General features: G+C 39.0%; 1 protein-coding gene across 3 annotated transcripts; it reads left to right on the top strand.

Moving 5' to 3' along the window:
• Positions 1 to 24,873: 24,873 nt before the first annotated feature.
• On the top strand, positions 24,874 to 58,950 carry ap3s1 (adaptor related protein complex 3 subunit sigma 1). 3 transcript variants are annotated; one of them, XM_031898211.1, is made up of 7 exons: positions 24,874 to 25,219; positions 28,095 to 28,186; positions 29,831 to 29,942; positions 40,008 to 40,079; positions 41,121 to 41,228; positions 45,415 to 45,456; positions 58,299 to 58,950. In XM_031898211.1, exons 1-6 carry the CDS (start codon positions 25,151 to 25,153, stop codon positions 45,448 to 45,450), a joined length of 489 nt encoding a protein of 162 aa, XP_031754071.1. In that variant the 5' UTR covers positions 24,874 to 25,150; the 3' UTR covers positions 45,451 to 45,456; positions 58,299 to 58,950.
• Positions 58,951 to 72,089: the final 13,139 nt, after the last annotated feature.

The following is a 72,089-nucleotide window of genomic DNA, read 5'->3' as shown; positions in this document are numbered from 1 at the left end:
GTAATAATAAAACAGTACATTCTACATGATGCTATAATATATATATATATATATATATATAAAATTAAATATTATTGGATGCAAAACAATCTAATTGGGTTTACTTAATGTTTAAATAATTCTTTAGACTTAATGTATGGAGGTCCAAATTATGCACCCCTTATCTGGAAATCTCCAGATCCTGAACATTCTGGATAACAGGTCCAGTGTTTTTGTTCAGGTCCTCTCCTATTCATCCTTTAGTCTCACATTCTCTAATTCAAACCATTTGCTTGGTTTCTTGTAATAATTGGACCTTAGCAAGCAGAATTTACAAACTGAGCTGGAGAACAAAGAGCTCAGGGAGGCTCACTGTTAGTACCATTTACTGGGGAAAACCCACAGCAACAAAGGCAACCAAGCCACCTTGCATGGCCCTGCAGCCTGCCCTGTTGGAGGTCACCTAAAGCTTTGTTAACCAATGCTCACGCAATAGAGACAAGCATTTCAATATACATTAATGGGTTTCCCCATTCTTTGTTATATAACATAGTTCCATGCTGTCATTGCACCTGAAGATGGTAATTGGCAGCCGCCCAAAACACTGTGCAAGTCAGCACTATTTGCACAGTATGCACTCAATGTAATAAGTAACTATAGTGCATAAAAAAGAAGGGGGGATACCTCTGAATGCAAATTGAAGCGCTTATTCTTTAAGAATTTGGATCTCAGCTTGCCAGACTGTGGACGCATATAGTACCCAAATTACAAACAGCCAATGGATGTGATGAGTGTGGAAAATGTGTACTTTCTGATGACAGGTGGACACCATGACACAATAATGGCTGTACCAATAATGTATGTGCAAAAGCAATAATTAGAGCTACCTCTAGAGTTGTAGCAAACACACCAGTTTACCAGTACAGGGCAACAGTGCATTATATTTTTATTACTTGAAAGCTCTTTCATTTTTCAGTGTTACTGTTCCTTTAAAGGAACAGTAACACTAAAAAATGAAAGAGTTATAAAGTAATAAAGTAATAAATATATAATGCACTGTTGCCCTGCACTGGTAAAACTGGTGTGTTTGCTACAGTAACACTACTATAATTTATATAAATAAGCTGCTGTGTAGCCACGGGGGCAGCCAATCAAGCTGGAAAAAAGGAGAAAATGCACAGGTTACATAGCAGATAACAGATAAGCTCTGTAGAATACAATAGTGTTTTATCTGTTATCTGCTATGTGCCTGTGCCTTTTCTCCTTTGAATGGCTGCCTCCATGGCTACATAGCAGCTTATTTATATAAATTACAGTAGACTTTCTGAAGTAAACACACAACAACACAGCAGCACATTATATTTTAGTTACTTTTATTTTTTGGTGTTACTGTTCCTTTAATATTGGGTATTTTCACATCTTGGCTTTAAAGGCACCAACACCGGGCATAGTATATCAGGGAGAGATGGTGACTATAGTAGCAGTGGGGGGGGGGAATAATAGCCTCTGGGAAGGGACTGTGGCTGTGGGATGTGGGGTAGCAGGTATAGTAGAGAGAGATGGTGCCTATAGTAGCAGTTGGATAATAACCTCAGGGAAGGGACTGTGGGAAAGCAGGTATAGTAGGGAGTAGATTGTGCCTATAGTAGCAGTGGGGGGATAATAGCCTCTGGGAAGGGACTATGGCTGTGGGATGTGGGATAGCAGGTATAGTAGAGAGAGATGGTGCCTATAGTAGCAGTTGGATAATAACCTCAGGGAAGGGACTGTGGGAAAGCAGGTATAGTAGGGAGAGATGGTGCCTATAGTAGCAGTGGGATAATAGCCTCGGGGAAGGGACTGTGGGAAAGCAGGTATAGTAGGGAGAGATGGTGCCTATAGTAGCAGTGGGGGGATAATAGCCTCTGGGAAGGGACTGTGGCTGTGGGAAAGCAGGTACAGTAGGGAGTAGATTGTGCCTATAGTAGCAGTGGATGGATAATAGCCTCGGGGGAAGGGACTGTGGCTGTGGGATAGCAGGTATAGTAGGGGAGATGGTGCCTATAGTAGCAGTGGGATAATAGCCTCGGGGAAGGGACTGTGGCTGTGGGATAGCAGGTATAGTAGGGGAGATGGAGCCTATAGTAGCAGTTGGATAATAGCCTCGGGGAAGGGACTGTGGGATAGCAGGTATAGTAGGGAGAGATGGTGCCTATAGTAGCAGTGGGATAATAGCCTCGGGGAAGGGACTGTGGCTGTGGGATAGCAGGTATAGTAGGGGAGATGGTGCCTATAGTAGCAGTGGGATAATAGCCTCGGGGAAGGGACTGTGGCTGTGGCATAGTAGGTATAGTAGGGAGAGATGGTGCCTATAGTAGCAGTGGGATAATAGCCTCGGGGAAGGGACTGTGGGAAAGCAGGTACAGTAGGGAGTAGATTGTGCCTATAGTAGCAGTGGAGGGATAATAGCCTCTGGGAAGGGACTGTGGCTGTGGGATAGCAGGTATAGTAGGGAGAGATGGTGCCTATAGTAGCAGTTGGATAATAGCCTCGGGGAAGGGACTGTGGGATAGCAGGTATAGTAGGGAGAGATGGTGCCTATAGTAGCAGTTGGATAATAGCCTCGGGGAAGGGACTGTGGGATAGCAGGTATAGTAGGGAGAGATGGTGCCTATAGTAGCAGTTGGATAATAGCCTCTGGGAAGGGACTGTGGGAAAGCAGGTATAGTAGGGAGAGATGGTGCCTATAGTAGCAGTGGAATAATAGCCTTGGGGAAGGGACTGTGGGAAAGCAGGTATAGTAGGGAGTAGACTGTGCCTATATAGAAGATTGAAGTTTTTTTTTACCAAGCAATCCTTATTAAGGGTTTTACATTTCTTTATATGTAAATGTATGTGCTGTTCTTAATTGGCTCAAAAGGAATAGGCATCTTTAAAGTCTCTAAAAAAAATAACTGCTGTGCATTACAGCCTTATAATATTAATACTCTGGTCTGTTTCCTACTTTGTGCAAGAGAAGTCTAAACTCAATGCAACAAAAAAAGGCCACTACCCCAGGCTGCCACTTTTTACCTGCTCTGAGCTACAGGTATAAGTACATATACCGCTTGTCATAGGCAATTACAAAATGAATTAAGATTTTCTGAATGCTGTTCAAATGTTTACATGTTAAAAATGTCAGATCTGGATTTATTGCATTAAATAACTAAGCTGTATTTCAATTAATGTAGGGAGAATAATATATACTGAGCTGAAGTTCTGATTTTATGTTTACTGAATTGCAGGGATATTCATTCTAAAACACGGTTTTAACTGGAGCATAAAATAATGTATAGAGAATAATGTACCCCATATTGTAAGACCTTGTGCTTTTTTACAGGTCATGGAACTCAGAGGTACCTACAAATATCCTCATATTTTACAACAGGGGGTACATTATTCATTATAATACATACGTATGTATTTATTATATATCACTGAAATTTGTGTATTATAATAAAGTACCCCCTGTTGTAAAATATGAGGATATTAGAAGTTACCTCAGATGACCTGTGTAAAAGCATGAGGTCTTACAATAGGGGGTATATTATTCTTTATATATTATCTTATGCTCCAGAGAAAACTAAGTGATTTATAATCTCCCTATATTTTACTACAGGGGGGCGTTATTCACTTTATAATGGGGAAACACATAAGGAGGTGGGGCGGCATGATACATTTCTCAGGAAAGATTGGATTGAGTAAGTTTTGTGGGGGAGTTCTTAGAAATTAGAAATATTGCTGAATAACTTTTCAGAAAAAAGTACAGATATAAGTATAAGGTATGAGTATAAGGTCAGGCATTTTTAGACACATAGTCAATGCATATAGTGGTATCTTCTGCTTGGTTTATTGTGCAACACTGTTTAACAAAAAAATATATAAACTGTATATACAGTATATATATATAGAGAGAGAGAGAGAGAGAAAGAGAGAGAGAGAGAGAGGAGAGGAGAGAGAGACACACACAAACACACTTTAATTGTAAGCTCTGTAGGTCAGGGTTCTTCCTTCTCCTCTGGGGGAGTCATGTATTTTGACCTGTTGACAAAAAAATCACTGTATCCCTGCCCTGCATATTTTTATATATACATCCAGTAATGGCTTTGTGCACATTTGCGCTTTATATGCAGTTGCATTTGTTCCAACTGCTCACTCTGGAATGGAGCAGAGACCATCAGCATTTCTGGGAGAGAGAAAGCCAGTGTGCAAAGTGCAAAAAAATAGGCGATTGCAGCAGGCTTTTGCACTTTGCACATTGCTTCTCATAAGTAAATGACCCCTAGTGGCTGTGCATTTAGGTTTGTTATATAAAAAGCTAAGAACCAAGCAAATATCTAGTGTTGACTGGTTTCTGCGTATGATAGAGGATTATCCAGTTTCACCAGTATGTATAAATTTCAATTTGCAACTACTTAGTACCAAAATGCACACGTCAGATGCAGCTGGCTGCCAATCAAATCACTGAATACTCCAGTTCAGCCACTGTAAAATTAAAATAAAAACAAACAAAAAAAATCCTGAAGCACAGGCTTGTGGTGTAAATTACACATAATCATAGTAAAAAATGCTCAACCTAAGCCAACACAGATTCCAGAAGAAGAATTATATTTATAAAGCTGTGTGAAAAGTGGGGTTAGAATACAATAAAAGTTGGGTGTTCTGGTATAGAAGTGGGATTAACTTGGAAAAGAACCAAAAAACTTTTCTTACACCTTTATAAACCAGTTTTTATATCATTATACTCTTGGCCAAGAGCCTTGCATTCTGATGTCAGCTAGAAGGAGAAGGCTGAATCTCAAACCCCAATCTGTGGGGCAGGTCAGCTTGCAGACTCCCAGAGGTGACTAAGACCCGGCTGAAAGTGCCAATAACGTGGGGCTGTCTGTCATCATATGTTACATTCCGTAAAGGGATGAAATTGAAACCCTAAGCACTTCTAAGGGAGCTCGAGGCCATGTTGCCAGTGTATAAATTTAGCAAGGTATAGCAACCTAATCTACACAGGGAGCAGAGCAATGCTTTAGGTACATGGACAAATTCACCCCTATTCTAAGGATATAATAACTCATTGAGACATAATGTGGCCATATACAGTGCTGCCTGATATTTAGTGAACCCTTTTGAAGTAAATAGTTCTGCATAAATATGACCTTAAATGTCATCTGTTTTTCACACAAGTCCTAAAACTCAATAATGAGAACCCAGTCAACAAATGAGGTAAAAATATAATGTTTGTTCATTACGTTATTGAGGAAAAAGTTAGATATTTGTGTGTGGCAAAAGCATGTAAACTTTGCTCTCAGTGACTGGCGTGCCCCCCTGGGGTAGCTATAACCGCAACTAAATGTCTCTGGTAACTGTATATCTGTCCTGCAATCGGCTTGGAGAAATTTTAGCCTATCCCATGTTACAGAACTGCTTCAACTCAGGAATGTTGGTTGGCTTCCTTGCATGGACTGTCACAGCATTTCTATAGGATTATGGTCAGGACTCATCCCAAAACATTAAAGGAACAGTAAATGAAAGAGCTTTAAAATAATTAAAATATAATGTACTATTGTCCTGTACTGGGAAAATGGGGCAAAATGACACAGGTTAAATAACAGATAAGCCATGTAGAACACCATTATATTTTCCTCTTTGAATGGCTGCCCCCTGGCTACACAACAGCTTATTTATACAGTAGTGCTTCTGAAGCAAACAGATCAGTTTTACCAAAGCAGGGTAAGAGTACATTATATTTTAGTTACATTAAACCACTTTAATTTTTTTTGTATTTCTGTTTCTTTAACTACTTCTGCTTTAAACATTCTTTGGTAGATTAACTTGTGTGTATAAGTTCCTTGTCTTGCTGCATGACCCACTTTCACTTGAACTTCAGTTCACAGATGACCCTGATATTTTCCTCCAGAATTTACTGGTAAAATTCAGAATCCAAAACTCCATCAGTAATGGTAAGCTGTCTTGGTTTAAAAGCAGTACAGCAGAGCCAAACCATGACATTGTGTTTTTTTTGGTCTCTTGCATCCCATGGCCATGATTTATCCACATGGTCTATAGCAAACTGTACTGTAGTAAGCACCACTGTATATGGACTTAGATTTTATTGGAAAACCAGTGATGCAATGTATAAACCAAAGTGATGAATATGCAGTTCATATAGAGCTTGGAAATGGGATGAATAAATAGATGAGAAGGGGGAAGGGGGAGGTGGTACACTGGAAAACAAACTGTGGTCTGTATATAGTAGAATGAAATAGGGAAGAAGGAGACAATGTCACTTGGAGAATAGAAAGGAAAGAAGGGGAGACTCGTACATAAGGGGTAAAAGGAGAGGAGTAGAAAGTATATGGGGGATAACAAGTGAAAAAAGAGGGGATCGCACTTAGAGGAGACGGGGAAGGAAATAATTGTACATTGGAAGAAAAAAGAAAGGGGGAACTAGGGAGACAGTGGTGAGTAAAGATGATGATACAAATTAAAAGGAAAAACTAAACTAGGAGGAAAACAGATAATCCAACCAATCAGCAACTGGTAAGGAGAGTAATTTAAGGTAAGGAGAAACATTTACTACTGGTCTAGTAACGCCAATCTGCAGGCAGCATTTACTGGTCAGTGAAAACCCACATCATACAAAATTTGATGGCCTACTTTGTATGTCTCTAATTTTTTACCACAGAGCAAATTTGTACAATTTAATAAAGAGCACATTTTAGTTATGATGTTTTTGTCTGTATTCCTCAATTTCTCTTAGCACGATTTATTAAACATATCTTAATAAATTAAACCTTATAGTCCCTGAGCACTGGGACGAAGGAAAGACAATGTTGACTCATGGGAATCACACACGTCAGCTAAATACTATACTAATTCTTTACTAACTTCGACAAACAACAACCCCCAAAGGTATTGATTACCTAGAACCTTTAGCTGTAAGCAATGATTTTTTACCATTGGTTTTATTACTAAATAACATGTAGTCATTAACAAAGTATTTTCCAGCCCCAGTATGATTTTTTAAATCAGTCTAACAAATGCTTTTTAAAATAATCTTTGCCAATATTGTACTTATAAGTTCTGTTTTTTTTCTCTAAAGTCTTGGCTGAAAAATGGTGTTTCTTTCCCACTAACCTGGCTAGACAAGATTCTATATATAAACTGAACATTGTGTCTTTCCTATCTGCCTGCTCTGCAAGTTTCAAGCATACATTGCATGGGATTACAGACAGGTTTGAGCAAGTTAAATACTTAACAATAAACCAGCTGTACATGTTTAAAGGACACCAAAAATGCACCATGTTTTTCAACCATGATGCACCTGTCCCCTGGATACATGCTAAAATGCCTTATATTAAGCTGTGAATAATTGCTACCAATTTCTAAAATTTGCAGCACTCACAATAAGCTTCATGTACGAGTGCAGTGTGCAAAGGCAATTGTGGTGGTAAGTCGTCATGCAGCATTTAATCCCAATGTAATGGTGGCCAAGAGTGGAAGATGAGCCTGATGTAATTGTGGCTGATGTGTCAAGATGTCCGCAATTGCTCCTGTGCTTCACCAGGAATCGGATGCAAATATGCAGAAAATTTTCAAGACTACGTACCGTATTTTTCGCCCTATAAGACGCTCCGGAATATAAGACGCACCCAATTTTAAAGGAGACATATCCTATAAAAATTATGAATGTACCAGGGAATTATACTCCTCTAGATATAGAAGGATTGTGCTTAAAAAAGTTATATTTCAGACTGATTTATTGAGAAATTCCCCCAAAACCCCACTAGTCCCGCCCATCTGTTCCACTTCCTGCTGGCTGAATTCTCGGGATGAGCTGGGGAGCCGGCGGCCCTCCGTACCCTGCACTGTAGGATAGGAACCAATCAGCAGCTAGGCTGACCTGATAGGTAACTGAAGCCTGTCTTTGCTTGTGTGAGTACAGGGCTGTGATTGGCTCTCCCCCTCCTACTGTGCTTCTGGCAGGGACCGTTAAGACACGCCCACTCTTCATTTCAAACTCCGGCAGAGAAGTGATAGGATCTATAGGGAGTTCCAATAAAGGGGCCATTGTTACAGATAGGGTTAATGTTTAGCCCAAAGGGAAACCAGCACCGGATATTATTCATAATTGCCTACAGGGTTAGGGGTTTTCCCATTTATCCAATATTTCTCCTTTAAAGGAGAAAAATCTAGAAAAAAAAAGATTCTGAACCAAATACTGTAGTAAAATATTTTATATCAACTGTATAAAGTTAATTGTCTCTGGGCTTGCACATAATGAGGCTTCCCCCAGGGCCCCCCCCAAGCATCCTTCAGCTTCCCCCAGGGCCCCCCAAGTATCCTTCAGCTTCCCCCAGGCCCCCCCCCAAGTATCCTTCAGCTTCCCCCAGGGCCCCCCCAAGTATCCTTCAGCTTCCCCCAGGCCCCCCCAAGTATCCTTCAGCTTCCCCCAGGCCCCCCCAAGTATCCTTCAGCTTCCCCCAGGGCCCCCACAAGTATCCTTCAGCTTCCCCCAGGCCCCCCCCAAGTAACCTTCAGCTTCCCCCAGGCCCCCCCCAAGTATCCTTCAGCTTCCCCCAGGCCCCCCCAAGTAACCTTCAGCTTCCCCCAGGGCCCCCACCAAGTATCCTTCAGCGTCCCCCAGGGCCTCCAAGCATCCTCCAGCTCCCCCACGGCACACCCAGCATTCTTCAGCTTCCCCCAGGGCCCCCAAGTACCTTCCATTTCCCCCCTAACCTACCCCCACCGGCCTCCGGCTCCCATGATGTCTTCCTCTCTGTGCCGTGGCTCCCGGCAGCTTCTGTGCTTTTATAAGGTTGCGCCCTGTGCGTGTGACGTCACGGGCGCAACCTTATAAAAGCGAGGATGCGGCAGAAAGCCGCGGCACAGAGAGGAAGACAGTTCGCCGTATAAGACGCACCAACTTTCCCCCCCAGTTTTGGGGAAGAAAAAGTGCGTCTTATACGGCGAAAAATACGGTACTTTTCGTCTTTGCAGGATTCTTAAGGTGCAAGTTTGCTGCATCTGTTGATGCAGGCTGCTGTACAGCGGTGTTACAACAGCATGCTGGCCCCCCTGCCAGATCTACGCATCACTTCGGTTTTCTGAAGATGTGCAAAGTTTCCTCCTGCAGGCAACTACACACGACTTTGGAAAAATGAATCAATACATAGGCCTTTCCACTGGCGATGGCCTTTGTTGCTGCGCCACTGTATAGTTTAATGTTTTGTAACCATGAGATTATATATCATCACTTGCAATCCCACCCCACTGCCCCACCAAGAATCATATGAGTATGAAATATAATTTCCAGAACTTTCTACACTTTCTACAATACATAAGGTTGTTTAGGACAACATAAATACAAAATACTAGGTATGCAGTTCAAGTAACAGAATATTGTTCTGTTTTTTGTTCTGTGTCCTTTTGTGTACTCAGTACAGCTAATATTGGTGCACAGGATTTAAAGGAGAAGGAAAGGCTAATAAGGAGTTAATCTCAAGCTGCGGGCATACCTTCAGTTCTCTCAATTGTGCTCTTAAGTGTCCCCATACTTCACCTGTTCAGATGATCAGAAGCCAAACAGGAAGAAAAAACACTGAGCTGTGTAAAGAAAGTTCCCATAATGCCTCACTCCTGCACAGACACCCAGACCAAGTGAACATGCTCAGTTAGTAAGACTATGGGGCACATTTATGAAAACGCGAGTTCGAATCCCGAATGGGATAAATTCGGATTGGATTTGAAAATTGGATTCGAAAAAGATCGCAAATATCACGAATATGCTTACGAAAATATCGTATTGGCGATCCGAAAATCATGACATTTTCGTATTGAACAATTGTAAAATTCAGGAAAACCTTTCCGACTTTGATCCTTCTGTGCATGATTTTGGAAGCCACCCATAGGAATCAATGGCACTCTGCAGCTCCAACCTGGCCCAAGGAAAGTCTCCCATAGGGCTCAATGGCACTCTGCAGCTCCAACCTGGCCCAAGGAAAGTCTCCCATAGGGCTCAATGGCACTCTGCAGCTCCAACCTGGCCCAAGGAAAGTCTCCCATAGGGCTCAATGGCACTCTGCAGCTCCAACCTGGCCCAAGGAAAGTCTCCCATAGGGCTCAATGGCACTCTGCAGCTCCAACCTGGCCCAAGGAAAGTCTCCCATAGGGCTCAATGGCACTCTGCAGCTCCAACCTGGCCCAAGGAAAGTCTCCCATAGGGCTCAATGGCACTCTGCAGCTCCAACCTGGCCCAAGGAAAGTCTCCCATAGGGCTCAATGGCACTCTGCAGCTCCAACCTGGCCCAAGGAAAGTCTCCCATAGGGCTCAATGGCACTCTGCAGCTCCAACCTGGCCCAAGGAAAGCCTCCCATAGGACTCAATGGCACTCTGCAGCTCCAACCTGGCCCAAGGAAAGCCTCCCATAGGGCTCAATGGCACTCTGCAGCTCCAACCTGGCCCAAGGAAAGTCACGGTAACAAAGCTTGAATGAACCCGAAACTTTTGTACTCGGCGCGACAATACGCTTTTGTCACACAAATTTTGTCGCAAAGTACGAAAAAGTTACGAAAAATACGGAAAAGTCGCGCAAGGTATGAAATTGTCGCAAAAAATACACTAATTGCGAAAAAAACGCATTCGGAGTGTTCGTGGATTAGTAAATGTGCCCCTATGAGTCAGCTGATTGGCTCAGATCCACATTCCTAAGGGAGGGAGTAAGTTCTTAGCATTCTTGAGGGAGGGGGGGCAGGAGAGAGGAGACATGTCTGCATGTCTCTGGCACATGAATTAAAGACACAAGAAATCTTTTCACAGAGAAGTCAGTGCAGCATTTCTGTGAGTGCTTATGGCTGTATTTACATAGACCTTTCTGATAAAGCTTATTTAGTTTTTACCTTTCTTTCTCCTTTAACAAGGCTCTGTTAGGGATCATTTACATGCACGGACACAGTGGGCATCTTGTACTTTCCCTGCAGCGAGCTGCATCTAAAACCGCTTTACTTAAAGGTACATGCATCTAAATGGGCTCTGTGCACTTCAATATAGTTGTATTCAGCACTGATCAGTCCTTCTACCTTCCATTCTGAATTAAGTACTGAATTAAGGACCTTAGATCTTTAACTGCACCAGCTGGAGGCGTCAGACTGATGGAACAGTATATCGGAGCCGCCACATTTCATGCATGCAATGTGAAATACTGTACTTGCCAACACTGACTGTCGTAACAGACTAGACACTGGAACAGTTCAAATTTTAAAATGCCTAACACATTCAGTGATAGTTTAACTATTTTATGTGCGTGCACTTTGTACTGCGTAACAGTCAGTTGCTGTACTATAGGCTAAAACAGCTTTAAAACACTATGGGGCCCATTCATTAAAGCAATATTGACCACGAATGAGAAAAATTTGTATTTTTTCTAATTTTTAGAACTTTTCATATTGACCACAATAATATTGTTAAAATTACGTAACGTTTTCAAGTTTTGCGTTAATTTGCACGAAAAAGTAACATTTTTTGCAAAGACTACGACCATTTCGGATGTCAAGCCACAGAAGACAGGTCGATGAGAGCAAGCCCACAAATGTCTCCCATTAACCAGAGGTTTGCCTGAGGTTTAGAACAGGAAGCACGGAAGTTGGGAGCGGCCGGAGAGCCTAACGAAGTATCAACAGAATCAGGCGGGAGAATAGTCAGATGGGTTCGAGTCAAGGCAGGCAGAACAGGTTCAAAAGCGGAGAGCCTAACGAAGTATCAACAGAATCAGGCGAGAGAATAGTCAGATGGGTTCGAGTCAAGGCAGGCAGAACAGGTTCAAAAGCGGAGGTCAGGCCAAAATTCACAACAGAGACGCAGGATAATAATAATGCCAGGCACCAGAGTAAACTTGAGAACCAAGCAAAGATGGCGTGTACTGGGCGGCTATTTAAAGCAAAAAGATGGCGCCAAAACGCGAGTATGCACTTGTGTTGGTACGTACACCAGAACTCATCGTTTGCACCGACACCCTTTCGCCACGCCGCATACATTTTTACATGCACTGGAACACAAGCGCCTGCTCACATGCCCCGGCTGATCTGCCGCACGCGCAGTGTGATCCACCAGACGGAGGACACCCTTTCATCGGAATTCATTGAAGCTTTGGTATCGTGACATTCTTTTGGCCAGGTTGGAGCTGTAGAGTGCCACTGAGTCCTATGGAAGGCTTCCAAAATCATGCACTGAAGGTACAAAGCCAGAAAGGTTTTCGCGCCATTTACAATCATTTGGATATAAAGATTTCGGGACTTTCGGATCGCAACAATGATATTTTTTTATGACCAAGAAAATAATTTTTGCTCAATTTTCGCACATCAGAAATTATCGTGGTAATGATTTTTTTCCAATCCTGCTTTTAATTGGTGAAAATTTGTGCTTTCATGAATGGGCCACTAAATATCTATTTAGGAGTACTGTATATTCTCCCTGCTTTGCAGTTCTGGGATTATCAGTTCAGTTCTAGCCAGGGCACTATCTACAAAGAATTTATATGTTTCCCCAGGTCTGGTTTCCTCTCACACTCCAAAAACCTGCAGGTTAGTTGGCTCCTGATATAATTGGTCCTACTCTGTGTGAATTTGCTAGGGACATCAGATTGTAATCTCCACTAGGGCAGGGACTGATATGAATATTGTATAATTTCTGTAATGTGCTGTGGAATGTGTAGAATCTGTAAAAATAAAGGATAATAATAATAATGATACTGTGGATGAAAGTTACTGTATATCACTAAGGAGTTCTGAGAAACCACTGCAGAGTACTATGAGGGAAATTCTTCCAACATACAAGTAATTATTGTGCGCTGTGTTGGGTAGAACCACAGCTCAAAAAATCCTTCGCAACAACTGTAAGTCAACACTGGAACCTTTATTTTAGTTTGGCATAGAGAAAAGATTTACTTTACTTTTAATGTTCCATCCTTGCAGGCAACTCACATTTAAGTCAATGGGAGCAGTTTTGGCACGGCATTTTTGGGGTGACTTAAAAACATGCTGTTTAAAGCATCCAAAATGGCTTCATGTGCTATTATTAGAAGGCAAAGATGAGTTCTGTCATCATATGAAGTCATAAGCCTCAGGCTAAGGGGACCATTTACAAATGATCGTTTTTTTTTCTTTTTATTTTCTGATTCAGATTTTTAGCACTTAAAAAAAATAGTCTAAATTTTTTTGAGATTTACTATATGTCAAAACAGCTAAAAATCAGAATCCAACAATTTGCCAGCTTAAACTTGCCAAGATCACGTAGAAATCAATGGCAGATGGCCCTTCCCTTCCCAGGAGGATCTTCTTTTGTTTCAGAACTTTTTAGTAAATGAATTCCATGAATATGGAAACAAGTTTATTCAAATTTTAAAATAAAAAAAAGAGAAATGTAAGAGTTTTAGTAAATCTGCCTTCATGTGTTTTTATAAAGGCCAATTAACTCCAAGGTTATTTTTGCTATGCTTATAATTTAAAGTACACTTTCTCTTATAATACATAAAACTTTCTGGTGTGGGAATGTACTGTGTGAGAATGTGTGGATATGGTTAGATGGACATGATGTGAGGAATTGGCGGGCTGTTTGTGTCACACACCTACACCACACTTAGATCCGCCACACACCATTCAGGGCTGAATCGGCAGGTAAGGAGGTAGAAACAATAGGATTTCTACCTCCTTCTGCCGATTCAGCTCTGAAGGGAGAATTTTGGTCAGGCGCCTTCTATGGCGCCCGATCAAAATTTTCAAACTGGTCCGATCGGCGAGTCGTCCGATATCAGCAGCTTCCTGCGATATCGGTCGACTCGCCGACATGCCATACACGCACCGATTATCGTACGAAACCTCGTAATATCGGTGCGTGTATGGCCACCTTTACACTTAAACCAATTAATGGCATTCATGATATGAATGGCCACACCATACTCATTAAGCTGGCCATACACGTGGCGATCTCACGATGTTTCGTACGACCGTCGGTCGCACGAAACATCGTCAGATCCGCCACACACCATTCAGGGCTGAATCGGCAGGTAAGGAGGTAGAAACAATAGGATTTCTACCTCCTTCTGCCGATTCAGCTCTGAAGGGAGAATTTTGGTCAGGCGCCTTCTATGGCGCCCGATCAAAATTTTCTAACTTGGCCGATCGGCGAGCCGACCGATTTCAGCAGCTTCCTGCGATATCGGTCGGCTCGCTGACATGCCATACACGCACCGATTATCGTACGAAACGAGGTTTCGTACGATAATATCGGTGCGTGTATGGCCACCTTAAGTCATTGGCTTGCCTGCAGCAGATAGACCATCAATGACCAAATACAAGCCCTGTTGTAAATCCCCCCAATAGATTTTGTGTGCCAATTATCTGTTGACTAAAGCTTTATCTAAGTCTGTAAGGTGAAAGGTGTGTAGGTGGATAATAAAACAATTACCTTCTTTGCACAGAGGCGTGCTTTCGTCTGTGTTTACTATATGTTGGTAGGTTATTCCAGGCCTTGCACACTAAATGCACAACATCTTTGTTACACACTAAATGCACATCTTTGTGCTAGGTACAGTGTCCCTTTGATATTATCACATTCGTGCATACAGTATGAGCACAATCTCATCCAGCTATTGATTAGAATTGAAAAATTGTGCTGAGTGTGCAGGCTCTACAGTGACGTGCACAGAAACACAAAGTATACCATATCAAAGGACAAAGCAAGTCAGCATAAGAGTTGTGAAATGACTTTGCAGAAATGTTCATGTCAGCACACCCAAGAAGCCTCTCAATCAAATCCACTCAGTGCCTGGTATTAGAGGGGTTCAGCGCCCCTTCCAGTTAATGGCTAAAACCCAAAAAAAGGCACACAGAGAAAATGCACAGCAGGGACAACACTACATTTTTTTCGAGTTTTATTGAGAACACACAAAAACTGTAGAAAGGTACAGATACTATAGAAAGGTAGTTACAGTAAACAGTAATTGAAATTGTAGTGATTGTATATATTTGAAAGGCTGTATTGTTGTGGTGATTAGCCAGAACATCTGGATTTTTAGTTGCTGTGATTGCTGTTTTTTAAAGTAGAGGAGACGTACCTCAATTTCCCCTTTTTTTTCTTTTCTATTCCCCTGTTTATCTCTTTGTTGCCCATGAGTGGTCATCTTTTAATAGCTTTTAAAGAATAAGTAAACTTTTGTATAAAATTCTTTAAAATTAATCACATACTTCACTCACAGATCCTCCACTTCATATACCAGCAGGAAACTCCACCCCTTTAGCTTTCTGAGGCAGTCCTCTTCTTCAACTGCCTAGTTAGCCGAAAAAGTATTTACTGAGCGTGCCTGAAAAGTCCTGCTGGCAGGGAAGGTCCTAGTGAGCAAGTGAAGCACAGCGGTGGGGGCGAGGCTCTGGAAGATATTAAGCAAGCTAAATAAACCAAGTCTTAGGTATACATCATGTATGTATTGTAACTGCATTAAGTTGTAGGTATTAAGTAAGTGGAAAGTTAAAACTAGAAAAACGTGAACTGCCAAATGTAAAACACTTTACATGCAGCAATCCAGCCTAATCCTAGGAAAATTTCTTCTACATTTTTTCACAATAAAGCCCTAATGTGCCTTTAACATGCTCGTGTTTCCTATAACATTGCTCCAAAATTCCTGGTAGTCACAGCCATCAACACCCTCTGTACAAGTAAAGTACGATTCAAAAAAGCATGTTACAAAAAAATTGTATCAAATATGATTTTTTTGTATTGTGCTTTTTAAAATATGAAACATTCATATTTGAAAATACGAAAAAATTGTATCTTATCGTATAATGGCTGAAAAGTACTATTTTTTCCTATATGAACGATCGTAAAATGCAAGAAAACCTTTCCGACTTTGATCCATGATTTTGGAAGCCTCCCATTGGACTCAATGGCACTCTGTAGCTCCAACCCGGCCCAAGGAAAGTCTCCCATAGGGCTCAATGGCACTCTGCAGCTCCAACCTGGCCCAAGGAAAGTCTCCCATAGGGCTCAATGGCACTCTGCAGCTCCAACCTGGCCCAAGGAAAGTCTCCCATAGGGCTCAATGGCACTCTGCAGCTCCAACCCGGCCCAAGGAAAGTCTCCCATAGGGCTCAATGGCACTCTGCAGCTCCAACCTGGCCCAAGGAAAGTCTCCCATAGGGCTCAATGGCACTCTGCAGCTCCAACCTGGCCCAAGGAAAGTCTCCCATAGGGCTCAATGGCACTCTGCAGCTCCAACCCGGCCCAAGGAAAGTCTCCCATAGGGCTCAATGGCACTCTGCAGCTCCAACCTGGCCCAAGGAAAGTTATGACACTGAAGCTTAAATGAATCCGAAACTTTTGTACTTGGCGCGACAATACGATTTTGTTGTGTTTTTTTGCCGTGCTTTTTGTCGCAAAGTGCGAAAAAGTTGCGCAAATGTACAAAAAAGTCATATATTTATTTTTTTTAAAAAATACAAATTTTTTCTATTCAAACCAGTCATACTTTGATGAATGTGCCCTGAATGTAATAAATGGGGTGCCCTACTTTCACCTTGCGTTTGAGTCTGCAAAGGAAATTCATAAGATAAATGGGGAAGTCAATCCATTATGGAATTATTTCTTAACCTGTATTGGATAGAACCGAGATCTGTGCAATATGTTCAATATTAACAGCTCCAGTATGATAAATCAGAATAAATATTCCAAAAATCTTTCCACTTTGTGCAATGTACTAAAAATATTAAGTGACCAAATACAAAAACAATTTAATCCATTGAAGCATGCCCAACTATGAGATAAGTGGATGATCTGAAAAAGGTAAAGATTTGTAAAAAAATTAGTTAGTTTTTTGGGCTTAATATCAAATTTTTCTGCCGAAAAAACACATATTTTTGATGATTTATTAAGCGTAGAAACCATGAAAAACACTAATGCAAAACTTTGCAATCCACATCAAAAGCTGTCGAAGTCATGTAGAAGTCAATAGGAGTAGGCAAACTGTAACAATCTTTATTGAATTTGTGGTTATAGAGGTTTTCAGGTATTTTTTTAGGTCCACAAAGATTTGTGGAAAACCATAAACACCATAAAAAATGTTTGGTTTTCATGTTCTCTTCATGATTAATTTAATAATATTTAAATTTAAGATCCTTTAATAAATTACTAGACATTTGTGGTTTTAATTGAAATTAGTTTGTGGTTTCAAAAACCTCTAAAACTGCGAAAATCTGAATGTTGATAAATCTGCCCCTATGTGTGAGTGGTAGAATTCTGTCATTCTGTCATGATTTTTATGGTGTACATTTTATTTCTAAATTAGACTGTTTACATAGCAAATACTTCACTCTACTATTTAAAATGTTATTCTTGAACCAACAAATTATTTTTAGTTGTAATATTGGTGTGTTGGCAGCCATCTCCTTTCAGGAACCTATTGTTTCTCCAACTCCCATGTAACTGGAGGAGTCCCAAGCTGGACTTGAATTTCTTACTATTCTGATCTACTGGGAGCATGCTATCTTGCTCCCTTTCCATTGTTCTGCTGATCGGCTGCTGGAGGGAAAGCGAGGGGGTGATATCACTGACAGCCGCTCAGCAGTAAAGTGTGACTGAAGTTTATCAGAGCACAAGTCACATGGCTGTGGAACCCTGGGAAATGAAGAATATGGCTAGCCCCATGTGAAATTTCAAAATTAAATATAAAAAAATCTGTTTATGTTTTTGAAAAACAGATTTCAATGCAGGATTCTGCTGGAGAAGCTCTATTAACTGATGTGTTTTGAAAAAACATGATTTTTCATGACAGCATTCCTTTAAGGAGCATTAGATGTATATATAGTCATTAAGCCCCCAGTAAGTGATTGGTGGAACTGTGTTCAGTTACATTTTCCTTAGAAACCCTGGTGAGACCAGCAAGGAAGCTTTTAGGTCCCAGCTAATGAAGATAATTTAATGAAGATGTCTTCATGACAAACCTTGCCATATGTGCCTTCTGTAAGAAGATTTTAGGAAAGGTCGTGTCTGGTTATACATGATATCAGATGCTCTATATGTCACCCCTCTCCATAAAAGCCGTGACAGACAATGAGACGAGGCGCCGAAATCGTCGAAGTTGCCTTGAGAGGAAACTTCGGTGATTTCGGTGCCGCGTATGCCATCCCACCGCCAATTTACATTCACACTGGGGGATGGCATATTGGGGAGATTAGTCGCCCGCGACAAGGGATATTTGTTGCACGCCGACTAATCTCCCTGTTTGCCATGGCCCTAAGATTCCTTAAAGAGAGTCTGGGTCAGTAATAAAAATGACTAATAGATCTTTATTTTGGCAAATAGGCCATATATGAGGACATATATAAGGTTTATACTTAACACATTGATCTTAACTTTTTACATACCCACAGAGCCAATCTTAATTGATATTTGCAAGACTTTAGAAGAAGATCAAATCATTCTAAGATAACCTGAGGCAAGCATAGGCTGTACCCTGGAGCTAGATCCAATCTTCTACAAAGCCACGGCAGTGCAGACATTTCCAATCTCTCCTGAACTTTTTACTAAAGAAGAGAGACTATGGACAGAATTTATAAAATATACCTTAAAGGGCTGGCCACCTTTGAGTTAACTTTTAGTATGATGTAAAGAGTAATACATTTGCAATTGATCTTCATTTTTCATTATGTGCAGTTTTTTAATTATTTCAGTTTTTGTTCAGCAACTCTCCAGCTTGGAGTTTCAACAGCTATTCGGTTGCTATGATACAAATTACCTTAGCAACCAGGGTGTGGTTTGCATGAAAGGCTCATATATAAAGAGGAGATTACCTGAATAGAAAAATAAGTAATATAACAATAACAATTAACCTGTAGCTTTGCAGAGCAATAGTTTTATGGTTTAGGGGTCAGTGTCCCTCATTTGAAAGATGCAAAGAGTTAGAAGAAGACAAATAATTAAAAAAAACTATGAAATAAATAATAAAGACTAATTGTAAAGCTGTTTAAAAATGACCTCTCAATAACATACTAAAAGTTATCTTTTAAAGGAGAAGTAACCCTAAAGATGAATATGGCTAGAAATGTCATATTTTATATACTAAACTGACTGCACTAGCCTAAAGTTTCAGCATCTCTATAGTAGTAATGATATAGGTGTTTACAGTTGTCACAGGAGCTCCCCAACTTGGATTCTGTTAGAACTGTCCCAGACAGTGCACATGCTCAGTGTGCTCTGGGCAGCTATTGAGAAGCTAAGCTTAGGGGTTGTTGCACATTATCAAGCAGAAAATGATGTCTGCCTGTCATATAAGCTAATGCTACAGGGCTGATTATTACATTCTGATGCTAGTTGTACTGATTTCTGAGATTCAATGTAGTAAGTATCTGTACTGATTTCTAATCAGCCTTCTATTGTGACATTTCTATATATACAGTATATTGTGAGTGGGCCCCTAAGCTCAAATAAGTGACAGCAGCACAGAGCATGTGCAGGGAATCAGCAGACAAGAAGATGGGGGGCTACTGGGGCATCTTTGGAGGCACAGTTTGGGGGGATTCACAGCATAAGAGCAGTAAGAGGGTCCTGACCTCAAATACAGACACAATACTACATACATTTACTCTAGTTCAGGGCTGACAAAATAAAGCAGTTCAATAAATTGCACTTGCCCCATATCCAGCCAGAGTACAATTCAGATGGGCAGTAGAACAGCTGTATCACTTCTGTGCCAAGAAGAAGTTTTGTTTTGGAGCCAGGCCCTTAAAAGAAACATATTGCTCAGAGCAGAATACATTCTAGAAAAGCAAAGAAAAAACAAATAGCAGACAGAAAACAGACTATCTGTAGAGAGCATATAGTATAGTATATTAGATGTTTAAACCTAGATTGCTAACGGCCTTCTGGCTATCTACTCCTGGATGAACCAATGCCAACTTGAACTCAACCTAGCAGAGTTCATGGTCTTCCCACCCAAACCTAGTCCTTCTCCTTTCCCAATTACTACTGACGGCATGACCATTAATCCTGTTAATTCAGCACGCTGCCTGGGGGTTATCTTTGACCAGCCCTTCTCTAACCATATTAATAACACTGCCAAAACCTGCTGCTTTTTCCTCCTCAATATTGCCAAGATACGCCCATTTCTTTCACAAGGTAAAGCTAAAACACTAATACATGCCCTTATCTTATCCTGTTTAAATACTGCAATCTCCTACTAACCGGCCTCCCACCTCTCTCCCCTGCAATCAATATTAAACTCTGCTGCCAGGATCAAACAGGCAAACTGTTAAGCCCCAAGTAATATCTCAACCCCAAGTAACATCATTGCGTTCAGTTTTTATTCACAATTTGTTTAGTGTCCCAACTTTTTTGGAATCCAGTTTGTAGAATTAAATGAATGTCACCAGTGCATGACCCTGAACTTGTGGAATTATTTGTGGGCAACTGTACTGTTGCTTACTGATGCTCATGTTAAGGTGCTGAATAAACATGTTGGCACTGTATAACTAACAGATAACTAACAGATAATAATAAAAGTAAAATATTACTGGCCTGTATGATACCTACAGCCAACACTACTTATTTGTCCACATTTGGCACATTGTTGTATTATCAGTGACCTCTTGTGGACATAAATAAATATATTAATATTAAAGGGTACCTTTAATCAGGCCTAGATTAATGATTAATATTTGCACTGGCGTAAAATAGCCACTAACATTTTGCTCTTAGGGTGACAACAATTATCATTTTAAATTTTTTTGGCCTTTGGCCTTTTGTGTAACATAAAACAAAGAAAAGGCAACCCTTCCCCAGATGTTGATACATGACATACCATCCATAGTATGGAACTTGGACTGGTAGGTGCCATCCAGCTCCCTTTCCTATTGCTGACCTTTACGTACTTACAGCATAGTTTCCATACTGTACCTTGCTCATCTTAATATACTTGTAATATATAAATCATAATATTAGTGGGGTAAAACTTACAATATCATAAAAACTGAAGGTAATTTAAAAAATAACATTATTAAATACACAGTTAAAGGGGTAGTTCACCTTTTTTTAATATTATGTTATAGAATGGCCATTTCTTAGCACCTTTCTATTTTGTCTTTATTTTTTTATGTTTTATTGATTTTGAATTAATTGCTATCTTCTTCTGACTCTTTCTAGCTTCTGAATGGGGATCACTCTGGGCAGCGCATAAACTATAGGTCAGCAAGCCTACAATTTTATTGCTGTTGCTACTATGGATTTTTTAAAAATGAACCTTAATATCTAGTACTCAGCAGGCAGTGCAGGACTCACATAAAATCATAAAATGAGGGGCCTTGATATGGCACACAAGCTTGCATATTTTGGGCAAACATCTAATTTTTTTATTTGTAAAATGTATTTCAAGGGATTCACTAGCAACTGTATACTTTATCTCTTCATAATTTAGATATGTCACATTCTAATTTCTGACATTAGTAAAAACTCCAAAATGTATTCAGTAGACACTAGATGAAATATTAGCAACATTCAAACTTTCAGGGGATATCCATGTGACAATTTTATGCTAGTGATGGTACACTTCAATACAAAGAGAGATGGCAACTGTTTCTGTATAAATGAACAGCAAAAGAAAGTATTGTGTTCACTACTTGATATAATAATGCTGGGATGTAATAAGTGTGTGATAATAGTACTCAAACACATTCATTCCTATTAATATATTAAAGGGGATTGAAAGTCCAAACAAAGATAAAGGTTCTCCAGAATGCTTATGTTTTAGAATATACATGCTGTTTTGTACTGGGTTTTAGGCTCAGAAGCTCTTTATTTATGTTAATTATTTATTTATTTAATGTATTATTATTTATTTACTGGTATATTTTATGTGCCCTAGGCTAATGCCACACAATACATTTTCTCCACCAGCAAAGAAAGCTTCAGTTCAGCCTGAATATACTCCATGTTTGTCAAGGGTATACACCACACAGCTTGCCCCATCTAGTGGCTCAGTTAAACAGTTACATTTCTAAACCTAATTGCATTGTATATGTATATACTTTTTCTAATGGTTATTGGTTGTCTTTTTTATTGTATGCCATCTGTATGTTCAATATAAACTCCTATTTAGTGAACAGTGCTTTATATTTATGTTGGCACTATATAAATAATACTCCCACTAGTACTACTTATAATAATAATTCTAAGAAAAATATCAGTAACAGTTGCTACACTGTAGCAGCAAATCTATTAATTTATCTTATAGCTTATATTTTGTTGCACATTATATCACAAATAGTTGGATAATCCCATGCATGTTAAAAATCAATCAATTCAGAAGACTGGTGACATTTCTATTTCTGATGCTTTGTCTTTATATCTAAAAACATTTGCAATGGGATAGATGGGAATAGAAAGACATATTTACCAATTTTAAATTCTTTCTAGCTAAGCCAAGTAGTACTGGCACCCAAGGCAAAGACATCAGCCTCTTACCTACTTACCCCTACAGGAATGTCATGTAATCCAGTCAGCCAGACAGGACACGGGGATAGGCTCAGTGCCTCAGGAGCAAAGTGTGTCATGCCAAAAATATAGTTTCTTTTTTGGAATTGTTAGGCACTGCTTACCCCTAGTCTGAGCTTGCTTTTACTACTCATGAAACAATGGTAGTGGGTTGTGTTTGCAGGGGTAAAATCCTAATAATCCATATGTACTATTTACATTTTGGCTTATCTACATGCCACATTGGGTTATCGAAGTATTTTCTACCTTTGACATTCATATTTTGGTGTTTTGTTTTTATATCTAAGAACCTGCTGTAGCAAAATATACTAACTTTAGCAAAGCTTGGTACTTCAGAATACATATCTACATTTTTTAAGGTAACTTTTAAAAAAACTAACTTTTAAGGACATTTAGGGGCTGCTTTACGAATCCACGAATCCGTATAGGAAAAATTTGGATTGGAAACAAACATTTTGCGACTTTTTCATATTTTTTGCGACTTTTTCGATGCCGTTACGACTTGCGCGAATTGTCGTGACTTTTTCGTAGCCGTAGCTCGTATATTGTCGCAAATTTTTCGTATTGAACGCTCGTAAAGGCGGCCAAACCTTTCAGACTTTGCATGATTTTGGAAGCCTCCTATAGGACTCAATGGCACTCTGCAGCTCCAACCTGGCCCAAGGAAAGTCTCCCATAGGGCTCAATGGCACTCTGCAGCTCCAACCCGGCCCAAGGAAAGTCTCCCATAGGGCTCAATGGCACTCTGCAGCTCCAACCTGGCCCAAGGAAAGTCTCCCATAGGGCTCAATGGCACTCTGCAGCTCCAACCTGGCCCAAGGAAAGTCTCCCATAGGGCTCAATGGCACTCTGCAGCTCCAACCTGGCCCAAGGAAAGTCTCCCATAGGGCTCAATGGCACTCTGCAGCTCCAACCTGGCCCAAGGAAAGTCACGATACTGAAGCTTGAATGAATCCGAAACTTTCGTACTCAGCACGACGGCTACGAAAAAGTCACGACAATTCGCGCAAGTCGTAATGCTACGAAAAAGTCGCGACAATTAACGAAAAAGTAGTAACGGCTACGAAAAAGTTGCGACAACTTACGAAAAAATCGCAAAATACTGATCATTACGAAAAAAACACATTCGGACGCTTTTTGGACGTTCGTGGATTAGTAAATGTGCCCCTTATAGTATATAATACAAAAACAGAATTTTTTTTTCAAGTGTTGGGTATGAAAAGTCACATGCACTATGTACATTTATGGGTTTCCACTTTTTTTTGATAAAAACATTTTCTCAAGTTCTTTAACTTTTCTATTCTGGAAATATGTCTATGTACCCAGGAGCATTTAGGGGGTATAGTTTTGTAGACCAGACTTTTGTATTGCATGCTGTGGCTGTGAGCCACATTCAAATGGAAAAAGTTTTGGAGAGCAAAACAAGCAGGCCCGGATTTGTGGAGAGGCCACAAAGGCCCGGGCCTAGGGCGGCAGAAGTTAAGGGGCGGCATGCCGCCCCGCCGCAACAAAATTTTTAAATTTGGCTCCCATACAGAGCAGTCGGGACCTCTCCCCACTGCTCCGTATGGGAGTTTAAAGGAGTGTATGTACACTCACGGCTGGCACGGGGGGGGTTGTGGTTTGCACGGGTGGAGGCGACCAACAGGGGCGACCTCGGGGCGCCCAGAAGACAAATCCAGCCCTGAAAACAAGCATGAAAAATGTTCATGGAGGTGCCAATGAGAGCTATAATTTGCTGTTTGGCCCCTATCTTGACTGGAAGCCTACAGAAGGCTCTGTTTGGCAATTACACTGGGTTTTTATGCAATCAAAATTTGCCTCATAACCAGAAATTCAGAAATAAGCACCTGCTTTGAGGCCACTGAGAGCAACATCCAAAGGTTTGACAAGCAAAATGTTGCTCAGGAGCCACTGGTTGGGGATCACTACTCTACAGCCTAAAACTGCCCACTCCCTGGCAGCACTGTGAGTGGCAGTGAGCCAGGGATACAAGAGGCCAGACGGGTGGCAGTCAGGGGGACGGCCCGTAGTCTTGACGTATGGGCCAAGCCCCCCTGAAAGATTTTTCACAGGGGGGCAGCACAGCCTAAGTACCGACGATAAAGACTGCATAGAAGACACGAACCTGCAAACACCTAGAACATCGTTGTTTCAAGATAAGACAGTTTGCAGGTCCAAAAAGATAATTTATAAATACGGGCATAACCCTAGCTTCACCTTATACAGGTTACATTGAAAAAATACATTTTTTGAAAAGGCTTTGGCCATGACAGAATGTCACATCAGAGCTATAGTTGCCGAGTTTTCCTGACCCTCGTTTCTTTCCGTCAAAGCCCCCCGTGACGTGTAGTTCCTGCGAGACAGCAGCTAACCTGCCCAAAGCTTTGCCAGTAACACAGGGATTGGCCAGTCCGTTTCTTGTGACACAGTGACGTGTGTAGGGAAGTGGCAGCTGGTGCTGGTATCGATGTGAGGGCGACGTTCTAATGCGCAGCCCTGGAGACCGAGCCCGGGCATAAGGACCCGTGTGTGAGGCGAGCATTAAACTTCCGGTTACCGGTGCCCGAGTGCTGACACTGTACCTGCCCCGCTGGTCTCTGGCAGTGCCTGCTACGCAGCATCATGATAAAAGCGATCCTCATCTTCAACAACCATGGCAAGCCCCGGCTATGCAAGTTCTACCAGCACTATGTGAGTCATGTCTCCGCCTTCTTTGGGGCTCACTGGCCAAACTGCCCTCCCTAGTATAAATGACATGTCTTTATATCAGTTCGGAATTGTATGGGGGTGGTGGTGCCCTTTTAAAGAAACAGTAACCCTAGAAAGTGCAAATATTTTTTTTAACATGTAGGTGCCATACCTGCACCTATGGATAAATTGTTTCTTGACAACATACATGCTCTTTTATATAGCAGAGGATTTTATTGTATAGACCTGTATGCCAGCCTATGAATGGTGTTTCACTCCTGTTTATCTGTTAGAACCCAGCCCATTGTATTCTGCAGAGTTTGTAAATAGTCCCTATTGCTCCATTCAATTGAATAGCTGTCCCCATTATGGATTTTTATAGTAACTATATTTGTTGCCTCTAAGACACATTTTTATTTATTATTATTAACATTTATAAAGCGCCAACATATTCCGCAGCGCTGTACAATAAGTGGGTTTCATACATTGGACATACAGAGTAACATATAAGGCAATCAATAACCGATACAAGAGGCGAAGAGAGCCCTGCCCAAAAGCGCTTACAATCTATAAGGAGAAAGGGTTGAGACACAAGGTGTGGGACATGCACCAGTGTAGTGTATGTAAACATAAAATAAGGGCTTTCATTTTTGGGTTTTACTTATCCGTTAACTATCAGTTTTTTTTCTGGGCGGTTTTAAGTGTAGGGGAGATTTGCCAAGGATCCTGGCATCTACAGGGAGGCTGTAGATAGAGCACTAATATTATGTAACAGTTAATTTAAAGGTGGCCATACACGCACCGATATTATCGTACGAAACCTCGTTTCGTACGATAATCGGTGCGTGTATGGCATGTCAGCGAGCCGACCGATATCGCAGGAAGCTGCTGAAATCGGTCGGCTCGCCGATCGGCCAAGTTAGAAAATTTTGATCGGGCGCCATAGAAGGCGCCTGACCAAAATTCTCCCTTCAGAGCTGAATCGGCAGAAGGAGGTAGAAATCCTATTGTTTCTACCTCCTTACCTGCCGATTCAGCCCTGAATGGTGTGTGGCGGATCTGACGATGTTTCGTGCGACCGACGGTCGTACGAAACATCGTGAGATCGCCACGTGTATGGCCAGCTTTAGGCATGTCCAATCTGCTACCCTCCTGCTGTTGTTGCACTGCAGCTCCCCCTCATCCCACTGACAGGTGAAAGAAATATTGGTCAACAGCTATAGATGCTGCAGGCTGGATACTCCTATTTTATGTTGCCCCTTAGACGCGTAGAACATTATTCTTCCCTCTGTTAAGATTAATCTGGTTTGTCACGTGGAGCACAAGACATATTTCTCATATTGCTTATGTTCCACATATTTAGTTTGTTGCTCTGTCACTCTGATGCTCCCACTGTGAAAATACAGCTTTTGCATAAATAACCAGTTAAACCCGAACAGATGTTTTCTTCAAAACATTCAAATGGTGCTTTGTTTAGAGGGTCTTGGAAAGACATCCCTTTATCTGCTGTTTCTCACATGACTCTGTAATAGGATTTTGTGAGTTCATGAACACAAAGGACTGAATATGTCTTCCCTCAAGGATTATGATTTATGGTCAGTGCAAAAAAAAAAAAAAAAATCAATTCTTACACTTCTGTGTATTGCTTGGGGCATCTTATGACAGGCATTTTCCCCTGTGTTCTGGCAGTTGTACATTTTAAACTGAAACATGCTGCAGCTTAAATGCAGAGCAAAAGTAACAACCTATGTGTAATTGCCCTAATAGCTATATCTGGTGCAATGGAAACTACTAACCCTGGCTAGACACAATGTTTATATTTAAAGAAAAAAGTAAACGCCAACATAATATGAAACAATAATTACAAAGGAGTCATTTTGGACATGGCTTACAGTTACAAAATAAGGTGATAATGATTTCCTCTGGGGCATTCGGTAGCCTTAGCTGTTTGTTCTCCAATGGACCTTGTTTTAATGGATGTGGATGACTGACCAGCATTGATGTGACAGTTGCTTCTTTGTGCTGTTCATTGCTGAGACTTTGTAGTCAGGAGTACTATTATTACTGCAATTAAAACATCCCTTTAACCCAGCTGTGCTTGCCACATTAACAAACACCTTCCAAAAGTAATTATCACAAAAACAGGGCCTGTTAATTGTATTATATATATATAAAAAGCTGTTTTTAAAGACTTGTGCTGTAACAAGTCTGCCTGGCAGTTTATAAATAAATAATAATTTACTTGGTTGCATCCTTCTGGTGGTTACAGGCTGCATTATTAATTCATGTTATTTGCAATGAGATTCTATGAAAAACCTTCTCAGCAAGTTCAGTAAGTTTGTTGATGTACTATGATAAAGCCTCTGGAATCCGAAACCAGTTCATAGTGTCTTTCTTTTTCCCCTTTGGGTGCAGGGTTATAACACACATCTCTTAAACAATAATTATTATATGCTTCGTCATCTAATGGAATAGCTGCATACACGTTTTTATAAAAATATGGTGAAAATATTAATGCTGACTGTACATTATCAACAATTGTACTAGAAGGGAAACAGCATGGTTTTACTAGACTGTCATAGAGGTTGCCATAGATTATTAAATAGGCAGTCAGTCAAGTTGGCACACCAAGATACTATATTGCACCTGGAATAGGGAACCTTTTCCTACTCTGGGGAGTTCCCTCTGCTTTAATTACCAATAAGATGTTATCCAGTGTGTTATGTACCTAAATGTTGAAAAAAAACACCTGTACACATTTTCATGATGTAAAGAAAGATTTTGTTTTAGTGACCCTTCAAAGAATGTACATTTTATTAGTACTTGAAGGTGGCAGTTTTAATAGTGACATATTAATTATGTTGTTTTTTTTTTGCAGAGCGAAGACACACAACAACAGATTATAAGAGAAACTTTCCACCTTGTATCCAAAAGAGATGAAAATGTTTGCAACTTCTTAGAAGGAGGCTTGTAAGTGTTTTGCCTGTACATTTATATGTTGTTATTTTGGATATTGCATAGGGAAGTGATGTTCAACAATGTTCCCTGTAATCTGCAGCATGGGGTGTGCAAACACAAGTTATAACACCACTTTAACGCTAAAGCTTGTATGTATTTGACCAGACCCATAGCAAAAAAGGGAAAGTTGTGCTCACCACTAAATTTTAAACCTTTAGGCGGGGGAGCAATGAGGCTGTGACCACAAAATTCATATAGACAACAACAAGAGGTCCTCTGCACTATGAAAAGCTAAGCTTATGGGTTGGGAAATCATCAAATAAACTGCAGTAATAAGACTTTCTGTGCATTAAAGGAACAGTAACACCAAAAAATCAAAGTGTTTAAAGGGAACTACAGTATAATGTACTGTTGCCCTACACTGGTGCAACTGGTGTATTTGCTTTAGAAACATTACTATAGTTTAGTAAATGAAGCTGCTGTGCAGCCATTTAAAAGAGAAAAGGCACAGGTTACATAGCAGATAACAGATAAGTTATGTACAATACAATGGTGTTTTATCTGTTATCTGCTATGTAATCTGTGCCTTTTCTCCTTTTTCCAACTTGAATGGCTGCCCCCATGGCTGCACAGCAGCTTTTTATATAAACTATAAAAGTGTTTCTGAAGCAAATGTGCAAATTTTACCAGTGTAGGGCAACAGTGCATTGTATTATGATTACTTAAAAACATTTTTATTTTTTGGTGTTACTGTTCCTTTAAGCTACCAAGCTATGCCCTCCCCATTGAGCAAAACAGGAATACTTTATCCCCAGTCTGGCCAGTCCTACACTCACTTTTATCTGATTAATTTAGAATTCTACTGCTTCATTATACATTTATACATCAAGGGAGTGTGTTTTACCTGCAACTTGCTTGCTTTCAAGGTTAAAACTTTGAAAGGTTTTACAAATGTGGAAAATTCTTATTGTTAAAGGGGACTTACAGGGTTTGGACTATCACCAATAGAGTTATGAATTGACATGAGCTGCACTCTGGAGGTGGGAACAGCTTAATGCTCTCAGTTGGATGACTAACTGAACACCTTTTAATTAAACGGGTTGTTCCCCTTTGAGTTAACTTTTAGCATGATACAGAAAGTAATATTTTAAGACAGTTTGCAATAGGCCTTCATTTTTTATTATTTGTGGGTTTTTTTTTAAATATTTAATGTCTTGTTCGGCAACTCTTCAGTTTGGAATTTCAGCAGTTATCTGGTTGCTAGGGTTCAAATGACCAGAATAGAAAAATAAGTAATAATACTGGGGTCAATGACCCCGATTTGAAAGTTAGAAAGAGTCAGAAGAAGAAGGCAAATACTTAGAAACTAGAAAAAAATAAATAATGAAGATCAATTGAAAAGTTGCCTAGAACTGGTCATTCTTTAACATACTGAAAGGTGAACCACCCATTTAAAGACCAATACCCCTAACTAGGCACATACTTGCTCTGTCTGCCTACCCCTATTTTAGGGTCCTGGGTGATGGCTGTATTTTTCATCATGCCTATCAGATGTGTTTTAGCAATAGTCATAATCAATTCAGTGATTTTCTTTCAATTGCAATTAGCAAACTAATTTTCCGGCATGTCTGTTTTTTTTTTTTTTTTTATATACAGATTAATAGGTGGATCTGACAACAAACTCATATATCGGCATTATGCTACCTTATATTTTGTTTTTTGCGTGGATTCTTCCGAAAGTGAACTTGGCATTCTAGATCTTATACAAGTAAGTACAAGTATTTTTATGTTAAATATACAGGTCTAAACCAATGATAATATGTAAAAAGTGTGTTCGTATATGAAATAACAAGCGCAGCATGGGGAACATCAATAATAACATTAAAAGCCTAGAGTTGATGGCTTGAAAACATATCATAAGTACAGGAGGCTAACCAACTTCCCACAATCCTCTGCAAGTAAAAAAAAAAAAAAAGTACAATAAATGATATTTCCACCTGTTGGAAAATTGTATGTGCTGTCTGTCTTAGTAGCAGCGTCTTTCTGTTTTCATTTATTTTCATCTTGTTTTGGCCAATGACAACAGCGTTATTGTCTGTATCGACCTATTGAGAGAACCTATTGTATGAAAACCATTGCTTCTGTTGGATGCAATACTATCTGCATTTGAAGTTAAAATAACTGTAGTTAGACATGCATTTTCTATTTTTATATTTTTTTCGTCAGTCTCACAATTTTTGTATTTTATGTGCTTTTTTGTTCATTATCCCTTTCACTGCCAGCCGTTTTGAACAAAGCGGAACTTCTACTGCCAGACAGTTTTTGAACATTTTGCACTGTTTCACTTTAGGGGCCTTTCCTTGGGGGAACTTTTAGTTTACCCAGGAAAACAATATATTGTTTTTTTCAGGACAACCTAAGCTTTTAAAATATGGTAGAATTTTTGTGTAATTCCAATTTTGTAACAAGATATAGGCTTCTAAATGTCTAAAAAATGAAAAAAATTATATTTTCCATAATATAAACACACATACCAGAAACAAAAATTATTTTATGCATGAAAATACACCTGATTTGGAAAGTCCCATGTCTCTTGAACGTGCCAATACCAAATATATATAGTTTTATGGAGATTTCTCACTTGTATAGGTCAAGAACTCCCAGCAGTACACTACCAAATTTCCAAAGCACTGCTCCAGAAAGCTGCATACTTTAGATTTTAAGGCCAAAAATTCCGCTAACAGAAAGTTTATCCCAGAAAATTTTACATTTTTAGAAAGAAGAGATTCTGGGGAATCCAGAATAGGCACAACTGTCTGTCTACTCCAAACTATCAAGTCGCAATGCTTTCCTAAAGTTATTGGTTTTTATCAAAATTTGTGAAATTTTTTTAAAATCGCTTCAAAGCTTCCAGTCTATAGTATCTTAACTCCTAAAGGTCATAAAGTAACCAAATAAAACACCCATAATATGAATGCCAGGGGTCCACTGAAGAGTTTGATGCCCAATATGTATAGGTTTAGCTAAGTATGTGGCATGTAGGGGACCCAATGTGAACATATACCCATATGTACTGTCATTTCTGTAATTTCAGCTTCTGCAAAATCAACATTTACATCATTACATGTGGGATAAAGCTAGTAAAAAGTACATTCACCCCAGAAAGCCATATATTTTTGGAAAGTACACATTCCCCCGAATCTAAAATGGGTACCCATGTCTTTCTACTCCACAGTACCAAGCTGCAAAGCTTTCCTAAAGTTGGCAATTTTGATAACATTTCCAAAAATCCACTCAAAGCTTCCAGTTTCCAGCATCTTATCTCCCACATAGCATTAGGTACCAAGATAAAACACCCTAAATATGAACGCCAGGGGCCCACTGAACAGTTTGATGCTAAATATGTATAGGTTTAGCTAAGTATGTGGCATGTAGGGGCCCCAATGTGAACATATACCCATATGTACTGTCATTTCTGTCATTTCAGCTTCTGCAAAATCAACATTTACATCATTACATGTGGGATAAAGCTAGTAAAAAGTACATTCACCGCAGAAAGTCATATATTTTTGGAAAGTACACATTCCCCCGAATCTAAAATGGGTACCCATGTCTTTCTACTCCACAGTACCAAGCTGCAAAGCTTTCCTAAAGTTGGCAATTTTGATAACATTTCCAAAAATCCACTCAAAGCTTCCAGTTTCCAGCATCTTATCTCCCACATAGCATTGGGTACCAAGATAAAACACCCTAAATATGAACGCCAGGGGCCCACTGAACAGTTTGATGCTAAATATGTATAGGTTTAGCTAAGTATGTGGCATGTAGGGGCCCCAATGTGAACATATACCCATATGTACTGTCATTTCTGTCATTTCAGCTTCTGCAAAATCAACATTTACATCATTACATGTGGGATAAAGCTAGTAAAAAGTACATTCACCGCAGAAAGTCATATATTTTTGGAAAGTACACATTCCCCCAAATCTAAAATGGGTACCCATGTCTTTCTACTCCACAGTACCAAGCCGCAAAGCTTTCCTAAGTTTGACGATTTTTATGGCATTTCCAAAAATCACCTCAAAACTTCCACTATACAGCATCTTATTTTCTACAGGTCATTAGGTACCAAGACAAAACACCCTAAATATGAACCCCAGAGGTCTACTGAACAGTTTGATCCCCAATATGTATAGGTTTACCTAAGTATGTGGCATGTAGGGGCCCCAATGTGAACATATACCCATATGTACTGTCATTTCTGTCATTTCAGCTTCTGCAAAATCAACATTTACATCATTACATGTGGGATAAAGCTAGTAAAAAGTACATTCACCCCAGAAAGTCATATATTTTTGGAAAGTACACATCCCCCCGAATCTAAAATGGGTACCCATGTCTTTCTACTCCAAAGTATCAAGCCGCAAAGCTTTCCTAAAGTTGGCAATTTTGATAACATTTCCAAAAATCCACTCAAAGCTTCCAGTTTCCAGCATCTTATCTCCCACAAAGAATTAGGTACCAAGATAAAACACCCTAAATATGAACACCAGGGGTCCACTGAACAGTTTGATGCCCAATATGTATAGGTTTACCTAGGTATGTGGCATGTAGGGGCCCCAATGAGAACATACCCCCATATGATCTATCATTTCTGTCATTTCAGCTTCTGCAAAATCAATACATTTACATCATTATATGTGGGATAATGCTAGTAAAAAGTACATTCACCCCAGAAAGTCATATATTTTTGGAAAGTACACATCCCCCCGAATCTAAAATGGGTACCCATGTCTTTCTACTCCAAAGTACCAAGCCATAAAGCTTTCCTAAGTTTGATGATTTTTATGGCATTTCCAAAAATCACCTCAAAACTTCCACTATACAGCATCTTATTTTCTACAGGTCATTAGGTACCAAGATAAAACACCCTAAATATGAACCCCAGAGGTCTACTGAACAGTTTGATGCCCAATATGCATAGATATACCAAAGTCTGTGGTGTGTACTGAACCCAAAATGAAAATAGCGCATATGGATTTCTCACCAACTTAGCTTTTGCACACAGAGCCCCCTGACAGCGTATTATGTACCGTAACCCCCTTAACTATACAGAGACCCCCAGAAAACTATATATTTTTGGAAAGTACACATTCTGACAAATCCAACAAGGGTAAAGAGTCCTTTCTACACCAAAGTACCAATCTGCAAAGCTTTCCTAAAGTTAGTGGTTTTTATGACATTTGAGAAAATCGCATAAAAATGTTGCAGTTTGCCGCATTTATCTCACACAATTTCTTGCGTACAAAGGCAGCTCACCCCAAATAGGAACACCAGAGGCCTACTGAACAGATTGATGGCCAATATGCATAGATATACCAAAGTCTGCGGTATGTACTGACCCCAAAATGAAAATAGCGCATAAGGATTTCTCACCTGCCAGCTCAGCTTTTGCACACAGAGCCCCCTGACAGCCTATTATATGCAGTAAGACCCCCAAACTACACAGGGACCCCCAGAAAACCATATATTTTTGGAAAGTACACATTCTGACAAATCCAACAAGGGTAAAGAGTCCTTTCTACACCAAAGTACCAATCTGCAAAGCTTTCCTAAAGTTAGTGGTTTTTATGACATTTGAGAAAATCGCATAAAAATGTTGCAGTTTGCCGCATTTATCTTACACAATTTCTTGCGTACAAAGGCAAGTCACCCCAAATAGGAACACCAGAGGCCTACTGAACAGTTTGATGCCCAATATGCATAGATATACCAAAGTCTGCAATATGTACTGACCCCAAAATGAAAATAGCGCATAAGGATTTCTCGCCTGCCAGCTCAGCTTTTGCACACAGAGCCCCCTGACAGCCTATTATATGCAGTAAGACCCCCAAACTACACAGGGACCCCCAGAAAACCATATATTTTTGGAAAGAACACATTCTGATGAATTCAAAATAGGTAAAGTTATTTTTGTACACCAAAGTTACACCTGGCAAAGCTACGCTAAAACAGATCAGGAACACTAATATAGGGATAAAAATTTGCAAATCAGTGAAACAACAAAATAAGTCACATGACAGCATAATTAGTGGTCAGAATATCTGATCCAATAGTCACGCTGTCAAAATAAACAGTTTTTGGGGGAAATAAAAAAAAAAAGAAGTAAAATGAAAAAAAAATGAAAAAAATTTTAAAAAGTTTTTGTGAGTTTGTGTATACATGTGCACATGTAAAAGTTGTGTGACAGTGTGTATATGAGTGTATATGAGTGTATATAAGTGTGCAAAGTGGGGAAAATAAAAAAAAACAAAAAAAAACTGTGCTAAATTGTGTTGTATGTGTGTATAAATGTATGTAAATGTGTGCAAAAGTGTGTATAAACAAAAATAAAGTCACACTTACCTGTCCTGAAGATCAGATCGTTTTCCAGCTCCTCCATGCTGCAGCCGTCTGAAGGAAGTAGGTAGGAGGCGGCTCAGGGGGGAAGCAGGAAGCAGTACAAGCAGCAGATGCGATGCGATCGCATCTGCTGCTTGTAGGATGGTCCTGCGTCAATCGCATCGCAGGACCATCCCCCCCAACCCCCTCGGCTCATTGCCGAAGGGGTTTGGGGCACTTCTATCTCTCTGCACCGGCGGCTTTTGCTTGGCTGTTCTGTAAAAGGTTTTCTGTTGTATGTGTTGACTAATTCACTTCAGGGCATGGTTGTATTAGATTTAGATAATGTTTTCTGTTTTAATTTATTTGAAGGCAGTGTAATTATGCTGCAATTGCTGCTCACTTTGCTGCTGTTGATCTTAGCATATTGTTTTACTGAGGTCTTGGCTAATAAAATATTCATTAAGTAATAGAAAGCTATCATGAAATATTAATGCATGCTTGGCCTAGATATGTATATATTTCAGCTGATTGTTCTGACAGTGATACATAGGGGCTGATTTACTTACCCACGAACGGGTCGAATGGAGTCCGATTGCGTTTTTTTCGTAATGATCGGTACTTTGCGATTTTTTCGGATTCTTTACGAATTTTTCGGATCCAATACGATTTTTGCGTAAAAACGCGAGTTTTCCTATCCATTACGAAAGTTGCGTAAAAAGTTGCGCATTTTGCGTAGCGTTAAAACTTACGTGAAAAATGCGCAACTTTTCGCGTAAGTTTTAACGCTACGCAAAATGCGCAACTTTTTACGCAACTTTCGTAATGGATACGAAAAACTCGCGTTTTTACGCAAAAATCGTATTGGATCCGAAAAATTCGTACAGAATCCGAAAAAATCGCAAAACATACGAAAAAGTCGCAAAATATTCGTTTTCAAGTCGGAACTTTTCCAATTCGGGTCGGATTCGTGGGTTAGTAAATCAGCCCCATAGTTTAAATAAGAATGGCTTTTACTTAAAGTATGTTTGTATGTACAAAGATACAATATATATGCTGTCCGCCCCGCCCACATACAAAGCAAAACACCATAGATCTGAATATCAATCAAAGGATTATATTATGCCTTTACATTAAATGGGTAATTTGTCATTCTATGATAGTGTTACTTTAGGGCTGTGACAGACGGGGAGATTAGTCAATTGCGGACGAAAATCGCCGAAGTTGCCTTGAGAGGAAACTTCGGCGATTTCGGCGACGCAAATGCCATCCCACCGGCGATTTACATTCTAGCCAGTGGGATGGCATATATCGGGGAGATTAGTCGCCCGCAACAAGGGAGATTTGTCATGTGGCCACTAATCTCCCCGTCTGTCACAGCCCTTAAAGGGATTCTGTCACAGGAAAACTTTTTCTTTATGCATCAGTTGAGCGCATATCCAGTAGAATTCTGTGCTGAAATCCTTTTTTCAAAAGAGCAAACAAACTTTTCATATGGGACTTGATTTTGAAATTTGCTCCCATCCATGTAACTTGTGCTCTGAAAAATCACTCTTTACTGCTTGGGACAGTCGCCATCATCCCTTCATCCCCCCACAGCAGCTTATCAGCAGAACAATGAGCTGGAAACAAGATTACAGCTCTCTGACACCTCCACTGAAGGATAGCAGCTTCCTGCACCAATAGGAACGCCATGTTTCTATGCTGTTACCCCTGCTCTGCTCAAGTCTAATAGCACTGCTGGTACCTTCCCCGGGTGAAATGGCAAAACTGCCAGTACTGCAGCCCAGTGACTGAAAGGTCAATCTAATAAAATTACTAACTTTTGTGATAATATTTTCTGGTGTGCATCAGTATTTTTTTGATCTGTATTATTTTTCTGATTTGCACCCATTTTGTAACTCATATAGGTGTGTGCCTCAGCCTTTATTTGTATGTATATATATATATATATATATATATATATATATATATATATACAGTGACTTCTAAAAAAAACAATGATTTCAGATCCTAAATACATTATACAGTGAGATGCAGAGGGTAGTAACAGCACAAATACAGTGGGAACTTTAACTTCACATACATTAAATACAGTGAGAGGCAGTGGGGATGTTAGCTATCTGAAGCCTGTATAACCTTTCAACATTGTATAGCTCTTGCAAGAAGCGCCCTCTGATGCTGTTATTTTTTACTCTGTAACCCTTGTTTGTTAACAGACCCTTGTTCATTATAAATGTAAAGCGCTTCATAACTTGCTGGTACTACATAAATAAATTGATTGTATAGATCAGGGATCCCCAACCTTTTATACCCGTGAGCCACATTCAAATGGAAAAAGTGTTGGGGAGCAACACAAGCATGAAAAAATGTTCCTGGGGGTGCAAATAAGAGCTATAATTGGTTACTTAATAGCCCCTATGTGGACTGGCAGCCTACAGGAGGCTCTGTTAGGCATTATACTTGGTTTTTATGCAACCAAAACTTGCCCCCTTACCAGAAATTTAAAAATGAGCACCTGTTTTGAGGTCACTGGGAGCAACATCTAAGGGGTTGGGGAGCAACATGTTGCTCACGAGCCACTGGTTGGGGATCACTGGTATAGATCAAAGCAAAGTAAGAAATAATTTGCATTACTAAATGCAAATCATATCTAGTGGTAGATATGAGAATAGCACCAAGCAGCAAAAATAGGAGAAAGCCAAGTTGTGGCACTGTGGGAAATAACATTGAGTAGGAGAAATAGCTTATCTGAAAGCTCAGAATCAGAATCATGCACTGAGACTGCCCCTAAAGCAGTTTTAACAAGCAAACCTCAGACATATACAAAGTGCAATTAAACTGCTTTGCTGATGAATTCTTTGATATGCAGGGCTAGGTCCTATTGCTTTGTGAACAGGAGATGGCGCCAATTACCTAAATTACAGTTCTACTTTTTAACCAGGTTCCTAAGGTTTCTTTTGGTTCTGATGCAACCATAAAAACAAAGTTGAAAATGCTCTTAATGACTTGCTTGTTTATAATTATCTTCTCTCTGTTGCTGCAGTGAGTACAAGTATCAAATCTACTTTGTTGTTTGTTACAATATATATAAAATAAAATCAGACCTGTGGGCATGTGAGTTCAGTTGCAGATCTTGTAAATCCAGCATAGAGCAGCTGAGAAGTTAGCTACTTATATTAAGTCATTAAGTTAGCTACTTATATTAAGTCATTAAGAAGATAGTATCTAAAATAACTGACCTCACAGATATACAATTAAAATACAAGTACGGTGGGAAAATCTGCTTGCATATATGCGTGTGGCAGTCATGCACTTACTGGGGCACTCACAGCTGGGCGGTCACTTCTAACTTTAGTAGAAGTGAATGGATGTTATTTTTGAGTGTTTCTGCATTCCTTTGCATCTAATTTTATATCCAAGATAACCAAATCTCTGAATGCTCTTTGTTAGGATAAGGCCCCATGAGGCATATTGTTAGCCTGCATATAAGCAGTCAATCCGCCTGTACGCTTGGAAAATCTCCTTAATCTAAGACAGCAGCATTTTTCAAAATACATATATATTATATATAAGACTATATAATATCCCCCAACGTTATAATATTAATATATTAGAAAACACCTCTAAGTTCCATGGCTTGTATAAAAGCACTTGGCCTGCAGCCTTGTACCTACATTATGGTAATGGAAGTCCTAGGTGACATAAGATATATTCTTATAAGCTGCAATGGGGTGTATGTTATTACATATACCTTTTAAAGTTCATCAAAATTTATTTTATTTTTGTTCAAATAAAGAAAACACCTAAATTGGTTTATGATTTAGTTTAGCTAGCACCATTGTTTTTCTTCTCTGTACTGTCTCACATATGAACATCACATGTAGTTGTTCTGACTACTTAAAACCCTTCCTTTATAACATCTGTCTGTAATTGAATCGAGTGTGGTTTGTGTGTGTGTGTGTATGTATGTATGTGGTATAAGCTGCCTTTCATTTTAGTACATATTCTTTTGAGCTCTGTCAGTTGTTCTTACCACAGTTATTTATTAAGAATTTTGGATTCTTTTTTTTCTTCATTCTGCTCTTCCTATCAGTGTGGACAGCAGTCCCCAGTGTAAACAATGTTATGAGAACAGGGAGTTGTCCTTAAAAATGTAAGTTTAAGGAAAGCTTGAAATATCTCCATCTCCATAACATTTAGCTCTTCCCTGTTACTCAATAGTTAGACAAATAGACTGTCTTTGTTTGTCTGTGTTCGGTTTTTGGATAATCTACCTCTGGGACATAGAGCAGTAACTCCTGCCACTTCTGTAAGTGTTTACAGCTGGAGGGAATACGCCTTTGTAACACAACCTGGCAACCTTTAACATTTTGGATCACTTTTATGCCAAATAGCCTGTAATTTATATTACATGATATGGCTCTTAATTCATTGTATCTTTCTTCACATCTTCTGGCACTCTGCCTCTTATGGTCAGATTTACACAATGACAGCCAAAAACAATCTGCTCTGCTGCAGAGCTAAAGAACGGTACTACATTCGTAAGTGCAGAATTTAAAGGGATTCTGTCATAATTTTCTTAATGCAGTTTTTATTACTATATTATGCTGTGCACATTGAAAATAATTGACTCTGCCATTTAAAATTTTGTTCTTGAACCAATAATTTTTTTTTTTTTGTTTTAATATTGGTGTGTAGGCAGCCATGTCAGGTCACTGTGTCTAATTCTGAGCTTTCAGAAGGAGCCACTGCTTTCATATAAGCTATTGTTTCTCCTTGGGTGTTTTATTATTGAGTGCTGTTCTCGTATCTACCACTAGGTATGGCATTTCTAGCAGTACTGGTGTCAGGGAGGCCTTATCCTTTCTATGTTCTGCTGATCGGCTGCTGGGGCAGTCAATCTATTTTGCCCAGTTTCATTTTTACGCTGAACTATTCCTTTAAGGAAACAAGCTACAAAGTTTGGGTGGCACAAGTCATTCAGTGATAGTATACTGGGACATAACTATTGCTAGAGCAGTGAGCTTCTGTAGTTTTTAAAAAGTGAGACAAAGTTCCATCTAGATGTTAGGACCTAGAGTGATGGAAGCCTTGAATTTTTAGACTTTGCTGCTTTACTCACATTAGAAATGGACCAATAAATACAAAGCAGTAAAAATAACAGTTGTGCTTCTAAATATGTTTGCAAGAGAGAAAGTCTACAACTCCCAGGTTTGCACTCAGAAGGAGCTTTGAAATTGGGTGCTAATTAATGTAGTTGTGCCAGTGTAAGCAGGGGATAACAACACATATTGGGATGAGGATCATTACCAGTGTGAGCTTAGTCTCACTGTACTGTACAAGTATTATCTATGGGTTCTATATATTAATCTTTAAAGTAAATTAAGTTCATATGTTCAAGGTGTTAAGCTGTGTGGCCTCAAGTAAAATTCTTCTTTTATTTCCACAGGTGTTTGTAGAAACACTGGATAAATGCTTTGAAAATGTGTGTGAGCTGGATTTAATATTCCATGTCGACAAGGTATGGTGGCAGAAAGTTAAACAGTCCCATGAATCTGAGGAAAGCTAACCTAGTTATGTTTGGGTTGTGGGAGTACCTAGAAGGCCATAATGCATATTCACTATATACCAGTTATATGAATGGAAACAAATGATATATTCAAACAATTATGATTAGTTTCACTGATTTTGCCTGTTTGAAGTGTAATGTTTGTAATATTATTTTAAATCATGTTAGATTGTCTTGTAAGATTGCCTATTTTCTGTATCAAAACATTCACCCCAATTAACCCTTTCAGTTAAAAAAAAAAGTCCAATATCCTATAGACTCTTCTATTTATAGACTCCTCCATTGCTTATGTGCTCATGGATACCCCCTTATTTCACTGACAGAGCATTGTCTCTTTTATTGTGCTGAAGCCACATGGAAAGCAGTTTAGTTATTCTGTATTCAGTGCTACCTCTCTTATAAATATTTGCTTTTAAATATTGATAAAAAGTGTATTTGTATTTATGAGAACTGAAATACTGAGTCATTGCGAGTGCAATACATCCTTTTCAGCTCATTAAGGGGCCAGCCATCATTTCCTACATTTATCTCCAAGCCAATCACCATGTACTAACTGCAATCCTCTGGGTTTCTTTCACTTTAGCTGGACTAAGTGTCTTAGGGTGCCAAGAGAAGGGCTTTTTCATGTCATGGCCACAAGAGGCACGTGGTTAGGGAGGGGAATGGTGATAGTACTAGGTCTCTTTCATGAGTCTAAAGAGTTGCATTTTTTGCTTTATTTCATTTAAATGAATGCTAAACTAAACCCCCTGTGCAGTCATGTTATTTGACAGGTATGCCAAAATTGGTCATTTTGAGTAGTAAACTAAATGTGGTAAAGTTTGCACCTGGTTTAGTAACCTATAGCTAACAATCAGCAGATAACACGTACTAGTTACCTCCCCATGTTGCTTAGTCTTAGATCATCAATAAGAGCCGAAGTGCTTATGGCACCCAACCGATAAAAATATTGTATTGTGAATAAATGCCTTGCATATTCTGTGCTTTCTTCAGGTTCACAACATCCTTGCAGAAATGGTGATGGGAGGTATGGTACTAGAAACTAATATGAATGAAATTGTCACTCAAATTGATGCACAGACAAAGCTGGAAAAGTCAGAGGTGAGAATGGGAATTGTTCAGCTCTGGGGACAGTGTGCGTGCAAATGGTATCTTTGTCTGTGACAGTGGCACAGCAATAAGTTTAGCTGTGTGCTCATTATTTTTATTGGGGCTTGTTTCTTATGGGGATTAATGAAAGCTGTGTTACTGTATTACTTTTATCCTCAGGCCAGTGTATTCTTTCTTCTAAAACACCACCCTAGGGAAAAAATGTAGTGCTTGGATTCACCGGCCTAACAAATCAGTCTTTTCATGTCCTTCAAAGCAAACATAAACTGTGTATTTTTAACCAGCTGATAAAATATAGTCAGAGAATCTGCAATCAGTTATTCTTAGGTTTTATTACTTCACAAGTATTTAATATTTTTTTTTTTTTTTACTTTTTCATGGTATTATTATTATTGGGGTTAAACGCCCTAAAAAGCACAGTTGCAGAATACATAAAACTTGATGACCTAGGGGCATAAAAATCCTACTGATCAAATAAATATATAGAAATATATAGAAAATGAATATTAAGAAAGTGCATTGGCATCCCTTAATATCAGCAACGTTATTTGATTCCAGATGCATTTTCACATTTAAAGTGAAGCTTATTACTTGGAAATCACTAAGGGGAAAGTTCAGTGTTCAAGTCTTTCAAGTTAAATCTTCAAGTTAAATTTTCAAGTAAATCAGTTCCTGTTGAATAACCTGAAAATAACTACATGTTACCAGGTACTTTGTAGGTAACTACATGGCCCCAGCTGAATTCATCCCATGGGGTGTAGAGTTTAGCAACAGGAAAAAAAGGAGTAGTTTTAACTTCAGTGCCATGCTAGTCTATGGAGGACTTAACAAATAATACTATTCTTTACGTTGCCATTTTGACACCTCCGTTATGGGTACAGTAATTCATAGAAACCAGTAAGATATTTGCTTTTGTTGTTCTAACTGCATTGCATAGGTAATTTGCAGCTCGACTGCTTGCAGCTACCTGTGTATTGAACATTCTTTTAATCTATACTTTTTATGTATTTAAAGAGTTTTAAAGTAGACTGTGAAACCAACTGTGTTTATATGTAATCAGGCACTGTGTAGATACAGTTAGTTAGAGTATCCTTAAAAAAAGAAAATGAGCACATAAAAACCTGCCCATCTTCTATATAAGTCAATGGGACGTGTATTTCCAACATTCCGACTATTTATTAATTACATTTTTTTTTTTTTGTAACAATTGTAATTGAAAACTTGTATTGAAAATGAATGAAAAATTGTGATTTTTTTTCACTGCCATAGGTTTTTTCCCTCCAATTTAATTTGTTTGTTTTTATTGTAAATATCACAATTGTGGAAAAAAATTAAGTTTCAAATTAATAGGTCAGCCTACTAGTGTCTGCCATTTATAACTATTAATAATTCTAGCTTATTAATGCATAATGATTGGAGTAACTGTGCAGTATTATTAGAAGGAGGGGGCTACGGCAGAAATGTGTTGAAGTATGGAATCCTGCTGTGCCAACAGGGTATGAATAAGGGACTTTCAAATCCTCTTATGTCCCAAATACCAAAGTTTGTTCCTTCTAATGATGTGAGTGTGATTAAGCGCATGGATGAACAAGGCTAATTTTCTTTTTTTTAAGCACCAAAAGGGCATTTGGGAGCTGCATCTGAATATGCTGAATTACTTATTTATGTGTAAAACCATTTAAGCTTCCTTGGAATGTATTTTCTTAAGAAGGTTTACTTTGGTATTAGTCTGACTTGGCTCTCTTTACAACTAGAACTGCTAACTGCCTTTTTGTTTGGAATGCAGTGGTTTGAACCCATTCTTCTCTATGGGGACTGGTACAGTCGAAGACCGATAACATTTTTTATACATTTGAAATGTGCTCTCATCTGCTCTGCTTGCTTTTCTACTTATTTATGTACAGGTAATTTTGTTAATAGTTAGGTAATATCATAAGGTGTCATTTCTAATATTTTATTGGTGTATAGTACACATCTCTCTATATCTTACACACTGTTGGTACATTTTCAAATAATTCAACTTTAAGCATGGGACCTGTTATCCAGAATGCTCAGGACCTGGGGTTTGCCGAATATTAATTAGTAATTTAGATCTCCATACCATAAGATTGTTTTAATTCCAATAAGGATTATGAGTTTCCAGATAACAGATCCCAAACTGTATACAGTTCTCTTAATATTTTTTGGCTTTTGCACATGTCCAATCAGTGCAGTTTCTAAACACATATTTCAGTAGATTGAGGCTCCAAATATGTTTATTGTTGATCATAAGTGCCACTACATGTTGCTCTTTGTGGAAATAAGCTATAGTTCACTCATACAAGCAATGACAACTTCATCTTAACCCTGTTTAGCAGTATATTTCTCACTGTATTTCTCACTGTATATACACAGAACACATATAGCAGCTCATTCATTAGCCATTGATGTCAGTGTGTGCATTCATGTGTTGCTTTTCCCAGGACATCACTTCAAGTTTCTCCTTACCAGAAATGATTTCTTTTGCGCTTTACACTACATATCCAAAATACATTTGTGATAATAGCATTCCAGTAAAATTATTTAAAGAATAAAAGGTTAGAATTTACACACAAAGCAACAGTTCAAACTATAACTCAGGTATTTGTGTTTGTTAATGTTACAGTTCCTATAAATCACATAAATAAATGACAGTTTGGCTCTTATAGCCAAGGCTTTCTATGCAGCATTTCTGTGGTTGCAGGTGTAAAAGTCCTTGAAACAGTATGTTTCATCTCACATCATTAAGCATGCTTAAACTGATTTTGCGGTCTTAATATTAATAATAATATGATTTACTATAATTATCATAACCCCATATGAACTTGTCACACAACCTATATAGACAGTGCCGGATTTGCTTTCTTTGAAGAAACCTGTATTCCGTGCCATTTGAAAGACTTCATATGCTTAAAAGATTTTTAGTTTTCTCTGCCTAAACTAGAATTTAGTCAGTTGTAAAAGATTTGTATACTTTTTCAAGTTGGCTGCAATCAGTAAAATTTCCATTAAACCAGGTTTGACATTTGACTCGGCCATTGAACGGCATACGCTTTGTTTCCTTAGTGTTTCTGCACCCTGAAGCTTCTGGGTTTGGCAAGACAGAACTGGGGTTTCTTTTAATGTACTGACTATACCTTAAAGGGGAACTAACCCCCAAAATGAATATCGCTAGAAATGCCATATTTTTTATACTGAACTTACAGCCTCTGCCTAAAGGTATAGCATCTTTATAGTAGTAATGCTTCAGGCCTTCAAAGTTTTCAGAGAAGCTCCGCATCTTGGATTTTGTTAGAAGTGTCAGTGACACACACATGCTCAGAGTGCAAGCTTAGGGGTCAACACAAAATATTATGCTTATAACTGTCCTGAGGATAATGGCTGCTTTCTTTGTATCAGTAGGACACTAAACTATTTTTATGGCATGTAGTTCACTTGTGATGTCACATGGGCTATGATTATGAGGTAATTTTTTACTTTTTTAATATGCAATGTCCTCAAACACCATCCCCGGCTAGGATTAAAAAACAATGCTTGATCAAAACAAAAGGGGTAATTTAATTTCCCCCTGGGCAGAAGTGCAAGAGTATACCCCTTAGTGCTTATCCACAGAGCACTTCTGCCCTGGGTAATAGTGGAGGCACGATGTGCACAACGCTTGGTGGTGCATGCCAGCCTGTACTTAGTAAGCGCAGAGCCCGTTGCAGCCTCCATCAGCACCCACACCTGCAATAGCACATCTAAATGATGCAGAAGTTAGGGGCACGTACATGCTTACAGGGTGCTTGAGAAAAAACATTTCAATGCAAGAGCAAAACCTGACTGTGCAATTAATTAACTTTTCAGCAAAGAAAAACCAAAGTGTGATGTTTAGTTCAGTTTTGGTGCTTTTGGAATTTTAGGCAGTAAAATTAACTTACAAAAAAATCTTACAAGTGTGAAGAATATTACAAGGCACTTTCACTGGGCTCAAAATGCCTCAACATTATAAGAGGAAAAACACAACAGCTTAGTCCTGGAACAAGGACATGCAAATGGAACCCATTAGGAAAGCTAGGGTGGGCGGAATCCAATTTTATCTGTGGAACGTTTCTTTTACTGAGCCTAAAGAAGGACTATTTCTAAAATGTTTAGCTCTTTCCATTCTTCTCTCTTGCAGAATTTTATCTTTCAGTCTCCCAGACAGGACAGGTAGACAAAGGTACTGCTGATCAAATGTACTTTGTGTACTGCTGAGAAGGTGAAAGCAAAATGATGTCAATGACATTATACCTTATAGGCCAAACTCTGAAGACTAATTCCTGATATCAAATTTTGTGCCAGCCACACGTTTTTGTTAGTGCTGATCTTATTCTTATTTTAGTTATTTTATTAACCCACGCTTTACTAGATTTTATAGCATCCCATGCTTTTTCTGTTCATTAACGTAAGTGGTACTTGTGTATTTGTTTTGCTACTGAATATGAATTCCTGTATTATTAAGAAGATGTAAATATGATTCCTATTGACTGATATATCATTTCACACTGATTTTCTCTTAATCATACAGGCAAGGCATATTGTTTCCCTACATTAACCAGCTATTAGTATCTTTAGTTAGCTATGTAGTTTATATTAACTACTACTAGAGTGGTACTTCTAGAGTGTTAAACATTTTAACACATGAAAATGTAGCTTTTTTCCACAGCTCTGTTCAGTATAACTAACTACCTTTTCTTGCCTGCAATCCATGAGAACAGCCATCCAAATTTCTTTGTGGGTTTTTGGTGGATATATTTTGTATTTTTCTGGAGTCCAATATTTTATTTATTGAATGTTTGTGGAAAATGTTGTTAAATAGCAAGGGAATGGAAATAACTCTATAATATACAGTGGAGGAAATAATTATTTGACCCCTCACTGATTTTGTAAGTTTGTCCAATGACAAAGAAATTAAAAGTCTCAGAACAGTATCATTTCAATGGTAGGTTTATTTTAACAGTGGCAGATAGCACATCAAAAGGAAAATCGAAAAAATAACTTTAAATAAAAGATAGCAACTGATTTGCATTTCATTGAGTGAAATAAGTTTTTGAACCCTCTAACAAAAAAAGACTTAATACTTAGTGGAAAAACCCTTGTTTGCAAGCACAGAGGTCAAACGTTTCTTGTAATTGATGACCAAGTTTGCGCACATTTTAGGAGGAATGTTGGTCCACTCCTCTTTGCAGATCATCTCTAAATCCCTAAGGTTTCGAGGCTGTCTCTGTGCAACTCTGAGCTTGAGCTCCCTCCATAGGTTTTCTATTGGATTAAGGTCCGGAGACTGACTAGGCCACTCCATGACCTTAATGTGCTTCTTCTTGAGCCACTCCTTTGTTGCCTTTGCTGTATGTTTTGGGTCATTGTCGTGCTGGAACACCCATCCACGACCCATTTTCAGTTTCCTGGCAGAGGGAAGGAGGTTGTCGTTCAGGATTTCACGATACATGGCTCCGTCCATTTTCCCGTTAATGCGAATAAGTTGTCCTGTGCCCTTAGCAGAAAAACACCCCCAAAGCAAAATGTTTCCACCCCCATGCTTGACGGTGGGGACGGTGTTTTGGGGGTCATAGGCAGCATTTTTCTTCCTCCAAACACAGCGAGTTGAGTTAATGCCAAAGAGCTCTATTTTGGTCTCATCAGACCACAGCACCTTCTCCCAGTCACTCACAGAATCATTCAGGTGTTCATTGGCAAACTTCAGACGGGCCTGCACATGTGCCTTCTTGAGCAGGGGGACCTTGCGAGCCCTGCAGGATTTTAATCCATTGCGGTGTAATGTGTTTCCAATGGTTTTCTTGGTGACTTTGGTCCCTGCTAATTTGAGGTCATTAACTAACTCCTCCCGTGTAGTTCTAGGATGCTTTTTCACCTTTCTCAGAATCATTGACACCCCACGAGGTGAGATCTTGCGTGGAGCCCCAGAGCGAGGTCGATTGATGGTCATTTTGTGCTCCTTCCATTTTCGAACAATCGCACCAACAGTTGTCACCTTCTCTCCCAGCTTCTTGCTAATGGTTTTGTAGCCCATTCCAGCCTTGTGCAGGTCTACAATTTTGTCTCTGACATCCTTGGACAGCTCTTTGGTCTTTCCCATGTTGGAGAGTTTGGAGTCTGCTTGATTGATTGATTCTGTGGACAGGTGTCTTTTATACAGGTGACTAGTTAAGACAGGTTGACTAATTGAGTAGAAGTGTCTAACCACTCTGTGGGAGCCAGAACTCTTATTTCACTCAATGAAATGCAAATCAGTTGCTATCTTTTATTTAAAGTTATTTTTTCGATTTTCCTTTTGATGTGCTATCTGCCACTGTTAAAATAAACCTACCATTGAAATGATACTGTTCTGAGACTTTTCATTTCTTTGTCATTGGACAAACTTACAAAATCAGTGAGGGGTCAAATAATTATTTCCTCCACTGTACTTTCTATTTTAAATTAAAGCCCACAATACCTGCTTTTTATTTACCATTCTATTTAGTTAATGTCAATATTAAGAAGGAAATGTACTTTTAATCTGCTTGATATCCATGAAATTTATTGCTGTGGATCAGCATTACATAAAACTTTTCATTGCTGCTATGACAGCAGCCTTTCTTATTTAGTTTCATCATCTTAAAGCAAATTGAAAAGTACAAAGAGCGCAGCAAGAACAACACTCTTTATACTCTGCATAAAAGGATACCATAAAAACATGTTTGAATCAGGGCTATACTAAACACAACTCAGTAAGAAATATTAATTTGTAAACACCCTTTAATAATATACAGTCATCGCCAAAATTGTTGGCACCCCAGAAATTTTTCCAGAAAATCAAGTATTTCTCACAACAAAGTATTGCAGTAACACATGTTTTGCTATACACATGTTTATTCCCTTTGTGTGTATTGAAACAGAACAAAAAAGGTAGGAAAAAAAGCAAATTGGACATAATGTCACACAAAACTCCAAAAATTGGCTGGGCAAAATTAGTCCTTAATTTAATATTTGGTTGCACGCCCTTTGGAAAAAATAACTGAAATCAGTGGCTTTCTATAATCATCAATAAGCTTCTTACACCTCTCACTGGGAATTTTAGACCACTCTTCCTTTGCAAACTGCTCCAGGTCTCTCTTATTGGAAGGGCGCCTTTTCCCAACAGCAATTTTAAGATCTCTTCACAGATGTTCAATGGGATTTAGATCTGGATTCATTGCTGGCCACTTCAGAACTCTCCAGTGCTTTGTTGCCATCCATTTCTGGGTGCTTTTTGACGTATGTTTGGGGTCATTTTCCTGCTGGAAGACCCAAGATCTCGGACGCAAACCCAGCTTTCTGACACTGGGCTCTACAGTGCGACCCAAAATCCTTTGGTTATCCTCAGATTTCATGATGCCTTGCACACATTCAAGGCACCCAGTGCCAGAGGCAGCAAAACAACCCCAAAACATCATTGAACCTCCACCATATTGCACTGTAGGTACTGTGTTCTTTTCTTTGTAGGCCTCATTCCGTTTTCAGTAAACAGTGGAATGATGTGCTTTACCAAAAATCTCTATCTTGCTCTCATCTGTCTACAAGACGGTTTCCCAGAAGGATTGTGCCTTACTCAAGTACATTTTGGCAAACTGTAGTCTTGCTTTTTTATGTCTCTGTGTCAGCAGTGGGGTCCTCCTGGGTCTCCTGCCATAATGTTTCATTTCATTTAAATGTCGGCGAATAGTTGGCGCTGACACTGATGCTCCCTGAGCCTGCGGGACAGCTTGAATTTCTTTGGAACTTGTTTGGGGCTGCTTATCCACCATCCGGACTATCCTGCGTTGCAACCTTTCATCAATTTTTGTCTTCCGTCCACGCCCAGGAAGATTAGCTACAGTGCCATGGGTTGCAAACTTCTTGATAATGTTGCGCACTGTGGACAAAGGCAAATCTAGATCTCTGGAGATGGACTTGTAACCTTGAGATTGTTGATATTTTTCCACAATTTTGGTTCTCAAGTCCTCAGACAGTTCTCTTTTCCTCTTTCTGTTGTCCATGCTTAGTGTGGCACACACAGACACACAATGCAAAGTGAACTTCTCTCTTTTTATCTGCTTTCAGGTGTGATTTTTATATTGCCCACACCTGTCACTTGCCCCAGGTGAGTTTAAAGGAGCATCACATGTTTGAAACAATCTTATTTATCCACAGTTTTGAAAGGGTGCCAAAAATTTTGTCCAGCCCATTTTTGGAGTTTTGATTGACATTATGTCCAATTTGCTTTTTTTTCCTCCCTTTTTTGTTCTGTTCCAATACACACAAAGGGAATAAACATGTGTATAGCAAAACATGTGTTACTGCAATACTTTTCTGTGAGAAATTCTTGATTTTCTGGAAAAATTTCTGGGGTGCCAACAATTTTGGCTATGACTGTAAATATCTTCAGTCACATGCTTTGCATCCAGCAGGGGAAGTAATCAGAAATAATACATGTACATGATATTTGTGCCAGAAATCTGTTATTTTGTCCTCTTATAATAGAAGACAAAAAGTGGCATTGTATTTATTCGGACATTATATTTTGTCTGAGAAGTACCCTGCCAGGTCCTAAGGTACATGTATATGTAACTAGACAACAGCAGTAGTAATGTTATAAAATACCTATTTGTGTAACTGCTATATGCACATATATTGTATTATGGCAGGTCTCCAAAGTGTGTCCAAAGTCTATAAAATATTTAATATAATTATTTTGAAGTTTCTTTGTTTTTGTAGACATCAATTAATTTTCTTACTGGAAAGGAACTGAACTGGCCTTTTTGCATCTGAAAGAACAACTTAATTAAAACCATAGGAATTAGACATATTTAGCCAAGGTTTTAAGCCAAATTTCCAGATCATTCTCTCTTTAGCATTTGTAGTAAATAAACATTGTAGTGAATGCTAAGGTCTGACATAGCTTTTGTATTTCTCAAGAAGTTGGAAATATTACAGTACAGGTATGGGGTCCCTTATCCAGAAACCCATTATTCAGAAAGTTCCGAATTAAGGAATGGTTATCTCCCATAGACTCCAATATAAGCAAATAATTCTAATTTTTAAAAACAATTTCCTTTTTCTCTGTAAAAATAAAACGGTACCTTGTACTTGATCCCAGGTAGGATATAATTCATCCTTATTGGAGGCAAAACAATCCTATTGGCTTTATTCAATATTTAAATGATTTTTAGCAGACTTAAGTTATCTAGATCCCTTATCCGGAAAACCCCAGGTTTACATTTGCGTGTGGTCAGCTGCACAGCACCAACAGTAAAACAGGGGACCTTGAGTCAGATAACTATGTCCCCCAAGGCCTGAGATTCAGAAAGGGATTCTGTTATAGGAAAACATGTTTTTTTTTCAAAATGCATTGATTCCTCCAGCAGAATCCTGCATTGAAACTACGTTTTTCGAAAGTACAAATAGAATTTTTTATGTTTAATTTCGAAATTTGACATGGGGCTAGCCATATTCCCACATCCATGTGACCTGTGCTCTGATAAACTTAAGTCACACTTTACTGCTAAACTTTACTGCAAGTTGCAGTGATATCACCCCCTCCTTTCCCCCCCAGCAGCCAATCAGCAGAACAATGATATGGGTTGCAAAATAGCAATTACCTTGCTAAAAATGCTTTCATGCCCCACCTATCGGTAGATAAGGGATTGGTACTTACCTAAGTCATGACTCCTCCAGTTACATTAAGTAAAATAAAACCAATACCATAAAATCATTACATAATCCCGTTAATACTAATTTTTACAGAAGGTACAATAAAGAAAGCACATCTTATAGTAGACATAAGTGCTTATGTGTAGGTGCCCAGAAAGTGCAGGTTAATGAGTAGCTATCATTCACAGGCATAGAAAGCCCTTTATTCAAAAGAAACAACTCTCAACAGCTTTTATTTTATTGTCTAGTACTACTTACTGTCTGTCAGCAATTAATTTATTTATTTTTCTTAGTAGGAACTAGAAATTTTATATCACTAGGAATGAATCAAGTGGGGAATTAAGATAGCTATCGCTATTGTACTTGTACAGTTTCATATACTAAACCCTAGATCCAACCAATTATAATTAGAACAAAATATGCATGTGTGGCCTTCATCCATATGGCTCCCCTTATTTGGGATGATACCAGCTATCAGGCCAAAGAGTTCATCTCTGGCAAATTATTATTATTAACATGTATTTATAAAGCAATATTATATCAGCAGATTAGGCATAGTCATCCATATTTGAAATGCTCTGAGAACTCAAGCTTCTGCTTGTTTGTAGACTTGATTACACCAAAGGGACTTTATGATAACTGATTCTTTGGCCATATTCTTCATGAATGCAGTGCAGTTAAACATAGTCAGCTTTGTATTCTTGGGGGGGAACAGCCAGAGGTGCTGACATCAAGGCAGGATTTAAAGTGCACAAAACACAAATGCTTGCGCCAAATGTTTGCACTTGACACCCTTCACCCTTTCACCAAATGAAAATGAATGCCACATCCTACATGTTAAGCTATAGGGCGCCATCCCATATTCCCTTAATATATACCCCATTCATATACACAAAAGGTGCCATAAGCAGGCCGTACACAGGCCTATACAAGCTACTAATTTAGCCCCTCCATACTGAGTCAGGAGTTTATTGGCAACTTGTTTTCTATTGGGCATGTTAGGAATTCTTTTAGTTGAGGACTGCACAGTTTCATTAATGCAATTCGCTCTGCAAACACCCACATTCTGACCCTTTTGGCCCAGGCTCAAACAGATGTGGCCTAGCCCATGGGTGGCTAAATCGAGCAAAGAGCTGCTCAGTTGCTGAGATCTTTGCATCTGTGCACCTGGTATTTAATGATACATTTAAGATGAAATTTCAGACAGTGTCTATATTCAGTTACTATATTCAGCATGTACTCAGTAGTATAATGATGTGCTCAAATTAAAATTAACTAACAAGGGGACAGCGATTATTAACTTTATGTCAACTTTTACAGGCAGCTTATTTTTCATATACTTATGTTATACAGCTTTTATAGCTACTTATTTCCAAAAGCTACTACCTGTACAAATGACAGCAGGAAATGTCACTCAAGCCAAGAGGTTTCTAAAGTTTGCATGTACCAGTTATAATATTTTAATTTTATTAAAATGTTTCTGTTAGAATTTCTATATTTATTTAAAGCTTTACATTGAGTTCTGCTTGTAATTTTGCTGCTTTTAGTTTACTTTTAGTTTTTCGTTTTTTTTTTTTTATAAATTTTGTGGGCCTGGCAAATAAAATTTCTAAAATATATATTCATCTGCTTGCATTCCTACCCCAGTGATTCCATATCTGTTCAATGAAACAAGTGTCCAAGTCTGCAATCAGTTTGGCCGCATTTTAATATGTACACAGACTTCATTTTGTTTTCTTTCTCAGATTCTTTTTGTTTGACTTCATTTAGGGATATTTTGTGCGCTGTATAAGCTATGACACCCCCTTCATCCAGCTTTGTAGAAGCCAGATGCCATCAACTCACCTGTGATGTGCTGCTAGAATAAAAATTGTACATGTCATTTTGATGCCTGTCTAACTAAACTACAGGGTTTTATTAAAGTACCATTAAGTTTGCAAAAGTGATGCAAAAGGAACATGTCTGCATTAGGAGATAGGCGTTTTGAATATCTTGGTTCTTATTATGATAAAAATGCCTGTTTGCAATGAGCTTTACCTTAGACAGCACAGATAATGGATTGTTGCTCATAAAGTTTTAGTCCTATCTCAGGTAGGTAAATATGTACTATTATCCACTGTCCAGCCAGTGAACAGATGCATATAATCTATCATAATAGTATATAAAAAAGAAATCTAAAAACATTTACCAAAGGTTTTATCAGTAGAATGTAAACATGTTCTACAAATCTGTTTCCAAAAAAACTTGGGACACTGTGTAAAATATAAATAAAAATAAAATAAACTGATTTGCACTGAAACTCTATATTTGTTTTCAAAGACAACATATCAAGTGTTGAAACAGAGAAATGTCATTGTTTTCTGAAAAATATATATCCTTTGGAATTTGATGCCAGCAACATGTTTCAGAAAAATTTGGACAGGAGCATGTAACTTTTCTTCTCTCGACAACATTGTATAACAGTTTGGGAACTGAGGAAACCAATTACTGTAGTTTTAGAAGGGAAATTATATCTCATTCTTGCCTGATATAGGATTTCAGCTCCTCAACAGTCCTGGGTTTCCAATGACAAACCGCTTTGGCCTTTGTGATGCTGAAATAAGCAAGGCCTTCCTGTAGCATTAATGGTGCGTCCCAGATGTGCAGGCTCCCCATGCTATCATACCATCATGGATGCTGCTTTTGAACTGTGTGCTGATAACAAATAGGATGGTCTTTTTTAGCCTGGAGATGCAGTATTTATGATTTCCAAAAAGAATTTCAAATTTTGATTGGTCAGACCACAGGACAGTTTTCCATTTCACCTCAGTCCATTTTAAATGAGCCCAGAGAAGGTGGTGGTGTTTCTGTATCATGTTTATATGTGGTTTCTTCTTTGTGTGGTAGAGCTTTATCTTGCATTTGTGTTCACAGGCAGTGGTTTTGGGAAGTATTCTTCAGCCCATGTAGTGATTCCCGCTGCAAATTTGGGCCTGTTTTTAATGCAGTGCTGCCTAAGGGCCCAAAGATCATGGCTATCCAACATTGGCTTTCAGCCTTGTCCTTTGCATACATAGATTTCTACCAATTTTCTGAGTCTATTAATGATATTATGTACTGTAGATGAGGAAATCCACAAATTCTTTGCAATTTTACATTACATATTAAAGGAGAAGGAAAGGAAAAACTAAGTAAGCTTTATCAGAAAGGTCTATGTAAATACAGCCATAAGCACTTACAGAAACGCTGCACTAAGTCCTCTATCAAAAGAAACAGGATTTCTTGTCTTCTTTTGTGTACACATGTACTTTGGTATCAGACTTCTTTCTTAGAAAATTCCTTCATCCCCGGAGGCCAGAGTCTGTGCAGTTCTCTCCCCTCCCCTTCTCCTGCTCCCCCTCCCACAAGAATGCATAAGAACTCCCTACCCTTCCCATGAGAATGTGTGATCTGAGCTACCAATGGCTAGAGCTGCAGCAGAAAGCTACTGACACCACACTAAAATGGCAGCTGCTATCTTAAAGGAGACATATTGGATAAATGGGAAAAACCCTAATTTTGTAGGCAATTGTAAATAATATATGGTGCTGGTTTCACTTTGTGATAAAAATTAATCCTATCTGTAAAAATGGCCTCTTTATTGGAGCTCCCTATGGATCCTATTGTTAGGCGCTCTGCCGGACCGGCGCGTTCCCCTACCTTAGGTCGCGCCGGCCGGCAGACGCGCTCTATTAAGGGCCCGCACTTCCGGGTTCGGCAGGGACGGCGCGGCGTTACTGCGCATGCGCAATGACGCGCGGACATGCGCAGTCGCGCGCCCTGAAGCATTAGGCGCCATCTTTGTGTAGGTTTTTTAGGTTTCCGGTTCCTTTGATTTTTGGCGCCAAATTCGGCTATTTAAACCCCTTCCTTCATTGTTTTCATTGCCCAAGCTGGCTTCTGTTATCTACAGTACCTGCTCTTGCATTTTGTTTGCTGTTTCCGGATTTGACCTTTGCCTGACCCTGACCACGATACTTGCTACCTGCCTTGACCGTTTGCCTGTACCCCGACTACGAATATTGCTGCCAGCCCCGACTTGTGCCTGTACCCCGACTACGTTCTGCCTTTGCCTTGCCTGTACCTCGCATCCCATCTGAACTCTGAAAGTTTGCAGGACCCCAGCTTGGACCGCAGCAGAAAGTCCGGGGCCCCAAAAGGGCGTCGGTGAACACCGGGAAGAGCTGGGAGTTCCTGTTATACTGTAGGAGTCAGATTTTGTATACAGCGGTCGCACACTGGTTCCATTCTAACTTGAACGTTACACCTATCACTTCTCTGTCGGAGTTTGAAATGAGGGGTGGGTGTGTCCTAACGGTCCCTGCCCGAAGCACAGTAGGAGGGGGATAGCCAATCACAGCCCTGCAGTCACACAAGCACAGACAGGCTTCAGTTCCCTATCAGGTCAGCCTAGCTGCTGATTGGTTCCTATCCTACAGTGCAGTGTACTGAGGGCCGCCGGCTCCCCAGCTCATCCAGAGAATTCAGGCTGCAGGAAGTAGAACAGATGGGCGGGGCTAGTGGGGTTTTGGGCGAATTTCTCAATAAATCAGTCTGAAACACAACTTTTTTGCACAATCCTTCTATATCTAGAGGAGTACAATTCCCTGGTACATTGTTAATTTTTATAGGATATGTCTCCTTTAAACAAAAGAGAAAGCTTTTCGGGCTGTTTACTCAGGTATGATAAAGCTTTCTGCAGAATAAATATAACGTTCTAGGTGGCACTAATGTGGCAAATCTATTAGCAGTAAAATGCCAAAATGCCTTTCCTTTGTTTTTGAGATATTTACCTGTGCTTTACCTGTGCATTGGTTCACAGAGTGGGGTACAACTTCTAAGAGACCCAGACTCTCTGGGATCTGCTCATCGTAGCATACACAACATTTACAGTCTCTTGTTGCCCCTGTTCCACCTGTTTTTAAATGTGTTGCTGGCATCAAATTCAAAATGAGCATATATTTTTAAGAAAGCTTTAAAAATTCTTAGTTTCAACATGTGATATGTTGTCCTTCTACTATCTGCAAATAAACATAGGGTTCAACTGCAGATAATACCATTCTCTTTGTATATACATTTTTCACAGCGTTCCAACTTTTTTTTTTGTTAAACATAGATGTGACCCATGGTGTTAGATCTCTCATTAGAACTGGACTGAGAAAGCAGACATTTTCACACTGATTTTGTGTTTGCCTTTATGTGCCTATCCTTTGAGTTTTAACAAAATTAGGTAAACATCAGTGGCAATATACATTTTACACCGTTGTCAGTTGATCAAAAGATTGAGGTATTTGTAGAATTTTGTTTTGGTCATCAAATGTGATTTCTGTTATAGGCCTATTTCTGGCTGACCTTTTGCAGGTAAACTGGTTAATTTAAATAAAAAAATAATATTTAACCAACTGACAAGTTTGTCTTATGTCTGTATTGCTTTATTAGCAGTCATCTGTTGTAGCGTAATATCTTTTGTACTTATCACACAAGGGAATACTAAAGTGCTTTACAAGTAATCCACCGTTTATTTCATACTGTATTTATATTACTGAGAAGCAGTTAATGGAAATTGTAACCATTTTACTATTTCATTTAGAGTTTACATGAAATAACAGTTCCTGTGACAAGTGGAGTGCCTGTGAAGTTTCTTACAGACTTAATAGTTTAAGCAGTATTTAATAATATGACCAGTGCCATGTCAACACTACAAATCTAGTTTAAAAAATGTTTTACTTGGCTGAAAAAAGGAATTGGCCAATACATGTATTTGCTTTGCAGCAACAATACCCAGCCATTACAGGCTTTTTTACTCTACATACTGTATCTGTCCTAAGATTAAATAGTAGAGAATTCCCTCTTGAGCAATGGGTTGGAAGGATCTATAGCGCGTGGATGTCAAATTCTTCTAACCATTGCTAAACTACAGCCTTCAGCATCTCTTAGTGGCAAATTTATCAAAATTCGAGAAGCTAATTACATTTTACTCACAAACATTGTTCTTAGAAAATGTCATTTTTCAACACATGTATATCATTTGTTGAAATTATTTCTATTGGCCATTTACTTAGTTAAAAAATGCAGGTAGAGTCCACTTCACACATTGGTTCAAATGTTGGTTTGAATGGATAGCAACAGGTTTCAACTTGCAATTATATTTGTCTAGAGAGAAGCAGTATTAGAAAAACATGGATAAATGCTTAAAAAGATAATCCTCACAGTTTAGCTTTGAGATTGAGCATCTTGACCTTTGATAAATCTCAGCTGTAGTGGATTTTAGGACCTGTAATATGCACTGTAGCTTGTTAGCTTTATGCACTTAGCTTGTAGTTGTGTTCTTCTGAGGGTTGAGCTGCTCTCATGAGAAACATTCAATTAACATTTGGTTTAAAGGAACAGTAACACCAAAAAATGAAAATGGTTGAAAGTAATTAAAATATAATGTACTGTTGCCCTGCACTGTTAAAAGTAATGTCTTTGCCTCAGAAAAATCTACTATAAAGTTACTATAGTTAATAAATAAGCTACAGTGTAGCCATGGAGGCAACCATTCAAAAGGAGAAAAGGCACAGGTTACATAGCAGATAACAGATACAGATAACTCTGTATAATACAATGGGATATGCACTTATCTGCTTGCTATGTAACCTGTGCCTTTTCTCCTTTTGAATAGCTGCCCCCATGGCTACACAGCAGCTTGTTTATATTAACTATAGTAGGGTTTTTGAAGCAAACACACAATTTTTACCAGTGCAGGGCAGCAGTACATAATACATTAATTGCTTTAATTATTATAAATAAGCTACAGTGTAGCCACCTGCTACTTTTACCGGTGCAGGGCAATAGTACATAACATATTAATTGCTTTAATACACTTTCATTTTTTGGTGTTACTGTTCCTTTAATGATGGGAGTAAGTACCAGTAACCCTAATTTCTTGCCTTTATTTTATATTTCAAAGGCAAATAGTCCCATTGCAAATTTCACTTGATTATAGCTATAGTTCTCCAAGTTATAAGAATACTGAAATAACAGAAAACATCTTTATAACCGAGAGATCTGAAGTAGAACTGTAACTGTGGCATGCCAGTTGAAGAGAAAAAAAAGAATCATGCCTTATTGCATTCAAAAGGATTTTCATAATCATGTAGCCATTAAAGCCAACATTTCATTTGACTTTTTTGTGACATGTCTAACCCCTAATTCATAAAAATCCATTCCATGCAATCCATAAGACTCCTTGCAGCTATTGTGACCTTTATATCATCCCCTGTGCTCCTCGTCACTCACAGGTAGCTGAATGTAACGTTAACCCTGTTGCTTCTCTCTCGCTCTGTTTCCTAGGCTGGCTTAGCAGGAGCGCCGGCCCGGGCTGTGTCTGCCGTAAAGAATATGAATCTTCCTGAGATCCCAAGAAACATTAACATTGGTGATATCAGTATAAAAGTGCCAAACCTGCCATCTTTTAAATAAGATCATTCCCTTTACTTGAATTTGATAAAACGTTTACGAAATCAATGTGGATAGCGGTTTTCTATTCCATAAAACTGAAGGATCTGTATAGACTGTTTGCGATATATCTGAAGTGTTGGACTCAGCTAGATGTTGCTGTTAATACTGCTAAGGCTAGCTCAACCTGACTCCAGAATTACATTCCTACGCCCCTGTAAGGCATGTCCTATGTCTTGGCTGCTCCCATTTCCACAGAAAGTATTTCCAATGTCTCTTCGTTGTTCCGTTTACATAGTTGAAGAATTCCATTAGATAATCTGAAAATTCCTTATTCTATTATGTTTCTATTATGTTTTCTCTTTTACTCAACATAAGACACAAAAATCCACTTTTTAAAGTATCATTTGAGATTGAACATGAACACAGTTGTTTTTAATATCGTTATCTAGGAACTTCATGATATAGCTGTTTTAACACTGTAAAACATATTGAGATGGAATGTCGTGGTGTAGTATTCTGTAAAATAAATATTTTATGACTGTCATGTTTGTTTTTATTTCTGCATAAAAGGATTTGAAATGGTTAAAAAGGCGTGTAACAGGAAAGTGCTTATCAAATATGGATTTCTTTTTCTATAACATGTTAAATCAACAGTGTGTTTTTCTGTACTAAGCATTTTTGAGCTTTTTTCCCGTACAAGTTCAGAGCTTTTCTTCAGGAGAAAGATTTGTTCATTAGAAGTTTTTTCACATCTCTGGTTCTACTGGTGTTATAAACTGAATAACCAAATGATAGCAAACAAGACCTTTTTCATTTGTCATTTGGTTTAAGATGGCATTGTATAAGTAGATCTGCTTAGTTGGGGAGGATCTCTTTTTTCCTTACGTGGCCATCCAAGCATAGAACCAGATTGACCTGGTTAGATCGTTTAACCCCAGGACAACAGTTGGTTCACAGGGGTGGCTTGTGCCATCTCTTTGGCCATGGACTGTCTCCATGGCCCTATGAGGTGCTCCGTTGACGAGATTTTCCAGGCTTCTGAACACGCCCTCAATCAAATAAAAATTAAGGAGGACACAGAAATGGGCCTGTGTGTGATCAGCATTAGTTGCCACTACATCAAAATGAAGGCAGTTCCACCTACAGTGCTTATACTTTCTGTTCAATAAAGCGTTTCCTTATGTTACTGTTCTCTTTTCCTCCCCTCAACTTAATGGTGTGCTCCATGGTTCTAGCCATCTTCCACTTCTGGAAAATAGTTTACTTGACATACTCAATCATAGATATAAAATTGAAATGTTTTCTCTGATTTATTGTTTCAAAGCACGGAACTCACGTTATATTAAGAACAATCATAAGAGCATAATAGATGCCTGAAATAATGCTGTTGGCATCCATATTCAGCCCCAAAAGAATTTGACGCCCCGTATGTAATAAAAGGCACTAAGTTTGCCTGGGAGCAGTAACCCCTAGCAACCAATAAGATGTTTGCGTTTAAACAGATAACAAAGGCAATATACAGTTTGCCTTCATTTTTTTCATTTGTGTTTTTTTTTTAATTATTTAGCTTTTTGTTTAGCAGCTCTCCAGTATGGAATTGCAGCACCTATCTGGTTTCTAGGGTCCAAATTACTCTAGGAACCAGGCAGTGGTTTGTATGAGAAACTGAAATATGAATAAGAGGGTCTGGATAGAAAGGTAAGTAATAAAAAGTAATAAAAACAATAAAATTGTAGCCTCACAGAGCAATGGTTTAATGGCTGCCCCTCAATTGAAAGCTGAAAAGAGTCAGAAGAGGAAGGCATATAATTAAAAAAGAAAAAAAAATAAAGTCAAGTTGAAAAGTTGGTAAGAATTGACCATTCTATAATTCAGCCTTTAATCTTGTAGCATTGTTTTAAGAGTCAGACCCAGTGGTGCAGACAATGTCAACAGTCAAACAGATGCAATTTAATAGCAGTTACATTTACAGATGCCTTTAAAATCCTATAAATGTATATTGGAAAGCTGTAGAAATCCATTGTCTGGGCTACTTAAAATTTTTGGGTGGAGGACCTATTTAAAATTACGCAATAATCTGATTTTATTGTTATTATGTATGTCTAATAGCCAGATGGAATATTGTACTTAGCAGTGTGCAGGGCCATGCAATTGGCAGACTCCAGGGGACTAGCTCTCAGCCTATTCTGCAGGTTAGACCCATAAGGCACAGAATGAATAAGGCTCCCCGCATACTGATGTAATAGGGTTATGTGGATCAACCCGATGGGGCTAACTCACTGCACCAGTGAGAGGGATTTATGCAGCTGTAGTCCCATAGCGCACCCTGTCAGAATATGCACAATACAAGTGATGTCAGTGGAATTGGGAATTGAATTGAATAACCAATTTCTTGAATATGTGCATTTTGTGGAGGCCGTGCTTACACCAGCAGCTGCTTGGCTTTGCTACAACAAGTTGGAAGGTGATAACTTTTTAAGAAATGTATTTTGTCTGTGGTGCTCCAGTACAAACCCATATTGTTATACAAGGCCTGTGTTTCTGCAACATCTGCTAACAATTCCAAGAACTAAAATGTTCATGCGTGTGTTCTCTGCAACTGCACAATAAGAACCTCGGATTATTTTCATGGCTAAATAACTAAATACATCTCTCACATTAAGTGCTTGTCTTTCTAATAACTTCAAACCACGCTGTTCTTTAATATCATTCGCTGTGCAATTAAATGGCACCTCCAATGTTACATGTGACCGTGATGATATGGGGCAAATTTCTGTTTCTCAGTTCACTGCTATGTCCAAATTATTCTGAGGGATGCAATAAATAGGGGACCTATTGCCACATTTGTGACATATATGGGGGAATAAAATAAAAACCAAAAGGAGAAGGATGTCAAATCAAAGAGTGTCCTAAAATAACCATTTTTCTTTATGACCTGAAAAAGTTAGACATAATGAACCCTTTTTGATAATATACAGGGTTAGAACTCAGATACCAAAAAGGAAATAATAAACACAGGTAGACACACTGTGCATTGCTGTGAGGACCAAATGCGATCATTTTAGTATATTTGAGCCTTTGGGGTTCTTAATTATATGACTCTGTATGTTGTGCTGCTTGTGTACCTGACAAACTTGCAATACCAGCCTTTGGTATTGTACTCTAGTCTGCCAGTGCCAGCTTGCCACATTTGATCTGTATCAGAATGCCATCCACAAATTTCCTTTGAAATTATTCACAATTTCCATCAACCACCTTTGCTACCAAATGGTATAAACATCCATCAAAATGATGGACTGCATCCAATACACAATTATCTTGTAATGGTGTCACGTGAGAAAGGGGACCTTCACAAATGTGCCACCACACTATACTGAATGTAGGTATGTAAACTCAGTGAATCAGGACAGTTTTACTGCAATTTCTGCTCAAATAAGGTTCTCTGTGCAGCAGGAATTGCATGACATGTTAATTGATGTATTTTGGAAATCCCCTTTCCTTTTTCAGCTGTGTTTATCATACTGTATGTGCTTACTCTTGGTTACTTTTAAAGTGCACGTCCATTTGTGGGTTTCTTTTTGTTCCCTTACTGCAGACACTGATCACTTCCAAAATATTAATAATCATTCCAAAGTAATCCCTTTGGGTTAAGACTATTTTGGTTTCAGACATTAGTGTGTTTGCACGCGAATCACTGGGAAAGGAACTAACATGACATTATTATTCTTTAGAAAAAACTGATATATTATGCAGGGCTTTACCAGTAAATGATAAAAATTATCACTCTTTAAAGCACATTGGAATATGACTTTTGGATCATAATGTAAGTGGCACACACACACACACACACTCTCTTAAATTAAAGTGTAAATTCCTCATGTCTTTTCACCCCGGTGTGCTGATTTTCATACTTTTTTTTAGCGCTCACTGATTTTAACAATTAGTAAGATTCTCAAACCGAATGTTCACTTGCCTACAGCAGGAAACAATTATAGGTTGAGATAGAGCAGTTCTATTACTTTAAATATATATAAACTATATTTAAGGTAATAACATTTATTTGTTAAAGAGAGCATTAAAACACTGTGAATACATGTACCATCACCATAAGGTTTTGGGTCCTAATGTTTATAAAGATTGTTGTACTATTTGGGTTTATGCTCTTCCTCCGAGACATTATTGCTTTGTTTTGCAACAAACAAATTAAAACTATCTTCATAGATGTGGGTTGCAAGCTGCTAAATAATAAAGGAGACGAATGTGACTGGGTGTAGGATGCCTTTTACGGAAGCCACAATGGACCGGGGTTACAAGACCTACACCCTTATGTAATAAAAGGCACTAAGTTTGCCCTGGAGCAGTAACCCCATTAGAGCCTCATCACGTACAGAAGGACCCATTTGCAGCATCGGACTAGGGTGTTGGGGGTCACCTCAGGGGCTGGCTCCCCTCCCCAGTCGCACCTCCACCACCGAGTGTGTTGAACCTGATCCCATTCGAATCAGGCATGGCAGCAGCAACAGGTACCAACGAGGAGTATTCTCTGCCTATGTGAACTTTAAAATATTTTTGTTTCTCAGTCCCTTAAAGAAACTTATTTTATCTCTGGAAGCTTTAAATATGTGTAGCAGAAAATAGTTGGTAGCACAAAATAGTGTGGTCTTTCTTTCAGTTAGGGTTTGTTGGTAGTGAACAAAAGTAATGGGAATCTTGCATCTTATTTGTATTCTTTATTATAGAAAATAGTGCAGGAAGTCCAAGAGCAAAGGGTTATATGCAAGCAGTATACTGTACAGTAATAGCCATCAGGGGAACCAGAATCAGGACCTCTCAAATATTTTATCATTAGGCTGTAAAGCATTCAAAAAGCCATTTTTAAGAGCTGTAAATCTTGGAGACAGAAAGCATACCTAAGTTGGTTGTGAATATGTTCCATGTCAAACTGGTGGTTTATGAGCTGTAAATCTTTCATTAGAAGGATAAGCTTCAAGAAATCAATCTCCAGAAGCAGTAACCTTTCACTTGAATAAGAATAACATAAAAAAAGAATATAAAGCTGCTCATTCAAAGGCTATAAACTGGAGAACCATAATTTCTCCGCAGAGCAGCACTCCCTACCACATGCATTAGGAAAGCAGAATAACTAGGAATGCACTGATCCATGGAAGACTTTGCTTGCATGTAATTCATGTTTGTTAAATACATGGACCTGAGCATTTAACTGAGCTTAAAGGAATACTGTCGTGGGAAAACATGTTTCATTCAAAACTCATCAGTTACAGTAATAAAGCTTCTCCAGCAGAATGCTGCACTGAAATCCATTTTTCAAAAACACAGATTTTTTTTATTTCATTTTGAAATTTCACATGGGGCTAGCCATATTCTTCATTTCCCAGGGTGCTATGTGACCTGTGCTCTGATAAACTTCAGTCACACTTTACAGGCGTTTTTGCTTTTAATGGATAAATAAAGATGGAGTTTTAAAAAGAATATCCTGCTGTCCGGTGTGCTTGGCGTTACCCTTTCAATTTTGGAGTTCACCTTGGCTACGGGTTCGGGGCTTCGAGCACCTGGACCACTACTGGACTACGGTGAGCTTTGTTACCGCACTTTGATGTACTTATAACCTTTGGACTGAGTGATAGACCCAGGGTATTTACACCCGGGTCTCAGCTTTATATTTGGTACGATTTATTTCTGCCATTGTAGCGTTTAATATACACTTAAGCTTTTCATATCTATACTTATTGTTTTAGTGCGTTTCTTCTTAATCGTTCTGAGTTGAACACTTTACTGCTGCGCTGCAAGTTGGAGCGATATCACCCCCCTACATGTGCCTGCACCCGAGCGTATTCCATTCATTCCGGTGTAGGATGGTATTTTCAGCAATCGTTTTTCTGCTTGCCGAAAATATCCGCCCTACACCTCGTCTGCCATTAGCCTAAGATCACTAAAATACAGCCAGTGAGCACTCCATTAAGTCCATACATGCCAGTAAGATCATCAGTACATAAACTGAAAGCATTACCTACTCTTGCACAAGCAGAATACGAATAGCAAAGTTTTCTTTGTTGTCCCTCGCTGCTTGTGAAACAATTTATTCTGGAAAAAGTACCTTATGAAACTGCACTGGGTAAGGTATGCATAAAATCAATGACTTACTTAATATCTCCAAACTGATTTGAGGATAATTCATAACCTTATTTATATATATATATATATATATATATACAGTATATATATATATATATATATATATATATAATATATATATATATATATATATATATATATACTAGAACAAAATGGAGCACACCCTTCAGAACTGCCCCAGGTGCTGGCAAAAAATTAGCAATAGAAGAACAGAGTGCTGCACACACAGGGTTTTAAAGAAAAAAAATGTGTTTATTGGCCTCATGTGCCCATTTAGTAAAGCGGCCCTGATTGGCTCCTTCTGAAAGCTCAGAATCAGGCACAATGCACCAATATTACAGTAAAAAAATATACATTTGTTGGTTTAAGAATAACATTTTAAATTGTGAATTATTTGCTATGTAAATAGTGTAATTATAGTGTATATTACCCAGTGTTATAGGAAATATTAAAGGTGTATTTCCCCTTTTATCTCCAGAGATAGCATATAGACTCTTTTTGATGCATGCTGTTAGAATTCTGCCTGTAGTATTCAATCAAGCAGGTCTCTCTCTGCTATACTGTATGTGCGCCCTTAGACTCCAATAAAAAATCTGCAAAAAAAAATCCCAATAGTGTAATACTGTTTATTATATATACAAAACTTTAAAACATATTGCACATTTAGTTCCTTGGGGTTTGTCATATATATATATATATATATATTGTTGCCCTCGTGACTGGTGCAGGTCTCGGATTGTATATAAGGACTTTTACTACAGCATGCATCCAAAGAGTCTGTATGCTATCTCTGGAGATAAAAGGGGAAACTGACCTCTAATATTTCCTATAACAGGTTTATTTGGATAATTGAAATTACTACACTTTATGAGTTCCTGATTTCTCTATTCTGCCATAGGCGCTGATCTATTTTTATGTTGTGGGGCTTCATATGCAATTGGGAGACTGTGAGAAGATCTGCAGGAGAAATTAATCCTGTAATGCAATGGAGTCCTGAAATTAACTTCTGCCATGCTGCTTCCACAGTTCCCTTGTACATTACGCCCTGATAATGAACTGAACTTACTGCACCAGCCTAAAGTTTCAGCATCACAATAGCAGCAATGATTCAGGTCTTTATAGTTGTTGCAGGAGCTCCCCCATCTTAGAAAGTGACAGTGACACTCACATGAGTTCTGAGCAGCTGTTGGGAAGCTAAGCAGCAAATGAGAAGCTGATGGTACAGGGCTGGTTATTAAATTCTGATGCTAATTGCACTGGGTTCAGAACTACCATGTAGTAATAATCTCTGTTGATTGCTAATCAGCCTTATACTGTGACATTTCTATTCTATATATACAGTATATTGTAAGTTAGTCCCTAAGCTCAGTAAGTGACAGCAGCACAGAGCATGTGCAGGGAACAGCAGAAAAGAAGATGGGGGGCTACTGGGGCATCTTTGGGGGCACAGATCTTCCCTGCTAAAGGCCTGTGGTTGCCTTGGGCTGATATGGAACCCCAAAACATAATGTACAACATTTCTTGCCTACTTGTTAAGATTTAGCTCTCCTTTAATATCTTGGCCCCATAGAAAATAAAATTTTATTCCCCGTTCACCCCTGCATGTACCCTGGGATATGACTTGTGGTAGCCTCCCACCCCTTGTATGTGACCCATGATGCCACAAACTACTTCTCTACTGGGGCTTCCAAGGCTCCCTCTGCCCCTGGCCCCCCCTCCCACAATCAGCAGTCTGATGCCACACTGGTAGCACTGTTCTTGCACATATACAGCCAACTGCACCTAGCCAGTCATAGGCTAAAACTGTTATTGATGCCACAAGAAATACCACTAATGCAATTTAAGCACCTTAGTAAATTGCTGCAAGCTAAGGAAGACTACATTGCTGTGTGAATGTGTTTCTATGCTTTGCACGCTGCGCTTGTGTTTGTTACCAAGCCTTGGTATTCATCTCATAAATTCAGATTTCCAGGTCTATAGTATCCGTCCCATCAGCAGGGTGAGCCACAGTTTTAAAAAATGACAACTAAACAATATACTGTAATATATACTTAAATATAACTCTAATAATGTTGTAATATTAATATCTGAGAATATGGACTGAATACTGCAGCTCCCTAAATAACATGAAGGGGACTGAGAAACAAATCATGTGGATAAATGAAACTCTTCAGCATTATTACAGTATGTCTGAGACCAGTACTGCTATACTCTAGGTACTTTAATCTAAATAAAAAGTTTGCAAACTGAAAAAACAGTTTAAGTTAACTGTGCACGTCACTTAAATTGATACCGACACTTCTATTAAAAATTAAGTTGCAGAATGGATGCAGAAATGATTTATGTAATTATAGCTAATCTAAAAGGTTTATATTTTTTGGTAAATTTACATTATTTGGTGTCTTTAATGACACTTTAAAAGTGGCTCTGACAAGCTGATATGTTTATTTAACAAAAAGTCAGATTCGGTTAGGCCAGAGGCATGGCTTCAGCCAAATACGAATCCTGCTGAAAAAGGCTGAATCTTGGCCGAATCCCAAACTGAATCCTGGATTCAGTGCATCCCTAATACTGTACCAACAAATACATTTTGAGAGGGGTTGCCCACATGTGCAATGTGCAGACTTTTTGTACTTTGCACACTGCCTCCTGTCTATGTAAACGGCCCCTAATTTCTTGGCATGAAATGCCCTTTTTTATTTGAAAACATTTTCAGTCTGTAGTCCTGTAGAGAGCCACGAATGGCATTTGACCCATTTATCTTCCTGTGTAAGAAGTAGACCCAAGGGGTTATGGGTAACTACAATATTGTAAACTATGCACTATTTACTACAGGGGTGTCCAGCCCGCCAGATGTTTTTATTTTGCACAGATGCATCAAATGCAGAAGCAGAGAATTAAAAAGTGTAGCTGTTTGTTTATCAAAGGGAGCCATAACGGAGATTGCAACTTTCTAGGGAAACTCTGTTTGTTCTGTTCTTGTTCTGTATTATTCAAGTGGGAAAAGAATGAAGCAAATAAAAAAACAGAAAGATATCCGCTGCAAGAAATCAAAATAAATACACAGAACAGCAGGGTGACTTCTGCTTTAAGGATGAGAATGAAGCATGGAAGACTTGAAGAAGTGAAGTGCGCTGAAACTATAATAGAGACTATGTACTGGGCAGAGTACTGACTTTTTTATGCATAAAATCATTTACAGTTGGTGAACTCATAAAAATAGGATCTACATTCTATGAAACTGGTTTACTGGGGTAGCTGTATGTTCTCTAACTGCCTGTTGGTGTAGAAATGCATTCAGGCAGGGATGGTCACTACAACAATTGTTACAAAATCTGTTTTAAGTTAAAATACCAATACCATGAAAACAAATACTGAAATGATATTGCATATTCACTTTGATGTTCAGAGATCCATTTCTGGCACATGCTGGCCTCACAGCTGCACAAAACAAAGCTGAATTCAGTTGAAATTTCCTGTCCATTTCATCATATGCCCATACAGAAATCTCCTCTTGTAGTGAAGACCAGCTTCTCCTACAGCTTCCACTATTCACAAACCCCTGGACAGGAGCAAAGGGTATAGCAGAGGAAAGGCAGAGGTGTCATAAAAATAAATCAGGATAGCTAAATTAGTAGCAGATGTGAGGGTCATGCTGAGGTAGAGCCAGGTAGCAGACCTTTTTACATGTCTAAGCCAAGAGTTGAAACAAGAAAGAAACAGACAAAGATCGGCAACAGGAATTAACATGAAAAATAGTTTAGTGTCAAAGGAAAGCCTGAAGACCACTTAGGGCTAGTACTTGTCTGGTATCCTTAAATAAATGAGGCATATGCAAAAAATCTTGGAGCCAGGATGTGCACATACCCGAGATAAGAGTAGCAGAAACTCAACACAGCTGAATATATCAAGGAACATACAGTAGCTGTAAAGCAAAACCCTTATGGTTTGATAAAAGTGTTAGTGTTAAGGTTGGTAAGACAAACGTACCTTTGGGGCATTAAAGTTAACTGGGTCAGCTGAGACTATTATCAGGTACAAGGAGGCCAATAAAGCATTTTTTAAAAAAAAATATGTGAATAGTAAATAAATTAAGCAAGAAAGTGTGGGGCCCTTATTATCAGAGGGAGGTCAATTGGTTGACGAAAGCAGGGAAATCAAATACTATGTTTGTGCCAGCATGGTTTTATGCATTATATACATTTCATTATGAATGTTAGTAAGTGCAAGGTTATGTAATGTGATAGAAATTACATAAATGCTAGTAATGAACAGTAGTGTGTTTGGGGTCTCCTTAACAGGGATTTTGTGGATAACAAGGTGTGTAACTCTAAGCATTGTCACTCAGTGGCTACTACAGCAAATGAAGTACTGTCTTATATAAAAAGGCCATTATCAAGGGATAAAAATATATTTTTTTGAAGATCCCTGGTAGGACCTCACCATGAGTGTGCAGTGCAGTTTTGGGCTTCAGATATTAATGAGCTGGAGAAAGACAAGAGGCCACCCCTTTAGATTAGAACTGAACTTTATTTGAAGCAGGGTAAAGGGCTCTTCACAGTGAGGGCAGGGAGGTTGTGAAATGTTCAGGTGATTTAGCGAACAAGCATATTATTCAAGGCTATTGTGATACTAAAATCTACAATTAGTATAGATATTGGTATACAGAGTTTATAAATGTGATTGTATAGATAGGTCATTATGAGTGTGTGAATAAATGTGCACAGGGGTTTGTTTGAAAGCATTAAATTTGATGGGTTTTTTTCAACCCAAATTGACTATGTAATGGCAATTACATTGTGTTGAAAGGCAAAAAAGACTGAAACATTGTCCCATTGCCAGCAATATAAATTGGCACAAGTAATTCATCCAAACTGCATAATTATGCAAAAATGCCTCATAGGGTATGGTTCACTTCTTCAGCAATGGCACACCATGTCATTCATTGTGTCACCCACACTAGTGCGGGCAGCAAAATCACCCTTGTGTCACTGCCCTTGCAGTGCCCAAATAAACACAGGACTGTCTCTTGAGACACTGGTTTCTTAACATTTGTGTTATTCATAGAACAGAAAAAGCCTGAAAACACAGGGAAAAGGAACAAACAACAAAGTGTTATCTAGTTAAAGGCATAAAATGCATGAACAAGGTTCATAATGTACTACACAAAGCTGCATTGGGTATGAACAGAACATATTTGTTCATAGTTCATAACTGTTGTTTATGTTGGCTCATGGCTTGTTTAATTAAAAATTTGCCTACATCACTTATTTTTGTCTTTTTAATATTCATATTTATATGTTTATGACATTCCCCGGGCTATTCCTGAATGTGGGCTGGATTGCATGCTGCAAAACACACAGGAGATGACATAAGAATTAGCACAACATCTGGCAAATGGAGAATGGCAGTAGCAGAAACTTTGCTTAAAAACAATGAAGGCGGAGCTAGAGCAGGGGTGGGCAAACTATGGCCCCTTGGTCTTTTTAATCCGGCCTGCCGAGGGCTCGTGTGTCTCGCTTTTCCTAACAGAGACCGCAGTCGCAGATTGCTACTCATGCCTTCAGAAATGTTAACATCACGGGGGACTTGGTGTCAAGACTGCATGTAAGCGCAGTGACGCAAAACCTAGGGGACTGACGAGCGAAGATGGCCCGGCCCGTCTGTCAAATTTTAAAAGTCAATGTGGCCCCTGAGCCTAAAAGTTTGCCCACCCCTGAGCTAGAGCATAACATACTGACAAGCATCTAAAGGTGCCAGCATTATCCTGTGGCAGAAATATTGCTATTTAATATGGTATATGGCTTTTCGTCAGTGCCTTTTATTGAGTACAATGCAGTTGAGAAGGTCTAATTTGGTCCTTTGTAGCTTAGGTTTATATACAATTATTTAAAAAAAAAAAAAAAGTATATGATGATTGCAAAGCTGCCACCTCCCCCTGTTTCATGGGGCGTTACCCAATTTGGACCGCCTCCCGTTAGCCTCCCACCACCTGAAGGTATTCTCTGTGCACATGCGCAGCAAGCATTCAGTGATGTCAGCGGATTGTCTGCGACAAGCAATCAACAACTTGATGCGAATGAATGTGCATGCACAGTGATGTCACGCTCGGTGTCAAGTGGGGGCAATGAGTCACTTCCTGTGACATCACTGTTTCAGAAAAATATCCAGCGGCACACTGTGTTCTCCATAGTTCTCCCCACCAGGGTCAGCCTCTGTGTTGAATCTCCTGTGATTGGCCCAGGTGTTTTCCCCTATCAAGTAATTTGATTGATTTGATTGTGTTGCCATTTTTTTAATAAAGCAAAAAGGAAACCCAGACGACCTCTCTTTTGTATTCTGTATTCCATAGACTGACATGGAAGTCCCAGGGTCAGCACCATGAATAAATCTGATCAGTGTTATTTTTCCTTCTGTGTGGCCCTTGTGTACTAATGTATTGTGTTTTATGTAAACATCTAAAGATTGGAGATGATAGTTTATTCGTCAGATAATCCAATTAGCATGTGTGCACCCAGAATTTTAGATTGTAATCTCTTTGGGCTGGGCCTGTATATGCAATCTATGGGGCCGATTCATTAAAACACGAGTTCGAATCCCGAATGGGAAAAATTTGGATTGGATACGATAATTTATGAAGATTGCAAATATCACGAAAATGCTTACAAAAAAATCGTATTAGTCACAATAATATCGTATTGGCGATCCGAAAGTTTTCGTACCAAATGATTGTAAACAGCGGCAGAACCTTTCCGAATGTTTCATGCAAGCGTACGAAAAAGTCGTACGGGCGTACGAAAAAGTTGTGCAAGTGCAAAAAAATTGGCGAAAACACTCTCGGAGCGTTAGAATGAATGCTCCGAACATTCGTGTCTTAATAAATCTCCCCCCTATGTGTCATTATGTATATATTTATAAATTAGGGGCACATTCATCAAAGTATGAGTTTGAATCCTGAAACGGGTAAAATTCAGATTAGATACGATAATTTCTGATGATCGCAAATATCACGAAAATTCTTACGAAAAAATCGTATTAGTCACAATAATATCATACTGGTGATCCCAAAGTCACAAATCCCCAAGATCATAAATGGGGGAAAACCTTTCTGACTTTGATCCTTCTGTGGAAGGATTTTGGAAGCCTCCCATAGGAATCAATTGCACTCTGCAGCTCCAACCTGGCCCAAGGAAAGTCTCCCATAGGGCTCAATGGCACTCTGCAGCTCCAACCCGGCCCAAGGAAAGTCTCCCATAGGGCTCAATGGCACTCTGCAGCTCCAACCTGGCCCAAGGAAAGTCTCCCATAGGGCTCAATGGCACTCTGCAGCTCCAACCCGGCCCAAGGAAAGTCTCCCATAGGGCTCAATGGCACTCTGCAGCTCCAACCCGGCCCAAGGAAAGTCTCCCATAGGGCTCAATGGCACTCTGCAGCTCCAACCTGGCCCAAGGAAAGTCTCCCATAGGGCTCAATGGCACTCTGCAGCTCCAACCCGGCCCAAGGAAAGTCTCCCATAGGGCTCAATGGCAC

The sequence above is a fragment of the Xenopus tropicalis genome, chromosome 1, assembly GCF_000004195.4.
Source record: "Xenopus tropicalis strain Nigerian chromosome 1, UCB_Xtro_10.0, whole genome shotgun sequence".
Taxonomy (NCBI): domain Eukaryota; kingdom Metazoa; phylum Chordata; class Amphibia; order Anura; family Pipidae; genus Xenopus; species Xenopus tropicalis.
The sequence above is the reverse complement of the archived record's forward strand: the minus strand, read 5'-3'. Positions and strand labels throughout refer to the sequence as shown.

Coding starts and splice junctions, on each gene's coding strand:
- ap3s1 (XM_012960204.3), top strand. CDS start 25,151: ATGATAAAAGCGATCCTCATCTTCAACAACCATGGCAAGCCCCGGCTA. Junction 25,220..28,094: donor GCAAGTTCTACCAGCACTAT/GTGAGTCATGTC, acceptor TTTTTTTTGCAG/AGCGAAGACACACAACAACA. Junction 29,943..40,007: donor GCATTCTAGATCTTATACAA/GTAAGTACAAGT, acceptor TTATTTCCACAG/GTGTTTGTAGAAACACTGGA.